The sequence below is a fragment of the Trichosurus vulpecula genome, chromosome 3, assembly GCF_011100635.1.
Source record: "Trichosurus vulpecula isolate mTriVul1 chromosome 3, mTriVul1.pri, whole genome shotgun sequence".
NCBI classification, from domain to species: Eukaryota; Metazoa; Chordata; class Mammalia; order Diprotodontia; family Phalangeridae; genus Trichosurus; species Trichosurus vulpecula.
In genome coordinates, this window is record NC_050575.1 from 174522374 (window position 1) to 174594462 (window position 72089).

The 72089-nt window shown below is 39.7% G+C and overlaps 2 protein-coding genes across 2 annotated transcripts; both read right to left on the reverse strand.

Annotated features, from left to right (window-relative positions):
* Positions 1-4887: 4887 nt before the first annotated feature.
* LOC118841373 (late lactation protein B-like) lies at positions 4888-8946 on the reverse strand. Its single transcript, XM_036748761.1, has 6 exons — positions 8860-8946; positions 8034-8161; positions 7362-7432; positions 5894-6004; positions 5137-5238; positions 4888-4913 (listed from the first exon to the last, which is right to left on the reverse strand). Exons 1-6 carry the CDS (start codon positions 8944-8946, stop codon positions 4888-4890), a joined length of 525 nt encoding a protein of 174 aa, XP_036604656.1.
* A 1836-nt stretch (positions 8947-10782) lies between these two features.
* On the reverse strand, positions 10783-38316 carry LOC118842310 (major urinary protein 20-like). Its single transcript, XM_036749883.1, has 9 exons — positions 38194-38316; positions 35519-35658; positions 33286-33359; positions 31653-31760; positions 30994-31073; positions 30424-30447; positions 29467-29694; positions 13056-13146; positions 10783-10823 (listed from the first exon to the last, which is right to left on the reverse strand). The coding sequence occupies exons 1-9, from the start codon at positions 38314-38316 to the stop codon at positions 10783-10785; spliced, it is 909 nt and encodes a 302-aa protein (XP_036605778.1).
* Between the last annotated feature and the right edge of the window lie 33773 nt (positions 38317-72089).

A 72089-nucleotide genomic window follows, 5' to 3' on the forward strand; every position in this document is an offset into this window, starting at 1 on the left:
GACCCACTATCTGAACCCAACAGGCATTTTCTATTTTGTTTCTTGTAACTTCTGCATATACCCAATGTATCCCTCTATGAACCCTCTTCTCCAGCTAGTGAGACTTGGATAACTCCTTATTGCCTGCTTGAATAATCTGGTATATTGCCACCTTCTTACTTTTGCTCATATTATAACTCCTTCCTGTTACTTTCTGCCCACCTAACTTTTCCCTTCCCTTTAAGAACCATTTCTAATCTCATCCTAGTACAGATTTCCCTTGAGAGTAAGCCTTGTTTGTGTCTCTAGCACCTAGCACAGTGCCAAACAAACAGGAAGTGTTTAATAAAGGATTGTTTATTGTTTGATTGATGCCTCTACCAAATCATGATGGTCACTTCTTCTCAGAGCTCCAGTGACTGCTTGCTGGATGTACGACTTCATTTGGCATTTGTTTTAGTCTCCTTGCCTGTAAGGCTGTGATCCTCTAGAAAGTGAATACCAAGGCTTCTACCTTAGTTTTATGTCCCAAAAGCTCACAGAAGCCTGAGTTCATAATAGAATGTCTGGGAATGCACATGGAATTGAAATGAACTTTATCAATCTGAAACCAACAGAACTTAATGTGACTTGCATGTCCCAGGGTGTGACAGGGATCGAACAGAAAACTTTATTTTGGACAGGCTCCTAAAAACCTCCCAAAAGTTTGTTTTCCTTTCCAATTTATTCTCTTTTAATTCCTCCAAGTTCTCCAGCACCATCATACTAGGGATAATTCTTTGGAAGTCCTTCAACTTGCCAATACCATTTTGTTGTAGTGATGATGGTAATGGTAGTTGCCATTGTGGTTGTTGTGGTTGTTGGATGCTGTGGTGGTGGTGGTGGTGGTGGTGATGGCGGTGGCAGTGGTGGTGATGGTGGGTGGTGGTGGTGGTGGTGGTGTTGCTGCTGTTGTTATTGATGTTCTTATTGTCATTCAGTGATTTCACTTATGTCCAACTCTTCATGGCCTCATTTGGGGTTTTCTTGGCAAAGACGCTGGAATAGTTTGCCTTTTCCAACTCATTTTACAGATGAGGAAACTCAGGAAAACAGGGTTAAGTGACTTGCCCAAGGTCACACAGCTAGTAAGTGTCTGAGGCTGTATCTGAACTCGGGATGATGGGCCTTCTTGACTCCAGGCAGAGCATGCTATCTGCTGCTCCAGATAGCTTCCAATTTTGAGTTTTCAGTCAGCTAAAAACCGTAAGTTCTTTCCATGTAATTTACTTCTTTGCTTTCCTTAGACTTCCACTGCTTCCAACATGATCTCCCTCATCCATCCAGACTAGTTCACATGAATTTTCCCAAATACATCATCTGTATTCTAAGCTCTCTGATTGTTCCATTTGTTGGTCCACCTTCTTGAACTGCCCTCACTCATATTCCCTATCACACCATGACTAATGCTCCAATTGGACAGAGTAACAAAAGAGGCCCCCGTGCTGGGATTTTGATGAGACAGGAGTAACATGGGCAGGTGCTTTGTGAGGTAGGTCAATGTTCAGACACAGAAAAGTCAGAAAAAGAAAATATTGATAGACAGGAAGGTCAGTTTCAGAGTTTGGTAGCTCAAGGGGCAAGAAATCAAGCTAGAAGATCAGGATTTAGGAGGCCAGTCCAAAGGATCTGTTCAACAAAGGTTCAGGAACCCACGAGGTCCAGGCATGCTATGGATAATGGCAACTACATTGGAATAATTGTGTAGCCTCTGTAGAGAACATGGAAAAAGATAACACTCTTTAGAATTAGAGTGTCCTGGTCTTTCCTAAAGTAGTCTCATTATATTGGAGTCATACCTCATAAATCAATCAATGAACAAAGGGTCTGGTTGAAAAGGGCTTTAAGTGACAAATACAGCATTTTACTTCTGATCCTGGAGACAATAAGGAGCCACTAGAATTTACTGAACAAGGGAGGATGACCATGGTCAGACTTGCACTTTAAGAAAATCCCTTTGATGGCTAAGTGGAAACTGGATTAGAGTTGGGAGAGACTTGAGGCAGAGAGACCAGTAAGAAGGGTACTGTAAAAGATCAAGTGAGAAATGATAGAGAGCTGGCCCTGGAGTTAGGAAGACCTGAGCTCAAATCTGACCTCAGAGGCTTACTAGCTATGTGACCTTGGGAAAATCACTTAACCTCTGTCTGCCTCTGTTTCTTCCATGTAAAATGGGGATAAAAATAGCATCTACCTCACAGAATCGCTGTGAGGTTCAAATGAGGTAAAATTTGTAAAAGCATTTAGCACAGTTGCTGGCACATAGTAGGGCATAATAAATGCTGGTTTCCCTCTAGGGAAACTACTAGGTTGTTGGTTCTGTGTATGGAGGGAAGAAGACATGTATGAAAAGTGCTGTGAAGGTTGGAACAAAATTTTGCAAAGGATCAGATATGGGGTGTGAGTAAAAGTGAAAAGTCAAGGATAGTACAGAGGTTGCCAACCTCATGCAGTGCACTGAATCAGAGCTCCAGACTTGGAGTGAGGAAGATGTGACTTCAAATCCAGCCCAGACAGTTGCTGTGTAACCCTGAAGTCATTTAACAGTCACTATCTGCCTCTGTAAAGTGGGGGAAATAAATCTCACCTACCTCCCAGAGTTGTTGTGAGATTTTATTTGAAAAGCACTTAGCAAAAATCCTGGTTTCTAGTAGGCACTTAAATAAATGTTGATTTCTTTCCTTCCTTCCTAGGAAAATAGAGACATCCTCAAAAATGATAAGGAAATTCAGAAAGGCAAGGTTTGGGGGATAAAGATAATTAGTTCTGTTTTGGATATGGCAGATTGTTGACATATCTCAAAGTTGGTTGATGTGACTAGAGTTTGGGGAAAGATTAGGACATCTAGACCTGAGAATCATCTGTATAGAGATAACTGAACCAATAGGAGCCAATGAAAGCACCAAGAGAATGCTCTCATAGAGAAAGCAGAGAAGAAGGGCTAGGAGAGTAAATGGTGGAGAGGGGAGATCATCCATTTAAGGAGGGCATCCAGGTCGGCCACCTCTTCATTTCCCACCTGGATACACTCTTCTGGACTTCATCATGTCCCCCAGGAACCTCATCTTCCTGCAGGGTCACATTAATCCTGAAACTCACAGTTCCTCATCAGTACCCTCCTGCCCCTAGGTCTACTCCCTTCCTCTGATTAGAGAAGTGAAGGGTAGAGAACAGAGAGCTCCTCCCAGCTCCTCTATTTACAGGAAGGTGATCAAGCTAACCATCTCTTCATTACCAATCTGTCTGCCTCCTCTAGACTTCAACTTGCCTCCACCCTGGAGTATCCTCACTTCCTTTTCAACTTCTTTTTATCTGTTGTCTTCTCCCATTAGTTGTGAGTTGTGAGCTCTTAGAGGGCAGGGACTGTGTTTTGCCTTTCTTTGTATCCTTAGTGCTTAGCACAGTGCCAAGCACATAGGAGGCACTTAATAAATGTTTATTGACTGATTGACAAAGCCTTTGTAGTCATTTGGGTTTTAGTGGGAATGGCATGAGTGAAGATCCAGCCAAGAATACTGAGAAGGAGTAGTCAGATAGGCAGGAGGAGAATCAGGAAACAACAGTGTCATGAAAAGCTAAGAGGAGAGAGAATCCAGGAAGAGATGGTGATCAACATTGTCAAAGGCTACAGAGAGGTCAAGAAGAATGAGGATAAAGAAAATGTCATCAAACTTGGCAGTTGAGAGATAAGATAACTTTGAAGAGAGTACTTTCAGTTGGATGATGAGCTTGGGAGCCATGTCGCGAGGATTTAGAACAGAATGAAAAAAGATGAAATGAATGTATTGATCAGTTTGGTACAAAATACATGTGGCTCGATTTTTTTAATTGGAGGAGGAGTTTCTAGAAGAGCAGTATTACACCCAGAACAATTAATACAATAAGTTCCCAGGGTAAATGGTACAAAATGCATTCTCAAATAAAGCTTAGAAGAAAATTCAGTTGAGGATGAAGAGACTGTGGTAACTATCTAGTGGTGGGGGAATCAGATAGAAACATTGAGACACTGTGAAGAGCTTTCCTGGGAGGTAGGAAGCAAGGAGGACAGGAGGAAACACACCCTCTGTTAGCTTACTATTTTGAAAATTAGTGCTCACAAATTTATTGTAAAACTTAGCTGATCCTCCACTGGTAAGGGATTTAAATGTTCAATTTTGGTGTTCTGGAGCACAAACCCAATTGCTGTACTTATAACCTTTGGACTTTTAACTTTTCACCCAGCTGCTTTGGAATACATAGGACTTTTGACCACATCCTACAGAAACCGTAAATCTCTCAACCTTTAGAAGTCCAAGGTGCTTGGCCTCCCAGGCAAGCGTACTTGATCTTGTTGTCACCCACTTCTTATTTATTTCCCCCCCAAAACAAAACCTCCAAAGAAAGAGAGAGACTGAGCCAAAAATGATTGCTTCAGACATTTATGTAGCACTGGAAAGAAAACATTACAAAATACAGGAGGCAGCTAAGGAGAGGAGCCAGATACAGGGACATGTTGGTCATCTGAGGAGGTGGCAGGGATTTCCTGGATATCTTGATTCTGAGGTTGGTGTGGATTGTCTTCTCCTAGAAAACATCAAAAGGATTGCATAAGGAAGCAGAAATGATAGTTTCTCATGAGCTAACAGGGCCCAGTCCTATGGTGCAAGAGGTTCAAAAAAGGCATACTAAACACCAGCATAGAAATTCAAGCGGAGGCTGAAGCCTATTTGAAATGTGTTTTTTAAAAAGGCCATCCATCCCTCGGGCATGATTTGGAAGTTCACCTACCTATGGCTAAGCTGAACCAATTGGACACTTAAATCCCAGCTAACGTTTAGAATTCCAGATTATTCTGGAAGAGACTCTAGAAGTCTTTAAAGAGTACATACCTTAAGCATCTTCTGGGGTGCAGGCCTCTGCAGAAACAAAGACACATGTGAATGCATTTTTTTTTTTGCCAAAACACTTCCCACCACAAAACTCCCAAGCTAGACAGTGGTTTAAGAAATTTGATATGGTCTGCTAAGAAGTTAGTACGAAACAGTTTCTAAGGTGAGAAAACAACTGGAATAGAGAGGGGGTACAAGACAGAAGATAAAGGGACAGGGCAGGGTGGACCCAAAACTCCATTATTGTTACCTTCTTGCTCAGGAGAGATGACTCTTCTTTCATTAAATCCTTTCTCTCTGATGAATTCCTGATATTCGTTCAAAGCTTCAGGGTCCACTTCTGCGTTTGGACCTTCAGAGAGAGATCAGGATGAACAAATTATTAGTTCTCACTAGACTCTTCTCTGATCCTTTCTCTATAATAGTCACCCTCTATTGTAAAAGTCTCTAGTTTTTGCACCCTGATGAGTTGAATTGACAGCATGAAGAAACAACTGGAAAGAACATAGGGGAGATTGGAAAGTTTAGCATTCTTTATCTTCTGCCAACAAATTCCCTACCTCAAATGCTCCCCAAATCATCACCTTTATAGAAAGTTTTTATATAAATCTCCTACACATGCACTAAACAAAATGGTTCTAATGCCCTAAAATCTCCAGAAATGCAGTTGAGGAAAGGGGTAATGAATGAAAACAAATGTGCATGTTTGCCTTTTCTTATCCTCCTACTTTGTTCAAAGCAGGATTTCCCTCATACTGTCTTATTAAGGATGAACTGAGTCAGTATCTGCAACTAGAAAAGTCATTATTTATAAGACCTATGTTACCATCAAACATGCAATTGATAAAATCTTTGAGGTGATTCATGGAACCCTCTTTCCCGAATTTTGATTTGTATCAAGTTCAAAATGGACAGGGACAGGAGAAATTTCCCCCCACTCCTTCTCAGGGGAACCAAAGTGGACAGGTTCTAATATTGACATTGTTCTCTTGGGGGGATTCACTTACCCAAAAGTTTCACCACTTTGACTTGTTTACCCTTGAACTCGCCTTCAAATAAGAGAATCCAACTATCTGGCGCAGAGGTCTTAGTTACGTACACATGGTATCTGCCCTCATCTGTGGAGAAGTGGTAGGGAGATATACTTTTAGCATCCTTAATACTCTTAGAAATACCTTTTGTGAAGAGACTGGGGCAAGCTTTAGATTCAGTGTTCCTGGTAAGTAGCCAGCATCCAGGAATCATGAAAAATTGTTGTATGATCTCCTGACCAGGACAGCTTCCCCTTCACCCTCATATAATACTTTATTTTGTACCTTGCTAACAAATTTATCATGTAATATTGTCTGTTATAAGACCACAGGATCAAATTACTTTGAATTTTCAGGGATCTTAAAAACACTTAGTCTTAACTCCTCGTGTTACAGATGAGGAAACAGAAGCTCAAAGATGTTAATTAATAGTCAGAGATGAAGTGCAGTGTAATAGATGGAGACCTAACCCTGGAATAAGGTGGATCTGAGTTCAAGACCTTGCTCTCACCCAGAGCAACTCACTTAACCTCTCTCAGAGACCCAGGCAACTCTCTAAGACTGTAAGTTGGAGAGCAGTTGCATTAATATGGAGAGTCCACTCTCCAGGAGTTCCTGATATCAATTTAATTATGGGTCAGGTCCAAGGTGTTTGTGCTTTAATCAGGTGTGGTTTTACTTGAATTTTACCCCTTACTCATTGAACAACATAATTCTCTAAATATTAGAGTTAATTAATACATCTTGGTCAAGTGAGCGAATGAGGGCAATGCCAGGTCTCTAGGACATGCTTCATTCCATACTCTGACCAGTATACAAATGGATCCACCCATCTCCACCCTCACCAGAATTTTGAGACACCTTATTTTTATTCTTAGTGTCTCTCCTACCCTCCGTATGCCTCTAATTCCAGGGTCCCAGGTGCATATCTGTGCCATAGTACCCCACCTTTGCACAAACCCTGAGCGGTTCTCCATTTTTGTTCTTGGTATTAGCATGTTAATGTATGCTTTTGTCTCTTATATTTCCTGAATTACACATGTGAATCCTCAGAATAGCCTCCATGAGACAATGTCTTTACCCAAGGAAATATCTCATGACAAAATTTTCAGAACCAAGACTTCGACAGGGATAGAGAGGCTAAGTATGTGTTCTTGTGGTTTTCCAAAGCAAACCATAAGAGCAGCTGTCTAGCCTGCCTTTGCCATCCTGAACTAAATTGAGCCCAGTGATAGAGTCAACCATGTCTACAGGAAGATAGACCCATTGGTTAATTCATGTCATGGAAAAAAGCTATCCAAGTCACTGTGTGCTGTCAAGCAGATTCAGCCTTTGGACTCTAGGGCTACAGAGAGGTCCCAAATTCAAATCATCTCTGACACCTGGCCTTAGGCTGTGTTTCCTTATTAGAATCCCTTCAATGTGACATGCTTGAATCACTTACCTATGGTGAATTCATTGGGATTGTCTGTTTTCTCTAATTTTCCTTTAATCTCTTTGCATTTGCCATCCTTCCTGAAAAACAGAAGACATATGAATTTTGCTCAAGATAAAAAGTAATGTCCTATGGAAAGTACAGCAGAAGCAGAACAGTATCCTAGTCTATATTTTATTTATACTCATAAAGAACTGTATGATTTCCCATCCATTTTTTGACCATCAAATATTCTGGAGATCAAGCTTTACAGTTGTTGTGAATCATAGAACATCTTGATCTCTAAGGAGTCAAAATCACAGATGACCCTGAGGGAAATGGTGAGAGATGCATGGTGTAAATAGGCTGAAATGTATAACCTATGACAATAACTTGTGTCATGAATGCTATGGGATAGAGGCATTGACAGGAGAAATGAGGAAAGTTAGAAGAGGCCTGAGCCCATGTGGGAGCTAGCAGACAGTGACTCAGGAAGTCAACCAAGGGGTGCTAAGTAAGCATTTCACCCTTTGGGGATAAAAAACCTAAACTTCATAGTCCTATACAAAAACTTATAACTACTAAGTGTGATCAGGTTAGGTGAGCAGACAGTATAGAATTGTCAGCTCTAGTTGTGGTCCTGAAATAGGAGTTATAAAAGAATAAACCAACTGACAGGACTATTCTACACAGGCTACTTACCTGACAGTAAATGAGGCCTCCACATTACCGTCATTAAGAAAGGAGATGGTCACAGGTGAGAGGGCCTTAGGCCTCTCGTCCTCAGGAAATTCCGTGTCTGCGACAACAGCATTTATATAGTATGTGCCCTAGAGAGAATCATAATTTGTAGCCAGAGCTTGAAGAAGGAAAAATGAGAGAGTCAGGTCTCTCCCCTCCATAAACTTTCTCAGTTTAGTCCTTCTATACTTGGCTCCCTCTTTAATCATAACCCTAATGGAAACAAAAATTGACTGAGCCTTTACCTCAAGGGTCTTGATGGACCTGGTGGCAGAATACTCAAACGAGAAGTTGTTAGGAAGAGGTCAGGAACTTCAGCTGAATTAGTCTTGAGAAACCAAACCTATGAAGTTGCCTTAAATGTTCTATGACTGAATTTGAAGCAGAGATTTGGCTTTGAACCCACAAACTAAATCCCTGCTGACAGTGACATTGAATCCTTTGAGACCTAATTCCATTTTGGAATATGACTTGTTTGGAATGTTCATTGGCAGGGATAAAATTAACTGAATCATATCCCCCATTTCCAATTCACTCTGGACAGAGTAAATAAAATCAAAAGCAAGAGAATAAAATCCTTGATCTGGCATCTACCTCCTGCATAGACTCAATTGAACATTTTCTAGTTGAGTCTAGAGCTCTAAAGTTGCCGCCCCCTGTAGAGTGGTGTCTCAGAGCTCTAGATCCTCCTGAAAAGAATTTTGTGGGGTCTTAATTTTGAAATGACAGCCTCTAGCTAGCATACATGCCTCCCCCCAATCTACAAGACCTCCCAATGCAGCCTCACCCCCAATACTTCTCCAGAAGATGTTGATTCTTCAGCTTGGAGGATGGAGAACAGGCTTAGTGCTATGGTTAGGAAAAAGACCTTCATCTTGATGGACGTTCACAGGGCTTTTCCTTCAATCAGTCACCCAGTGAAGCTGGTTAGAATGTGTATGCTCCTCTCCTAAAATCTTCCTCTCTATATATCCCAAGATCAGTGTGACAGTGAAAACTGATCTCTTTCACTAAATGCTTGTCATACAATGGGACAACAGGAGTAAAGAGAGAGGTTAAAATAGCATATTATTGTTTTTGGAATCATCACACCTTGCTGATTTTTCAATAACTATTCATGAAATTCATCCAAAAAATCAACAAGATCTGTTCTTTTGAGTGTCTATATCCTCCAGGATGGTGAAGAGACTCAAAACCATGACATACAAAGACCGGTTAAAAAAAAAAGTCACCATGTTTAGCTCAGAGAAGAGACTTGTGAGGAACTGAGAGCTGTCTTCATGCAATTGAAGGGATTTCATGTGGGAGAAGAATCAGGTCAGGTGCTTAGAATTAGGTACTTAGAATTGTTTGAAGCTGTACCCTCAGCTCCAACACGAAAGAAAGTACCCTGTTTGCTGATCCCTTGAGCAGATGAAGGACAGAATTGGGGATAATGAGCTAATGTTGCAGGGAAGTAGTTTTTGAGTAGATTTGAGGGAAAACTTTATAACAATTAGTACTGTCCAAAAGTGCAATTGAACTGTCTGAGGAAACAGTAGATACTCTCTCACTGGGGGTCTTCGTGTAAAGGCTGAATCAACACTGGTTGAGGCTTTTGTAATGGAAATTTCTATTTAGGCACCAGTGGGACTAGATGTTCTCTGAAGTCCCTTCCAACTCTGAGATTCTATTATTCTGTAATAGCCCTTTGTCTACAGGATGATCTAAACCATGTAACCTAACATCCATTATCTGTACCCCAAACTTTTTAATATTTGTTTCTTGCTGATCTCTCCCCTCCATATACTCGACTCTCCCCTATTTGAACTCTCTCTTCCAGCTAATCAGACTGATACAACTCTTGGTTGTCCCTTGAACACACCTGATATATTGCCACCCTCTACTTTTGCTCCCATTACTCTTCTCTTTCTCTTTTCTGCTCACTCATATCCTCTCTATTCTTTAAGACCCATCTCTAATCTCATTTCGGTAGACATCCCCCTTAGAATGTAACTCTCTTGAGAACTTACTCAAGAAAAATACTTGAAAATATCGTTTTGTTCTTTGTGTCCCCAGCACCTAACAAACTGCCTGGAACATAGTAGGTGCTTAATAAATGCCTTGATTAAGTAATTGACCACAGTGATACCTCCTCCTCAGAGCTCAGTGACCACCTACCACCTATACCTTTTATCTATCTTTTAAAATATACTTTAGTCATCTTGCCTATTAGATTGTGATCTTGTGGAAGGTATGGACCATGCCTTGTGTTTGTATTTTGTCCCAATAGCCCCCATAGTGCTGAGTCCATAATAGCCTTTTAATAAATGCTTGTTGAATTGTATTGAATTCATCTGAAACAAACTAAACTGAAGGCATCTGTCTATGCCCCAGGTGTGACAGGGAAAAGAGCAGGGAGCACCGTGCTTTAGAGAGGCTCCTGAAAAGGTTGTATTGTATTTGTTTTCTTTCCTAATTTGTTTCTCCTAAAGTTATTCCAAGTACCATAGTCCTTCAGAACAGAGTATCCCTTTGTGGAGTCAGTTCCATGACCTTTGAAAGGTGAATGCTGTCAACAAAAACCAGTGACCACAGTTGGGGGATTTTGTGTTTGTCTTTGTGGTTGTTGGTTGTTCTGGTCATTTGTTCTAACTGTTGTACTGCCTCTATTGATCACCAGCAGAGCACGGATAAAGGCACTTTGGAGGTGATCTGCCAGCTTTCCTCATTACACAATGGTTCCCTTGATACAGAGGATGTTCCCAAAAACTAAGGAGAGATTTAGAAAATTTTAGTTACTTAGCTTATTCCTTCTTCCTGGCTTGTTCTCTAGGAGAAAGTCACTGATGTTCCTCATGATGTCACCAATGATAAGGTTCACCTCAATTGCCACATCTTAGAGGAAAATTTTCCTAACTCTCCAGTTTAGAATCTTTCCCTTTTTCCCCAACATCCCCATCCCTTTTTAATTTATGTTGTGTCCATTTCATAATTGCTTATTTATAAATGTACTAGAATGCAAGCTTGATGGAAGTGATTCCAACCTTTGTATTTGTATCCCTGATACCTAGCACAATTCGCAGTACATAGCACTTAATAAATGCTTGTTGACTAATTGATTACTATAGGCTTTATTCCCATTTTACAAATGAGTAAGCTTCCGGCAGGAGGTGTTTCCAGAGCTAATCCTTGAAGGAAATTAAAGATTTTAAGAGTCAGAAGTCAGAAAAGCACATTCCAGGAATGGAAGACAGATCCCATAATGACATGAAGGCAGCAGCTGGAACTCTCAGTCTGGGGAACAGTGAGCAAGCCCATTTAACTGGGACTGAGAGTGTGAAAAAGGAGTAATGTAAGCTCCTTGAAGTCAGGGTCTCTTTTTCTTTCTGCTGGCATTTGTATTTCCAGTGCCTGGCACAGGGTCTGGTACTTAATAAATACCTGTTTACTATGTAATGTGTTATCAACTAGAAAGATAGGCTGGGGTCAGATTGTGAAGTCCTTTAAATGCTAAGTTGAGGAGGCTGTATTTTATTCTAGAGGCAATGGGGATTCATTTAAGATACTTGAGTCATATTCAAAACTATATGCTAGAAAATTATTTTGGCAGCTTTGAGGAAAAAAAATAGTTTTCAGCATGGAGTTATTTATTATGCCACAGGGATCTTATCATACCCAATATGTAGGTCCAATACTGAGCCCCTCCACCTCCCCATAGACATTCCCAGTCTCCTTATACTCATCTTAACTTTCCCATTCTTTTTCCATTCCTCCACTGTGGTTAAGCTATATAGATTACATGATTCCACAATGATGCCATTAATTGTCAGTTTTCAAGTGATTTCCTGGGATCCTTTATCTCCCAGAGAGTGATTTTCCAGGACCACTCCCAAAAAGGCCAGGCACTACGAAAATGTGTGTGTCTTATGAGCACAGTGTATACCTCACTCATTCAGTACACAAGCCCTCACACTTGAACTGAATTTTTTCCCCTGATATAATCATTGTATTCATCAGGCCCCAGAAACTTTAAACCTTAATTTCTCTGGCTTTATTCCCTCCCTTGGATCCAGTGCCCTCACTAATAGAAAATAATCTAATAGTAATATCAATAATCAACATTTACATAGCACCTATTGTGTACCAGGCACTATGCTAAATGCTTTACAAATATCATCTAATTTGATCCTCACAATAATCCTAGGAGGCTGCTGCCATTATTATCCCCATTTTATAGTTGAGAAAACTGAGGCAAACAGACTTAGGGTCACATAGTAAGTATCCAAGGACAGATTTGAACTCAGGTCTTTCCGACTCTTCTAGGCCCAGCGTTGTGTCTACTACATCACTTAGCAGCTTCCAATATGCCCTAAGGATATCATCAATGGGAGAGGAGTGGAGACTTTTCTGTATTAAAAAAAATATATATTTCTAACAGCAAAAGTCATAATTGGAAAAAATTGGAAATAAATTAGGCCTTTAACAAATTGGTTTAAAAAAATAAAAATGGTCTATGAAGGCCCCACCTATGTCACATTGCCTGTGTGAGCCTGGATGCATCACTTAATATCTCAGTGCTATAGGAAACTTGAAGATTATAAGTTGCAGGAAAGAGTATCAACCTGAATTTGTAGAGGGAATGTGTGCACATAGGAATTCAATGAAATCATAGATCCAGGCATCACACCTATATGAACGTGATGGACCACTGTCTCATTATAAGAAATGGTAACAGATTTTAAGAGGCAGAATGCAATGCTACTCCAGAGGGTAACAGTAACAGCTGACATTTCTATGGTTTCTACATCTTATGTATACCCAATCCTCAAGTACTCTTTTTTCAAGTGACACTGGCCTCCTTGCTATTCCTTGAACAGGACCTTGTACCTCCCAAATCTGAGCATTTTCAATGTCTTTTTCCCATGTATAGAATTCTCTCTCTCTCTTCATCTCCACCTCCTGATTCTCTCTGCTTCTTTCAAGCCTCAGCTAAAATCTCACCTTCTATGCAAAGCCTTTCCAGATGCTCCTTAAGGCATCCATATGCTCCATAGGGCATGGTGAATGAATCCTTTTCACAGGGGTAATGTTCCTAGAAAACAGGGCAAAAATAAGTAATGCAAATGTGGTTACATTGAACCTCTGAGAAATAGGGGGTTAGATTCTTGTGACCACCAAAAACTGTAGTCTTTTGCTAGAGTTTGCTGAAAATCCACTTTTCTTCACAAAATTTTTTATAACAAGATATAAATTCTGATACTATGGACTTTTCCTAACACAATAGCCATGAAATAACCCATAAAATATAGTACACAAAAAATTGGTAACATGTAAAATATTTTTTCTTGCTAGTAATTCCCTAGAATTCTATGACCTTTTGTGCTAACATCTCAATCAAAAAATTAATTTCAGACAATATTCATGTTTCATAAAACATGAGATCAATGGTACCATAAATACTATACAGCAAATAAAATTCTTAAAACAAAAACATTTTTAAACTGAATCTTACTTTCTACTATGCCAGATGGCAATGTGAGGGTATTGTATGCTACTAAACTGCTGTAAACCTCTCTACCTTGGCCACCCTCTGAAAACCAAAGGAGACATTGCTGGGACTTTAGTCACCACTGTTGGAGGACACCAAGATGGCAGAGGTCTTGACACTACCTTAGAGCCCAAAGGAATTGCACTATGCTTTGGGGGCATAATTGCAACATAAAACTTGAGTTTTAAAGGCAAGCAATGAAAATATGCAACAAATGCATGGGGAGACCTTTACTCTACAATAATAGGGTGAACAAGACCAGTGAAGTTCCTGGGAGGATACCTACCATTCCACAAACTTGCTCACATCACACCTCTCTTTTTTTTCTACTGTGCTTAGCCACAAATGTGCACCATTGCCAATGTGAAAATAAAACAAAATCATTAATAAAATTGCTGAAATGTTTGTTAAGAATTGATTGTAGATAGATAGACAGACAGATAGATAGACAGATACTTTGTCATAATACCTTGAGTCATGATAGATAAATACCTCTTTTGAACATCATTTGCATGTTGTCTCCCACATTAGACTGTGAGGTCCCACTTTCCCCCCACTGAAATTGAGTGTATCAGTAAGAACCCAATGTTTATGGCCCAAGTTTATGGAGAAACTTTTTTAAAATCATTCTTGTTTTTACCTTCCATTGAGTAAATGTCATGATGCTTTCTTTTGCCATCTCATGCCCTACCCTGCACGAGGGGTAGGATGGGATTGTTGAGATCAGAAGATTTCAATTCTCCACCAGGACTCTTCAAGCATCAAAGCTGCTTCAAGAGCTTCTGGATTCCAGCTTTGAGAGAAAAGATGGAAGAGGCCAACTCCATTTTAGGTTGTTGAAGAAAAAGACTCTGGGAAGACATGAGTGGAGCTGTCATTCTCCATCATATCCCTACCCCCATCTTGCTACTCTAGAGACGGAAGGGAGTTTTCCCTCAGGTGAGATGAAGGGCTCTCTCATCATTGAGCTGAGTCATCTCACTTCCAACAAGAGAGTTCCTTATGTATTGTCCATTATATATTCTTCTATATGTATCTTCTCTAATTTCTGTTTTGCTATGATATGGATAAATGACTTTCTTTGCTATTCACTATGTGTGTTCATGGTGGAACTTGAATTTGGTGAGAAAGGGGTCAAGCTTTGGATACAGAGCTTGGGGTCCTCCTTCCCCCAATAATGACAAAGGGATCAGAAATGAAACAAACCCCTTCACATCCCCTAAACTAAAAATATTTAAGGGAGCAGGTAGATATACTTCCAGTTTAATACTCCTCTCTGAGGAACACAGAGCCTTTGGAGCCTCTGGCCCCAAACTCCTGTTTCCTCTCTTGTAAGGAATAAGTCTCCCTTTGATGTGGGTGAGAGGAGGAGAGGCTAGAAATGTGTATTCTGTCTCTCTTCAGTAATACAATGGCAAGCCCTAGCCAAAGGTAGGCCTCACTGCATATGGGAAGCCCACTTTTGTTACACCTGGAATCACACAGTAAGTCAGAGCAGAGACAGGACTAGGACCTCAGTCTCCTGACTCCCAATCCAGGGCATTTTCTTATACGACACAGAAGAGAGAGCAAAGTAGATGAGAGAAGGGATGGCAAAGCTGTATCAAGACAGGCCCTACTGTGGAAACAAACAAAACCTAAGAAACTACTTGACAGAGCACACAACTGACCCAATCCTTTCCAGAAGGATGACACTGCATAAGGCAGCTACTTGACACAGTGAATAGAACTCTTGGCCTAGAATCATGAAGATCTGAGTTCAAATCCAACCTCAGACACTTGCTATGTGACTCTGGGAAAGTCATTTAACTTCTATTTGACTCATTTTCTTCAACTATAAAATGGGGGTAATATTAGCACCCACCTCTCAGGGTTGTTATGAGGATTATATGAGATAATATCTGTAACATACTTCATCCAGTGCCTGGCACATAGAAGGTGATCACTAAATGCATATCCCCTTCCCTTCTCCCTGTGTCAAGCTCTGATCCCTTTCTCTCAACTTCCCCTTTGCTATTTGTTTTTGTTGTTCATATTCAGTTGTTTCTGTCATATCTAACTCTTCATGACCCCATTTGGGGTTTTCTTGGCAAAGATACTGGAGTGGTTTGCCATTGCTTTCTGCTGCTCATTTTACTGATAAGAAATTGAGGCAAACAGTGTCACACAGCTAGTAAGTATCTGAGGCCTGATTTGAACTCAGGTCTTCCTGACTCTGATCCAGAAGCCACCTAGCTGCCCTGCTCCCTTTTGTTAATGGCCTGACTCAAAGCCTTCCTCACTCTTCATGAGGCTACCTTATATAATCAAAACCTTCCTCAGTATTGGGCCTACATAGCCAAGCTCCCAAGCAGCAAAGGCATCCAGAGACCCTGGACCCAAACTCAATAATCTGCATTATTTATTATCAATGTCTGCATTATGACAAAGTGTGGCCATAGTCAACCACGGTCCAAAAAATGCAAGTAAAGGAGCTAAGACCCTGCCTCATGATTGCTTCTCTGAATGTAATGAAAGGCACACCTGACTCCCCAAGCCAGGCCAGGATAAAGTCTGACAGTTTTGCCTCCAGCTTTCTTAAAAGTACCTTGTACTTGCAAAGAAAATATTGTTTTAGGCATTAGAGGCATCGTTCTACCATGAGACCTGTTGTTCCCCAAGAATTTTAAAACTGGTAAAAGGAAACTCTTTCCCATTCAAACCATGGCCAATTGCATTATGGATGGACTGAAAGGTGAGTTTGTTCAACTCCAGGACCCTTGGATGAAGCTACCAATGTGATCTTTATCAAATCACTTAGAGGCAATTTGGCAGTGTCCGTGTTTTGAAATGAAGTGTTATGGAAGGAGACTTGGACTGGGAGTCAGGAAGCCTTGGTTCCTGTGACAGTTCTGCCAGTAACTTTACCTTGGCAAATCACTTTCCTTTTTCTTTGGGTTCCTACTCTTCTCTTAGCATCCCACACTCAGGAGTGTGCTAGTAAATAAATATTTAACTACCAGCTGGGGGTGGGAGAAGGGGGAGGATATGTACAGTACACACTTTTAAGTTTAATTTGCATTTTTAACATTTTCTTCCCCACTTTCTTAAGTCTAGACAGTTAACAAAATTATAAATCAAGTCCTGATTTGTAATGTTTGCTCATTTCTGAGGGGAAAATACTCATAAAGAAAATTTAAGGAAGAAGTTTGAGCTGATTTCAGCATATCCACCCCTGCTTTCACTAGCTACACTTTGGGTCCTGCTGCTTCCTGATGACCCAGATAGCTGCCCCTTAACCTCATCAATGAGTTCTCACCAAAGCTAACATTCTAGGACAATCCTTTCTGGGAAGGTTTTCTGTCATCTTCCAGGGTGGCTGTTCCAGATGCAAGTTTCTGATTTTTGCCTGGTCTTATCTCCAGATGTCAAAGTAGCATCACACCCTCCCCTACAGACTAGGTAGGAATATTATTTGGAAAAAATGCTCACAAAGAATTTACCACGAAAAGCAGCATAACTGCTACTGGGTGCAGTGGAAAAGGCCTCAGGAATCAGAGAACCTAGGTTAAAATCCCACTTCTAGTGCCCACTAAATTGGACAAGATACAGCTTCCCTGTGCCTCAGTTGCCTTATCTATAAAATGAGGAATTTGGACATAAAGACCTCTGAAGACTCTTTCAGCCATAAAATATCACTCTATGAAAGCCTATTTTTAAAAAAGGGTAGACGCTTGTGACAGCAATTACTTCTGCCTTGTTTATTTTCTTCATATTATTAATGCTTTGGAGCATTTTTCACATGGTTATAGGTCATTTCTAAATCTTTTGAAAACTATTCACATCCTTTCACCTCCTGTCTCTTAAGAAAATGACTCCTGGTCCTCTATACTCAGGGGTGTTGTGAGGTTCAAATCAAATAATAATTCCACTTTATAAACCTTAAAGGGCTATATAAATGTTAATTATTATTATTAGCCTCTACTGTGGTGAGAACTTCATTCACTAAGCTTTCTATTGCACTCCTAAGTTAAAACAATGTTTATGGCACAATAGAGAAGTGTGTTACTAAATGTTTTAAAAAAGTGAGAATGGAATTTAATCTGCATTATTAACACTCTTAAGTCTAGACTATCATTAAAACAATAAATCAAGCCCTGCATTGTAGCCTTTGCTGACTTCTGGGGTGTAAATGCTCACACTGAAAATTTAACAATTGATTCGAGAAGGCTGTTAGAGTTGGCTCCAGCCCACCTTTGTATATATTTTGTTTACTGCCTTTATGTATAACCAGATACTTACTTTGTGAGGGCTAGAAGGGGGAAAAAATCACAATCAATCCACAAAGTAAAGCCTCTACTTAGTTCATAAAATGTAATAAAAACAAATATACAAGACCATGATGCATTTTTCTTATGGCCAAAGGATATAGAGTTTTAAAAAGATTTGCAAATTATTAACAAACATAAGAAAAAATATTCCATGAATATTCCATAATACGAAAACAAATTAAAATAGCTCTGAACTTTTGCCTCATACCATGTATATTGGCAAAAAACATATTGCCCAAAAAACAACCAATATTGAAGGAGCCATGGAAAGACAAGACCACTTATATGCTATTGGTGTTTTGAATTCATCCAATTGTTCTGGGAAACCATTTGAAATTTTCAGGAAAAGTGACTAAATTGTTCCTAACCTTTGACCCAGCGGCCCCACCATTGGACATACACACAAAAGACATCAAAGACTACCATTCATAGCAGTACTTTCTGTGGTAGCAAAGAACTGGGAACAAAATAGGTGCCCATTGATTGAGGAAATATCTGAATAAACTGTGCTATATTATGGAATTGATAATATTGAACCATAAGACATGAAGAATAAGAGCAATTCAGAGAATCATTGTGATGATTTATATGAACTGACACAGAGTAAATAAGCAGAACCATATAAATAATATGCTAAATGACTACAATAATTTAATGAAAAGAATGATAGAAGGAAGTTATATCCTGAGTAATTGTAATGACCAGCCCTGACCCTGGTGAACAGGTAATGAAAAATATTTACCTTCTCTAAGCAAGGAGGTGGGAAACTCTGGGGGAACAATGGTACATATACCCTGTCAGATGAGATGACTGAATTTCTGTTTCTTTGCTTAACTGCTCTTTGTTATTGCTGTAGAAAAAGCGTCACAAGATTATATTCTGAAATAACTAAAATGTAAAAACAAAAGACCAATAAAACTTAACAAGAATTCAGTGAAATCAAATTGTATGATTTCATCCAATCTTGTCATACCTTCTTGTCTCTCTTTACTGATCAAATTAACTAGTTAAGCATTTAACTGTTTTCTCCCCCAAAGTAACAATAAGCTTGGTTTGCCACTACCAAGGGCAATTCTAAGGATGGAAAAGTGGCCTAGGATCAAGGACAAATGCAAAGAAAAAAAAGACAACTTTCAGGAAGAAAAAGGAAGAAAGAGGCCAACTCCTTAAGGGAGATGGTATCAAAGGACGAAGATAAAGAGGAACTACTCAGCTCCTGTTCTCCTTCTATCTTCTCCATCAAGAAAAATCATCTTCAAGGGTAGAAGAAACATTGTTAAGAAGGAAGGTGAAGCCCAAGATAGGTGAGGAGTTAGTCAAAGAGCACCTAGCAGATTTATGATGTCAAGTCTCCAAATCTAGGTGATTACATCCCAGGGGACTTTAAGAACTTGTAGATGTGGTTGAAACTGCTGAGCCTAGTCTTTGAGAGAATTGCTTGTCTGAACCCTAAGAGAACAATTGGATAGAAATGACTCTAAAAACTGGAGATATGGCTTATTTATCTGGGCCTTCCCAGTGCCTCATGAGTCATACTCATCATCCTTGGGTTAAGAAAAACCTAGTACCTGAGTGAAGCTAAATAAAGATACCCAGAAAACAAATAAATTCCTTTGAAGTTATAACCTTGGCCTCAAAGTTCTGAGCTTTATTCTCTCCATAGGATAGGGCTTTGTTTTTATTCAATCATTTTTCAGTCATGTCCAACTCTCTGTGACCCCATCTGAGGTTTTCTTGGCAAAAATACTGGAGTGGATTGTCATTTCTTTCTCCAGCTCATTTTACAGATGAAGAAATTAAGGCAAACAGGATTAAGTTACTGGTCCAGGGTCATATAGTTAGTAAGTCTCTGAGGTTGGATTTGAAGGCAAGAAGATGAGTCTTCCTGACTCCAGACTTGGAATTCTCTTCATTGAGCCACCTCACTGCCCTATCCTCCCATAAAGCACTAAGATACTCCATGGCAAGTTTTTAAAAAGTCTCAGTTGATGTAACTTGCCCTTCTGGAAAGGATTTTAGCTGTTGCCTTTTACCTTGGCTAGATTCTGCCTCTGTCTACTGCGGTATTCTTAGTCAGCTCAATGACTTTGGATGATCTATGTGACCTAAAACCCATTGCCCCTTTCTAGATTGTGAGCTTCAAGAGCGTAAGGACTGGGTGTTTGTATCTCCCTTAGCACCTAGCATAATGCTCCACTCTCCACAAAAATTCACGATCTCATCATTTTGGGTGCTTCCTTCATTGATGCAGATCAACCTTTCCAAGACTTAATTAATGATCTATATGAGATACTGTGACTGAAATATTCATCACTTGGTGACTAAACCACTGGAGATAAGTCTCTATAAACTTACCTATTCTGATCTTCGTGTACTAGACACATGTTCTGGTGCTGGTCTTGTACCAAAGTCTTTCCAACTTGGTATGACTTACTAGAGTATGAGCTCTGCTGACAAAGCCTTTCAGAACCCATGGTTACTTCCATGCCACATTGAAGACATTGGAGTAAGAGTTTAGTAAAGTCTCTTCCTGTGGTAGCAGCCTAATAAATGTTTGGTGAAGTTGATGTTCATTCTATGATTTTCTGAATCTGTGAATCCTGACACATAGTAGGTTCTTGATTGATTGATTAGTTGGCAGATTGATTTTAAGCTAAAATTGACCATAGCATTGAACACTCATAGCAAGGGCCTTCTATCATTTTGTACATTGCATTGTTCTAGCCAGCTCAGTAAGCATCCATGCATGACCTTGACTTCTAAGCCGAGTGAGTACACAGAGTAGCCAGAAGGCAAAATAAGAAAATCATCCATTTGATACATAAGCATAAGTAAAATAAATTTAGGAAGTCTTACTGGAATATTATACCTTTTGTTTTTTCTAGAATTTAAAATAACTTGCCATGCATTCAGCACATGCACAGAGGTTCATTAATCACATAGTATTTGTACTTCCTGTGCCTTTCAATCATGGTAGGAGGTGAAGGGTAGATTAGGGGGAGAAAGGCAGACCAGAAACTTTATTGTTAGCCAGAAACCACACATTTTGCAAAAAGCAGCCCATAGGCACAAGCAGAACTGGGCACTGAAGGAGGAGGTATGTCATAATCACAGACTCCTGGAATCATAGATTGTCAGAGGTGATCCAGTGCATTTTACAGATAGGGAAACTGAGACCCAAAGAGTAGAAGAAAACTACCCAAGATCATATGGCTAATGGAAACCCTCTGACCCCAAAGACTTCTCTTATCAACTTGTCAGTTTTAACCATTCATTCCTTTGGGTTTTATCCACCATTCAAGTTCTTTTTTGTAAAAATGCAAATATCCATCAGGATAGCAAAGTAGAACTGTTTAACAAAGAAACTATTTATGGCAGAAGAGAGAGAGAGAAGGAGGAAAGAAGGGTAGAGCATACTGAAATGGAATAAATAAAAGGAACACAAAATGAAGGGGTTGGCATTGATGCATTGTCTCTTTTTGCAGGGAAAGGAGGATGACTGAAAGAGACTCAAAAACAGGGCATATGGGATTTGTTCCCCAAATTCCTAAAAGCTTTCTTAAGTTTCAAAGAGTTTTTTTTAAACATAAGAACTTTCCACTATTCAATCGCAGTAATCAATGGGCTTTGAATTCTCTCCCTCATGGCTGTAGTGTGCTAGACCCAGTCCTTACCAGCTGGAGAGATCCAACTGTTAAATTTTTAGTGTGAACTTACCCCTTGGAAAATGGAGAAAATATGGAATAGGTCTTGTTTTATTCATCTAGACCTTAAAAGTGTTTTTTTAATGTCAATAATGCAGATGAAACTTAGATGTGTTTCACCTACTTTTTTTTCAGAGATCCAGTTGTTAAATTTGTATCAGCATGTTCCTACCAATAGGTTAACATTTTACATAAAGAGCATGGTAATTAAAGCATTCATTTTATGCTCAGATTGAGGACAGCCCCAGATCCTCTAGATCCTATTCCAGACCAATTCATCTCCACTATAATATATGACTACTTATTATTAATATCCAAGATCATGAACAGATTGAAGAAGGGATTTTTCCTTTGTGGAGATAAGAACCTTTGAGAGACTGTAATATAGTAGGAAAAGGAATGGTCTTATAGTTTGAAGACCTGAATTTGAATCCCAGCTCCATTATCCTGAACGTGTTAATCTATGCCTCAATTTCTTCATCTGTAAAATGATGAATCATAATACTTATATTACCTACTTCATAGGATTGTGGTTAAAAAAGTACTAAAATTTAAAGTGTTATAAGAGTTTAGTTATTAATTTTAGGTATTAATATTAAGTTAAGAATGTAGTTATTAATATTAAGAAGCAATGTACAAGACACAGCATGGCACAGTGGATAGAAAGCCAGTTTTGGAGACAGGAAGACTTGGGGTAAAACCCTGCCTGTGAGACACATTAGTTGAGTGACATGGGCAAATCATCTAACCTCTTCATGCTCTCGGGCAACTATTTAAGCCTATGAGTTACCAAGGTATTACCAATCTTTGTCAGTAGAAGTTTCCAGGAGGAATTCCTTCTATCAATGAAACCATAGATCCAGATGCAACTCCTCCCCAAAAATAAATAAATAGATAGATAGAACAGATGTTTCCCCTTTTCTCTAGGCCCTGTACTAGAATAACTCAAGAACCAAAGTCTAGATACTCTGAGAGGCTGAAATATTATACATAAATTGAACTTAAAGGGAAAGATCCCACTAGCCAATCAAAGACCTTTTTATCCCATTTTGTGCTTATAAAAGTTCTTCACTGGGGGTTGAAAGAAAATGGAAATGGGGAAAAAATAGGATCTTTGTTTCTCCAAAGTATCTATACTACAAGGGAGGAGACCCTCCTAGTTTAAAAAAAAAAACATACTTTTCTAGGAGCCTTCCTATTTTCTTCCCTCTCTGTTCTCTTTTTGTTCTTCTCTCCTCTACCTGGATAACCTGACCACAGAATAACCCCCTAACCCTAGTCAGCCATCTGACAAATGCCCTACCTTGATCATCACAGGAACTGGATGAGAAAATGTGACTGCTGTAGTGCCCCTCATCCTCAATCTTAGGGACATAGCTAGAAAATAGAAGTTTGCTAAGTAATATGTTCATATGTAAAAGATTCCATGCTATAACATTCCAGAAATATATCCTGTTACAGCAAACTCCATGTGACAGTCTAAATTCCTTATATGTACCCAAATTATCTTATAATAAATAATGTTTGAAATAAATGAGTGATTGGCTGAAAATTAAAAGTGTCATAGTCAAAGAATTCCATTTTTGTTTCCAATTTCTTAACATTTTTATTTAAAATTTGAGTTCCAAATTCTATCCCTCCCTCTCTTCTTTCCTCCCCTCTCCCTGAAATGATAAGCAATCAGATATAAGTTATACATGTATAATTATGTAAAACATTTCCACGTTAGTCATTTTGTACGAGAAGACTTGAATAAAAGAAAAAATGAAAGAAAGAAAGTGAAAAAAGCATGCTTCAATCTATATTCAATCAATATCACTTCTTTCTCTGGAGGCAGATAGTATGGTTCACCATTAGTTCTTTGGGATTGTCTTGGATCGTTGCATTGCTGAGAACAGCTAAGTCATTCATAATTCTTCATTGAACAATATTGCTGTTACTGTGTACAAGGTTCTCCTGGTTCTGTTCACTTCACTCAGCATCAGTTCATGTAAGTCTTCGCAGGTTTTTTGAAATCATCCTGCTTGTCACTTCTTATAGCACAATAATATTCCATTAAAATCATATACCACAGCTTGTTTAGTCATTCCCCAATTCATGGGCATCCCTTGATTTCCAATTCTTAGCCACCACAAAAAGAGCTGCTATAAATATTTTTGTACAAATAGGTTCTTCTCCCCTTTTCTGGATGTCTTTGGGATATAGACCTAGCGGTAGTATTACTGGATCAAAGGATCAGTTTTATAGCTGTTTAGGCATAGTTCCAAATCGCTCTCCAGAATAGTTGGATCAGTTCACAACTCCAACAATGCAGTAGTGTCCAAGTTTTCCCACATCTCCTCCAACATCCAGCATTTTCCTTTATTGTCAAGTTAGCCACTCTGATAGGTGTGATGTAGTACCTCAGAGTTGTTTTAATTTCTTTAATTCAATTTTCATTTCCCTAATCAATAGTGGTTTAGAGCATTTTTTCATATGACTATAGATAGCTTTGTTTTCTTCGTCTGAAAACTGCCTGTTCATATCCTTTGACCATTTATCAATTGGAGAATGACTTGTATTTTTTTATAAATTTGGCTCAATTCTCCAAATATTTAAGAAATGAGACTTTATCAGAGATATTTGTTGCAAAAGTTTTCCCAGTTTTCTGCTTTCCTTATAATTTTTGTTGCATTAATTTGTTTGTGCAAAAACTTTGAAATTTTATAAAATCAAAATTATCTATTTCATATTCTGCAATGCTCTCTATATCTTCTTCAATCCTAAATTCTTCTCTTATCCATAAATCTGACAGATAAACTATTCTGTGCTCTCCTAATTTGCTTATGGCATCACCCTTTAGGTTTAAATCATCTACCATTTTGACCTAATCTTGGTATATGGTGTGAGATGTTGATCTATGCCTAGTTTTTTCCATGCTGTTTTCCAGTTTTCCCAGAAATTTTTGTCAAATAATGAGTTTTTGTTCCAAAAGCTTGGATATTTGGATTTATCATCTACTACATTACCATGGTCATTTACTATAATGTAATTTGTACCTAATCTATTCCATTGATCCACCACTCTATTTCTTAGCCAGTACCAGATTGTTTTTATAACTACCACTTTATAATACAGTTTGAAATCTGGTATGGCTGAACCACCTTCTTTCACCTTTTTTCATTAATTCCCTTTATAGTCTTGACCTTTTGTTCTTCCAGATGAATTTTGTCATTATTTTTCCAGCCATATAAAATAATTGCTCATAATTTGGTATGGCACTGAATAGGTTAATTTATGTAGAATTGTCATCTTTATTATATTGGCTCAGTCCACCAATGAACAATTAATATTTTTCTAATTGTTTAGATCTGACTTTATTTGTGTGAAAAGTGTTTTATAGTTGTGTATATAGTTCCTGCATTTGTCTTGGCAGATAGATTCCCAAGTATTTTATGTTGTCTATAGTTTTTTAGCAGAATTTCTCTTTCTCTTGCTGCTGGACTTTGCTGGCAACATATAGAAATGCTAATGATTTGTGTGGGCTTATGTTGTATCCTGCAACTTTGCTAAAATTGTTAATAATTTCAAGTAGTTTTTTAGTTGATTCTCTAGAATTTTCTAAGTATAACATCATATCATCTACAAAAAAGAGATCATTTTGTTTCCTTATTGCCTGTTCTAATTCTTTTTTTTTCATTTATTTTATCATTTTGTTTAATACTTTAGTTTTCAACACTGATTTCCACAAGATTTTGAGTTGCAAATTTTCTCCCCATTTCTACCCTTCCCCCCATTCCAAGATGGCATATATTCTGATTGCCTCATTCCCCAGTCAGCCCTCCCTTCTGTTGCCCCACTCCCCCCACTCATGTTCCCCTTACTTTCTTGTAGGGCAATATAGATTTCTATGCCCGATTCCCTATATATCTTGCTTCCCAGCTTCATGCAAAAAGCAACTTTTTTTGAGCCTCTGCTTTTAAAAATTTGAGTTCAAATTTTCTCCCCTCTTCTCTTCCCACCCACCCTCCCTAGGAAGGCAAGCAATTCAACATGGGTCACACATGTATCATTATGTAAAACACTTCCACAATACTCATGTTGTGAAAGGCTAATTATATTTCCTTCCATCCTATCCTGTCTCCCTTTATTCAATTTTCTCCCTTGTCCCTCTCCCTTTTCAAAAGTGTTTGCTTTTGATTACCTACTCCCCCTATCTGCCCTCCATTCTATCGTCCTCCCCTTTTTTATCCCCTTCCCCTTACTTTCCTGTGGAGTAAGATACCCAATTGAGTGTGTATGTTATTGACTCCTCAAGTCAAATCCGATGAGAGCAAGATTCATTCATTCCCCCTCACCTGCCCCCTTTTCCCTTCCAAAAGAACTGCTTTTTCTTGCCACTTTTATGTGAGATAATTTACCCCATTCTATCTCTCCCTTTCTTCCTCTCTCAATATATTCCTCACTCACCCCTTATTTTATTTTTTAGATATCATCCCTTCATATTCAACTCACCCTGTGCCCTCTGTCTACATATATGTATATTCCCTCCAACTACCCTAATACCAATAAAGGTTTCATGAATTACATGCATCATCTTTCCACATATGAATGTAAACAAAACAGTTCCACTTTAGTAAGTCCCTTACGATTTCTCTTTCTTGTTTACCTTTTCATGCTTCTCTTGATTCTTGCGTTTGAAAATCAAATTTTCCTTTCAGCTCTGGTCTTTTCATTAAGAAAGCTTGAAAGTCCTCTATTTTATTGAAAATCCATATTTTGCCTTGGAGCATGATACTCAGTTTTGCTGGGTAGGTGATTCTTGGTTTTAATCCTAGCCTCTTTGGCCTCCAAAATAACATATTCCAAGCTCTTCAGTCCCTTAATGTAGAAGCTTCTAGATCTTATATTATTCTGATTGTGTTTCCACAATATTCAAATTGTTTTTTTCTGGTTGCCTGCAGTATTTTCTCCTTGACCTGGAAACTCTGGAATTGGTGACAATATCCTAGGAGTTTTCTTTTGGGGATCTTTTTCAAGAGGCGATTGGTGGATTCTTTCAATTTTTATTTTACCCTCTGACTCTAGACTATCAGGGCAGTTTTCCTTGATAATTTCTTGAAAGATGATGTGTAGGCTCTTTTCTTGATCATGGCTTTCAGGTAGTCCAATAATTTTTAAATTATCTCTCCTGGATCTCTTTTCCAGGTCAATGGTATTTCCAATGAGATATTACACATTGTCTTCCATTTTTCATTCCTTTGGTTCTGTTTTATAATATCTTGATTTCTCATAAATTCACTAGCTTCCACTTGCTCCAATCTAATTTTTAAAGTGGTATTTTCTTCAATGGTCTTTTGGACCTCCTTTTTCATTTGGCTAATTTGGCCTTTCAAGGCATTCTTCTCCTCATTGGCTTCTTGGAACTCTTTGGACATTTGGATTAGTCTATTCTTTACGGTGTTATTATATTCAGTATTTTTGGGGTCTGCTTTAGCAAGTCATTGACTTGTTTTTCATGGTTTTCTTGCATTTCTCTCATCTCTCATCCCAATTTTTCCTCTACTTCTCTTACTTACTTTTCCAAATCCTTTTTGAGCTCTTCCATGGCCTGAGGCCAATACATATTTTTCTTGGATGCTTTTGATGTAGGCTCTTTGACTTTGTTGACTTCTTCTGGCTGTATGTTTTGATCTTCTTTGTCACCACAAAAGGAATCTAGAGTTTGAGTTTGAGTCTGAGTTCGTTTTCGTTGCTTGTTCATGTTCCCAGCCAACTACTTGACCCTTGAGCTTTTTGTCAGAGTATGACTGCTTGTAGAGTAGAGAGTACTTTGTCCCAAGCTTTAGGTTCCAAGCACTGCTGTTTTCAAAGCTACTTCTACTCCTCCATCACTGCAGGCTCTGTCACAGCAGCACTCCTCCTCCCCCAAGAACCACCAACCAGGACCACAATCCAGATCCAAGCAGGGCACAGCAAGAGAAAGTGCTCTTTGCACTCCCACTCTGATCTGCAGCTAGATTCCTCCCACCATGTGAGCCAGGGACTGGGGAAGCAGCTGATGCTGGAGCTCTGGAAGCAGCCTCAGGAGCTTCCTGCTGCTGCCATCACCACCACTGCATCACCTCCACCACCCCCAGGGATGGGGCCAGACCACTTTAAACTTGATCCCACAGTTTCCCACTAACCTGCTCTTTGGCATTTGTGAGCTGAGAAGTCTGGTAACTGCCACAGCTCAATGATTCATGGCCCTAAGACCTGCTCCAGGCCAACTCCCTGACTGGTCTGTCCTAGGGCAGCCCACACTGGGCTGCACTCCACTCCCAGCACCATGTGATAGACCCTTCCCAGCAACCATCCAGGCTCTCCTGGGCTGTATACATGTTTCCCTCTGCTATTTTGTGGGTTCTGCAGCTCTAGAATTTGTTCAGAGCCATTTTTACACTTGTTTGGAGGGATTTGGGGGACAGCTTAAGAAAGTCCCTGCTTTCCAGATGCCATCTTGGCTCTGCCTGTATTCTAATTCTTTTAATTTATTTTTCTTTCCTTATTGCTATAGCTAACATTTCTAGTGCAATATTAAATAAAAGAGGTGATGATGGGCATCCTGGCCTCACCCCTCATTGTCTTGGGAAGACTTCTAGCTTATCCCCATTACAGATAATGCTTGCTATTGATTTTAGATAAAATATTACTTATAATTTTAAGGTAAGCTCCATTTGTTTCTATGCTTTCTCCTGTTTTTGATAGGAATAGGTGCTGTATTTTGGTATAGGCTTTTTCTGCATGTCTTGAGATAATCACATGATTTATGTTAATTTTGTTATTGATATGTTCAATTATTCTGATAGTTTTCCTAGTATTGAACTAGCCCTGAATTCCTGGTGTAAATCTCACCTGGTCATAGTGTATGATCCTTGTGATATATTGCTGTAATCTCTGCTAATATTTTATGTGAAATTTTTGCATTAATGTTCACTAGGGAAATCAGTCTATAATTTTCTTTCTGTGTTTTGGCATATTTGTGCAGTAAAAGGAATATGGTAGGACTCCTTCTTTGCTTATTTTTCCAAATAGTTTATATAGTATTTGGATTAATTCTTTAAATGTTTGGCAGAATTCACTTGTGACTCCATCTTGTTGTGGGGATTTTTTTAGGAAGGCCATTGATGGCTTGTTTAATTTCTTTTTCTAAGTTTGTGTAAAGTATTTTATTTCTTCTTGTGTTAATCTAGGTGATTTATATTTTTGTAGATATTCATCCATTTTATTTAGATTGTCAAATTTATTGGCATATTATTGAGCAAAATAGCTCCTAACAATTGTCTTAATTTCTTCTTCATTGGTAGTAAATCCACCCACTTCATTTTTTATACTAGTAATTTGGTTTTCTTCTTTCTTTTTTTTAATCAAATGAACCAAATGTTTATCTATTTTATTGGTTTTTTCATAAAACCAACTTCTATTTTTATTAATTAGTTCAATGGTTTTCTTACTTACAATTTTATTAATCTCTCCTTTGATTTCTCAGGATTTCTGATTTGGTGTTTAATTGGGGATTTCTAATTGATTCTTTTTCTAGTTTTTTTAGTTGTATGTCCAATTCATTGACCTGCTTTTTCTCATTTTACAGTGTAAGCAATTAGAGATATAAATTTTCCCCTAAATATTTTGTCTGCATCCCATACATTTTGGTATGAAAAGAATTCCATTTTAATGGCTTCAAATATGATGAACTTTGATCAGCAGCTTAAAAGAGGGCCTGGAATATATCCTCTGTGTGTTTAGAAAACAAGTCAGTGAACTAGCTTTTATTAAGTGCCTGGCTTAGCCAGTCATTGTGCTAAGTGATGAGCAGGGGAAACAATTACTTTGGGTGCCTGATGAGCAATGCCCAAAGCATTCAGAAATCCCCTAAGCAAAGGTTCAGGTTGGGGCATCCCAATCATTATATCCAGCATGGAAAACTGCAGCTCTTGAAGCAAGGAGAACACGATCCTCCCAAGGATGGGAAAGAGGAACATTGGAAACCATCTGGCAGCTACTCCTTCTCCAGACACAAGAGGTCTTGGGTCTATATTGTGCTCCCTCTCTGGCCACTTAAAAAAAGAATGAAAAAAATGCAAAGTGTCATAAGAAAGGATGACTGTGGTGGGCTCTTTGCCTCAAAGTGCCTGGCTCACCAACCTTCTAGGTAAAGATGCACCTATATAAGCTCACATATAAATACACACACACACACACACACACACACACACACACACATTCACATCAGCTGTCTTTTCCTCTCTGCCCCAAATTCACCAACTCTACGCTCCTTCCATGGGTCCGGAAGAAAAAGGCAAAGAGGAATGAGGTGACTTCCATACCTAACACACTGAGAAATTCTCTACCATAATCTGGCTTAGTCCCTGTCTCCATATGATAGCTGAATCCATCTCACCACCATATGTGCTATAATACAGAAAATTTCTATAATTCACATGAGGACAATTGGCCTGGCCATGCAGTAATTAGTTTTAGACATTCAGATGCAAGGAAATCTCAGTTCTAAGGGCCACGTTCTGTTTTCCCTCAGATTGTCTAGACCCAGTAGAATGCCATACTATATCCCACCTGACCAGTCAGTCATTGCTCCCTGAATCTTGCAAAGACCTTGACCATTCATAGGCCCTAACCCACAACCATCCTCTAATGTGGGATTTAGAATGGTGGATGAGGACTAAAGGTGGAGGTAGAAGAAGAATCCATCAGAAACATGACCTAGGCACCCACTATGGTCCCTCTGCCCCTCCAGACCATAACTAGAGTGCAAAGCAAAAACTCACCTCTCTTTCTTCATTAACTACAAGCTGTGTTGAAAAAAGAAAGCAAAAACCATAGTGTTAACATTTGACCCAACTACCCAATCACCAACTCCAGTTTAGTTCCACAGTCTCTAGTTACATTCAAGAACAAGGCAAGAGATTTTAAATTCTCAAAATAGAATTTATTGTCATTAATTCTATGTTATCTACCTTATTGGGGAGGGATTGGGAAGTGTCAAATATTGAGGGAGAGATCTAAAGAGGTATCAAATAAACAACCAAAGGACAATAAAATGCCCTAGAAGTTAAAGGTTTTTTTTGTTTTTGTTTTGTTTTTACTATATGCTGACAGGACATCCAAGAAGGCCCCGAGGGAATTGGAATCACTTGGACAATGGCTTTTATTTTTCCAAACTTGAGCTTTACTCAGTGGGGGAAAAAAAGGCAAATAACATATAATCTGCAGAGGATGGTTGAGATGGTGAGGAAGTACTGGGGAAACAAGTTGTTAGCTATACCACATGCTGTTGCTAGGGTAACCTGGTACTAAACAGAGCCCAAGTACTTACTTGATCTGGGTAGCATAATCACATTCTCCCCTAGAATTCCAAGGGATCTTGTGACTTCTTGGAATTTCTTCAAGACTTCATCAGTCACCACTTTAGTTCTGCCTGCAAGGAAGAGGCAGAATCAAAATTTAGAACTGTTTGGCCTTAACTTCCCCAGCCTACCCAATGCTCACTTCTCTGGAGCTCAAGACCCTGCAAACTACTTCATAGATAGACACATTTTCCCAAGTGGGGTCTGTCCAGATCTGTAACTAAAGCCAAAAACCCTCTTGAAACTGTTGTTGAGACCTAATACTCAGCTAGGTGGTGCAATGAGTAGAGCACTGGCCCTGGGGTCAGGAGAACCTGAGTTCAAGTCTGACCTCAGACCCTTTTACCAGCTGTGTGACCTTGGGCAAGTCACTTAACCCCAATTGCCCTGCATTCCCCCCTCAAAAAAAAACTAGAAATTGTTGTTGGTCATGTGCTCCAACCCACAATGGAAGGTAGAATGAAGCCATACTAGCAAGGCATAGTGGTAGAGTTTAATGATGGGACTCTAGGGCAAGGATGAGGGCAGAGGGCTCAAGTGATGAAACTAAAGAGTATCAAGGAAGAGATGAAAGTCCACTTAAACTGAAGGCCCAGTTCTTACTCTAGCAAGTCTTATTCAGAACTAAACAATTACTTGACATAACATACCATAGAGTTTAACGTGGAAGTCATCCTTGTTTTTATTATTTCCTATGTAAATAATGCCATAGTTTTCATAGTCGGTATCTATCACTTGGAAATAATAAGGGCTTCCATCTGAAAAGGAGAAAAAAGAACTCACTGAAATAACATCAGAATGCCTGCAATGATCAAGAAGTTAAGTACCCAGAATTGAATGACGTAGAAAGGACACTGAATTGGGGATCATGAAACTTGAACCCTATTCTTAGCTCCACTTATTAACTGGGTGACTGTTACCTCTTCAGGTGGAGTAGTAGATACATACTGGGCCTGTAGTCAGAAAGAACTGAATTCAAATCCAACCTCAGATACTTACCCAGCTATGGGACCTTGAGCAGGTCATTAAAACTTCTGTTTGACCCAGTTTCCTCATTTGTGTAGTGGGGATAATAATAGCACCCATTTCCCAGAGTTGTTGTGAGGGCTAAACAAGACAGTATTTGGAAAAACACTTAGCACAGTGCCTGGCCCATAGTAGGGGCTACATAAATGCTAGCTAATATTATTATTATTAATATATCTTTCTGCCTCAGTTTCTTCATCTATAAAATAGGAAAAATTAATTCTTGTCTTGGGGTCTTCATAAGGTTGCTGCAAGTATTTAATTGGGGACAATGATAAGAAATAGCCTTGTCAAATATAAAGATCTGTATTTGTTGTCCTCCATAAGCTTGGCTCACAATGCTGATGGGGGAGGGGGTTTGCTGGGGAGGTGAAGCAACTCCAAAATTGGACTTGTTGGCCTGTAATGCTTTCTCACAATGATTGATCCTGATTGTGAAAGAAATTATAATCAATCCTCAGAATCTTCCACCTTCCCTACTCCCATACGCAAAGACCTAATATTCTACGGATTGGCTGCATGCCAGCACAGCGGTCCATGAACCTATTGCTCAAGCCTACTCCAACTCACACTTTCAAAACTTATCCTTCCTAAACTTGCCAAGTGACTGTCATTCCTAACTAAGGTGATGATTGCTCACTATACTATTTTTTTCAAAGTATGGTATTATCCTTTTATAAAGGGACTCTTGAAGCCAATAATTCCTAAAGTTAGAAGAATGAATAGTGGTAGGGATTCCAAACCCCAAGGCCATTGGGAAAATATTTGAAGTTTTTACCCCCTCACTTTCTGCCTAGCTCTAAGGTTGGCCCTGTTCCTAAAAGTAGAAGTTAGAAGTTTCTGTGTGCATGTATGCACATGTATATGTGTTTATATGACTTTGGGTATCTGCACATGCTTTTCTCTGAGTGTCTACAAATCTGTGTTTTCTGTGTCTTGGGGTGTGGGGAGGGGGTTGGGGTGTGTGTGTGTGTGTGTGTGTGTGTGCCTATGTCAATAATTGCCCATGTATGACTTAGCTCTGTACCAAGCCTTAGCGAATGGCTTCACTGTACCCAGGGCGTCTTGCTTTTTATGAGGTCAATTATCAAACCCAGGTTTCCTGTGATATGCAGACCCCCAAAGCACTTCTGGATACAGGTTCTGTCTGTAGCATTAGAAGAAATAAAAACTCTTCAATCATCACTTGAGTTAATAAGGTAAGTGAAAACAGTAGAAAAACAAAATTCATTTTTAATTCCTTCATCCCTCACTTACCATTACTTTTGTATTGCCCAGATTTATTTCCATGGGTATATGTGACATTTACCTCTGTACAGACTCCATCTGACCTGTGAATCAGTGAAATAGAAGTCAGTATTGAGCTTCTTGGCTTCATCTTAGAGAACAAGCAGATGGAAATCAGTCCCTGGTCCTTGTTCCCTACTCTGCCTCCATCCCCCAACCTTCCCAGTTGCCATAGTAAGGTTTAGTTCATGAAAACCAATTTCTTCTGGACTCTCTGTGACTCATATGATTTCCAGTTCAAAGACTACTGGTTCTGTGCCGAGGAGAGAGAAAAGTATCATCATTCTTTGCCCTTGAAGATTCATTAGGGTTAGTCATGACATGACACCTTGTTCACACATGAGTCTCCTCCTGCCTCTGTCAGGACCACAAGAGAGGCCCAGGAGGGAACAAAGTGTCATGCCCATCAGTCATGAAGTAATTTTTTCCTGTGTGTTTCAGAGAAATGACTTCCCAGACCTTCCAGAATACCTAGTCAGCCTATGACTACACCATAATTCTATGGAACAGATATATTTTTAGGGGACCTTGTGAATCTATGATGGAATAAAGACTACTTTTCTCATTGGCAGATGAGATTGCTAAAATCAGAAACTGTTCAGTTAGGAAAGATATCTTTTGAAAAGCCCAAAACTGTTCCAGTTAATGCTAGTATATACCTAAAAAAGGAGAACAGAAGTGTCATGTCTGGACTGCAGACTGCATCAGCATGCCCACTGGGGCCTGGACTTTCCTAAATACCAAAACTGAAGCAACTTGTGGAGGCTGGTATAAGGGGCAGGACAGGCAGTTAAAGGCCACATAAGAAAGCTAGCAAGTTGGTCAGCAGCACCTTACTCAGCACAGGAAAGCAGAAATGTCTTATGGTTACCTAATGTAAGAAGATTTGAAAGTGAAAGTTCCTAAGTTGGTTAGTTCTTAAGTTGATTATTACAAACTCAATACAATATGGGTCCTATTAATTCACCAATAATGCTATTAATTATTAACATATTGCTGGCAACAAGTTATGGGATCACAGGATTATATGTCATTGTTATTTCTACACACCCCTCCCAAGGGCAACAGTGAGAACAGTACTTAATTTAGAACCAACCAACACCAAGATTTCAATCCTGGACCTGACACTTACTGGCAGTGTGGCCATAGGCTAGTCATCTAACCTTTCTGAAATTCAGTTTTGTCTATTTGCAAAATGGAGTCAACTATAGTATTTACTTACCTCACAGGATTCTGAGGAACAAAGGAGATCACGCATGTTAAAGCGTTTCGTGAACCTCAAAATGCCTTATAAGTGGTAGCCAATATGAATTTAGTGCTGTAACTCAGTCACATGGTGGAACTGGCCATCATTTGTCTTCTAACCCTAATCCTTTCTGTGCCTTTTCATCACCTAATTATATGTTGTTCCTCACCCCCAAACCTCAGGTTTGAGAGTCCTCTGGTCATGTCCTCTACCACTTAACGAACTAATTCTCACCAAAATGTCTGAGATGGAATAGATAAAGGGGGGAGGGGAAGGAAGATTTTTTAAAGAGGAATCTGAAGAGAAGGCAATGTTTAACTGGCAAAAAGCTCTAATAGCAGAATTTCAGGCTTTGGTGGCTCCTGAATGATGCAAAGCATTGTGCGGGGATGCGGGGAGAAGGAGGTACTTTTTTAGCAATGCTAGGACTAAATTTTAGCAAAGTAGGCATCCTCCTAGAGTACAGCATCTTTGGATCAATGTTGTTTTTTCTAAATGTGCACAGTTTTAATGCTTTCCTGAGTTTCACTGTCCATAGTCCACAGGCATTTATTTTATGCTGCCTTTTCTCATGTGGGAACAGTGAAAGCTCAGACGCTGCAAAGGAAAGTCCTATGCAATGGATGTAATTTTCAAACCTTGCTTGCTTAGGATGGTGCCCAAATGCCTCTTCCCAGATCTACTTCCTAAATGGCCCTTGAATTATACATCCTTGCTGTGATGGTGATCTGTTCTCCCTCAGTGGCTCGGTCCTCAGGATTCAGAAGTAGATAGCCTCCCTTCTCTAGGAGAGATAATCTAGAGATCCATGCAGACCAAAGCTGGTGCAGAACCAAAGAGGCTTAGGTAAGAAACCTTCTTAATCCAATCCATTTAAAGAGAAATGTCTTTTACATGAGGTCAGTGTAAAGCCCAGAAGAAGGGGAAATCAGGGAAGGTGGAGGCAGTGGTACTTACAAAGTGATGGTAGTCTGCAGGTTCACGTTCCCATTAGCAAAAGGGGAGAATATTGTCAAAGATGCTTTGACATCTTCCCTGTCCGGGTCTGACAGTCTCTCATTCATCGCCCAGATAATGGAATTCCAGGGCCCCTTAGCCTAGAGAAAGTCACCCTAATCAGCTCTTTTTCTCTCAGTTTAAATCAATAGTTTTCAACTCAATTCCACAAACATCTATGAAGTGCTTACTACATGCCTTTAAAACATAGTGCTCAGAGTTGGGGTCACAAAGACAAAAATAAAAGTCCCTGCTATCAAAGACCTTGCATTCATACTCCATGTACGTAGGAAAGTAAATGTAAAATAATTTGAGAAAAGAGAGAGCACTGGCAACTGGGAAGGGTGAATCAGCAAAGTTTCTATGAGAAAGGTGATGTCTGAGCACCTTGACAACAGGATTCTGAGAGGCAATGATGACAAGCTAAAGGAGTCCGTAGAGAATAGTTTAGCTTATAAGAATGTATGGCAGGACAAGGTCATAGGATCATAAGAATGGGGCGTGGAGGCCATCTAGGATCATAGATTTACAACTGGATGAGAACTTAATTCAACTTCCTTACTTTCCAAAGGAGGAAACCGAGGCACATTTCAGCTTGCTAGCTTGCCCAAAGTCACATAGATGGTTATCCTAGATTGCATGTCAGGGGTAGGATTTGAAGCAAGGTCCTCTTAATACAGAGCTAGTGTTCTTTTCCACTGCACCAAACTGTAAGGCCTAGAATGTTAAGATCAAGGAATAGCTAGCTATCACAGTTTGAATAGAATGTCTTTCTTGAAAAAAAAATCCAGAGTCCTGGCTTAAGATATTTTTTGAGCCTCAAAAAGTCATCTATCTATATTTACTTGCCTCAAAGTCACTGCAATACAATTTTACAAGCAGAGAAATGATGGTAGCTTTGAGAGAAGAGGAGGAAAAATAGACCCTGAGTCTCAGGATCCTTGAACCAAAGAGTTCTACATGCACCAAAATTCAGAGAGAATAAGAATAATTTAAAGAAGTAAAATTAAGTTTGCTTCCTGGAATTTTAAACAACTAAGCTGGGTATCCCTCACCCCACCCCCATCCTAGTAACTTCTGGGTAAATGGATCCCTAAAATGATACCAATCTCCTATGTGCCTTTAGGGAAGACCTACTGTATAGCCAGTCACGTGGATAAAGACAAGGGTAGGAGGAGGCCACATAATAGGGTTCCTAGACCCTATTCTCTTTTCTTTTGACACTCTTTGCCTTAGTGATCGAATCAGCTCCCATCGATTTAATTATCTCTTCCATGGAGATGACTCTCAAATCTAAACATCTAGCCCAAATCTCTCTTCTGAACTCCAATTCTGCATTACTATCTGTCTATTGAAGACCTCCAGATGGTTTTCCCCTGGCATATCTCAATCTCAGCATGTCCAAAATAAAACTCATATTTCCCCCAAATGCCTGTCACTCCTTTAAATTTCCTCATTTCTGTCACAGGCACTACGATCCCTTCTGCCATCCAGATTTACAATTTGAGAGTTATTCTTAACTCTTACCTCTACTTTACCCCACTCTATATTTTATTAATTACCAAATTTATTTTTCTACTCTAACTCGACATCTCACTCATCCACTTCCTTCTCTCCTCTCATACAACCTCTACGCTAATGTAAGCCCTGCTATATCACATAGAAACTATCACAATTGCCCCCTAATTGGTTTCTTTGAGCCCAGGCTCTTTCTTCTCCAATCCTTCACAGAACCTCCAAATTGATATTTCTAAAATATGGATCTACCCGGATCACTTTCTTATTCAGATGTCTTTGATGGCTTCATTATGCCTCTAAGACAAGATCCAAAATCATCAGCCTAGCATTTAAAGCTTTCCACAACCTAATTCCCACCTCCCTTTCCAATCTCATTTCTTATTACTCCTCTTCACAAATTCTCCATTCTAGACAAAGTAGCTTGTTAGTTATTTTCTTTACACAGTATTCCATCTCCTATCACTATGCCTAGTATCTGAAAACAATCTCCTCCTCATGTCTGCTTCTTAGTTTCTTCAAAGCAAAGCCTGGGTTCTACATCCTATATGAGACCTCTCCCAATTTCCTCAACTTATAGTGCTTTCTCCCTCAAAGCTATTTAGTACTTAATCTGTATGCATGTTGTATTCTGCCAGCAGAATACAAGATCTTGAGGGGAGGATTCACTTTGTTTCTGCCTTTGCATCTTGATTTACTTGGTACAATGCTTTGCCCATAATAGGAGCTGAATTAATATTTGTTGAATTGAGCTAAATTATAGTCAAGTTGCCTCTGGATAGTATAGTTGCTAACACTGCATTAAATGTTCAAATTCTCCCTAATTACCATGAACCCCAAATTCAGTTTGTCCCTTCATCAATCCTATGAGAACATTCCTATCACCTTCTATTTCTTTTCCTTCCCACTGAAAATCAATGAGTCTTGAAGACACAAAAAGGGCCTGTCTGAAACTGCAACTTTAGGAATCTTACATCAGTATCCTGCCCTCCAGGAATGCGGCCCCTGGGAATATCGTAAAGTCTGCCATCCCAACCTCAGCCCAAAGTCCTCTAACTAAGTACCCTTATCACCAAAGGAATATGTGATGCTTTCAAAAAGGGCCCTTTGAGGGCTGTTACCTGAGAGATATTGAAATCTGGCATCAAGGTGATATTATTTTGAACCTGGAAGGAGCAAATCGGAGCCTGCCCCACATTCAGCAGCAGCACAGCTATTCTGATGCCCCACATCTCCCCACCCATTCTGATATCAATAGCAGCTAGTGAGTGAGTGAGAGGGAGTGCAGCAATCCCTGAATCAGTCCCAGTTTTATATTCTTCAGGCTGAACTCTAAATAGACAGCTTTGTCCACCTACCACCAGCAGCAGCAAACACTTATTTACATGATGGGGTTCCATCCCACTGGACATGCCTTGCACTGTTCTTAGTACCAGAATCTCCCCCCTGCAGTACACCTAGAGAAATTAAATGGATTAGAAAAGAGAACACAATAATACTTTGTTTACAAGAAACACAATTGAAATATAAAAACTCTCACACAGTCAAAATAAGGTCCTGAAGCAAAATCTATTATGCTTCAACTGAATTTTAGAAAGCAGGAGTAGCAGTCATGATCTCAGACTAGGTAACAGCAAAATAAAATCTTTATTAAAAGAGGTAATCAGGGAAACTACATCATGATGAAAAGTATCATAGACAAGAAATTAACATCTATACTTAGCATATATGAAACAAATTGCATTATGTCTAAATACTTGAAGGAAAAGCTAAATATGCTACAGAAAGAGACAGTAAAACTATAATAGTAAGGGATTTCAAAGTACCCTTCCAGACCTAGACAAAATTAACAAAAATAAATAAGAAAGAAATTAAGGATCAAAATAAAATTTTAGAAAAGTTAGGTAGGCTAGGTCTCTGAAGAATATTGAATGGGAATAAAAAAGGAGTATACATACTACTATGTAAGGCACCTTTACAAAAATTGATCACGTATCAGGACATAAAAGCCTCACAAACACACAGAAAATAGAAAATATTAAGTATATCTTTTACTGACCATGATGCAGAAGAAACAATATTCAGTAAAGGACAGTGGAAGAAGAGATCAAACTTAATTGGAAACTAAATAACTTAATCCTAAAGAATTATTGGATCAAAAAGAAAATCATAAAAATAATAGTTAAGTTCTTTAAAGGTAATGACAACAATGAGATGCACCAGAGGTTTTGGAATGCAGCCAAAACAGTTCTTAGGAAAAAGTTTATATTTCTAAAAACATTCATCATCAAAAGAGAAAAAGAGTAGATCAATGAATTGGCCATGAAACAACAACAACAAAAACCAACCTAGAAACCTATAAATGTAGTATATTTGAAGGATTTCATTTTGGTTCCTGAAGTCTAAATTATGCTGCCTACATCTAGATGTAGCAGCTATACTAGCCAACTCATGATTGACCTAATATTACTGTCCCCTTTTCAATTAATTGGGCCTGCAGAACACAAATATTCAGATGGACTATGTCATGATCTGGCTTTTTGTATTATACATATAAGGCTGGCTTTATAGGAAGGATGTATGTGTGACTTGCTCAGAAGTGTTTCTTGCTCTATCTAAAATATCAGTCGCACTACTTGCTATTTCTCTATTCTCTCTTCATTTTTTTCAGTCTTCAAGATTCCTCTATTAACAAGATATTAAAAAACATACACAAACCATAAGGAGTTTTGCATATTACCAACAAAACCAAACAGGAGGAGACAAAAAAAGAGAAATTCCATTTAAAATAACTACAGATAATGTAAAATACTTGGGAGTCTATCTGCCAAGACACACACAGGAACTGTATGAACACAGTTAGTCATAAGTAATCTGAGACAATGTAATAAAAATTGTAATGTTACCTAAATTAATTTACTTATTCATTACTATATCAATCAAACTACCAAAGAACTACTTTGTAGAGCTAGAAAAAATTATAACAAATTTCATCTGGAGGAGCAAAAGTTCGAGAACAGCAAGGGAATCAATGAAAACAAATTAGAAAGAAGGAGACCTAGCAGTCCCATGCTTCAAATTTTTCTAAACTGTAATCATCAAAACAATTTGGTTCTTGATAAGAAATACAATGGTTGATCAATGGAATAGATTAGGTACACAACAGACAGTAACAAATTAGTATAGAAACCTAGTGTTTGATAAACTCAAAAATCCTAGATATTGGGGCAAGACCTCACTACTTAACAAAAACTGCTGGGAAAACTGGAAAGTATTCTGACAGAAACTGGGCATAGGCCAATATCTCATCACATAAACAATGATAAGTTTAAAATGGGCACACAAATTAAACATAACGGGTGATATCATAGGCAAGTTAGTGGAGCATAAAAGAAATTACCTGTCAGATCTTTGGATAGGAGAATAGTTCATAACCAAACAAGACACAGAGAGATTCCCAGGAGATAAAAGTAATAATGTTGATTAGATAAAGTTAAAACGTTTTTGTACCAACAAAACCAGTGCAGCTAAAATTCGAATAAAAGTAAGAAACCGGGGGAGGGGGGGGGGAGGGAGAGGGTGGGGAGGGTGGTCCTTTGTAGCAAGCTTCCCTGATAAAAATCTTATTTCCAAAATATTAAATTTTACAAGAGCCATTCCCCAAAGGTCAAAGGATACAAGGTCAGTTTTAGAGGAAATCAAAGCTCTCAACAGTCATATTAAAAATTCTCTAAATCTCTAATAATTAGAGAAATGCAAATTAAAACAACTCTGAGCTACCACCTCTCACCTATCAAATTGACCAAGACAAAAGAAAAGGAAAATGACAAATTGGGTTGTGGCAATATAGGTACACTAACATACTGTTGGTAGAGTTGTAAACCAATCAATCGATTCTGGAAAGCAATTGAGAACTATAACCAAAACATAATTAAACTGTGCATACCATTTGACCCAGAAATACTCCTACTAGGACTATACCTCCATGAGATCAAAGAAAAGTTAATATGTACAAAAATATTTATAGCAGCTCTTTTTATAATGACAAAGAATTGGAAACTAAGGGAATGGAAATCAATGGGAGAATGGCTGAGCAAGTTATGGTATGTAAATGTGATAGAATACTATTGTGCTGTAAGAAATTGTGGAGGAGGTAGTTTCAGAAAAACCTGGGAAAACTTGCGTGAGCTGATGCAAAGTGAAGTGAGCAGACTGAGAAGAACATTGTACACGGTAACAGAAATATTGTAAAAATCACCAACTTGGAAAGACTTAATAACTTTAATCAACACTATGACCCACTACAGTTCCAAAGAACCCCTTGATGAAAAATGCCATCCACCTTCAGATAGAGAACTAATGGACTCAAAGTGCAGGTTGAAGTATATTTTTTTCTTTCTTTCTCTTTTTTCAGTTTTGTAATGGATTTTGTATTTCTTGCTGCCTTATGGGTGGGGGAACATTGCGGGGGGTGGGGAGAATGTTGGGCTGAAAATAAAATAAAATAAAATTTTTTAAAAAAGAAAATAAATTTTATTGAAAAGAGAAAAAAAGATTCTTCTATTAAAATGTACATTGTTCCAAGAAGATAAGCCATACCATAAATCATGGGATTTAGGACTAGAAGATTTAGTCAAACCTCCTTATTTGCAAAATAACTGAAGATTACACAGATAGTAAACATGGAAGAGCTTTGATGTGAAACCAGATACTCAAATTTCAAAGCCAGAATTCAGTTCACTATATGAAGCTGGGCATCTCTTAATGTTACTAACTTCTGGATTATTAGTCAGCACTTTGTCATGGACTTAGAAAAAGTGAGGAAGGTTTCCATGAAAGCTTCCATGAAAGGGTATCAAGGACAAACTCTAACCTGCCAATGATGAGAAAGTTGGATTGGAGTGGGAAGAGACTGGAGTCAAAGAGACCAAGAAAGTTGTTGCAACAAAAGAGATGTTGAAGGTTAGAATTAGGATGGCAGCTATGTGGGTGAAGAGAAAGGGACATATTTGAAAGATGCTGTGGAAGTAGTGAAAACAAGATTTGTCCATTGTTTGGATAGGTAGGTTGAGTGAGAATAAGGAGTCAATGATGACATAGAAGTTGTGAATTTGGGTGATGAGAAGAATGATAGCATCCTTGACAGAAGTAGGGAAGATCACAGGGATGTTGAGTTTGAGGTGCCTGCCTGCCCTAATGTCCCCCTCTACCACCACCAACCTTATTGGTGCTTTCCCCATCATTACCATCATTACTTGATGTTGACCTCACAGTATTTTGGACTTACATATCTGTGTGCATGCTGTTTCATGTCAACATGTTGTAAGCTCCTTGAGGTTAGCAATGCTTTTGATTTTTGTCCTGGTATTCTTAGCACTCAACGTATGTGTGTTTAACACAGACAGTAACCTCTGTTGTGTTTACTATTCAACAAATGCTTGCTGAACTGAATTAGATTCAATAGAATTGAAGGGTCTAGAAAGCCACCTCTGTGCTGTGGGCACATCTCTCCCACCTTGAGCCAAAAATATCTCACTAAAGTCTACTATTGGGATCTAAAATTTCTCATTAAGGAATGTATTCCTAAGACAAAAGCATCAGTTAAGTGGTTCAGTGAATAGAATATTGGACCTAGATTCAGGAAGACCTGGGTTCAAATCAGGTCTCAGATACTTAACCATCTACATGACCCTGGGAAAGTCATTTAACCTCTGTCTGCCTCAGTTTAAACAGCTGTGAAATACAGATAATAATAGCACTTACCTCAAAGAGTTGGATCAAGTGAGATATACGTAAATTAGCACAGTGTTTGGCACATAGTAGGCACTTAATAAATGTTTGTTCACCTTACCTTCCCCCTAAAGCATTGAAGGTCTCTCTGAATATTCAAATAATAGCTCAATATAAATTAAGTTGTTGGAACTTCCATGGCTGACAGTTGCTAAGAGAAAGATTGGGTAGAAGGAGATAAGATGAGGTTACCTAATATGTGTAGAACCCAATGCACAAAGAAATATAGAGATGATGAAGACAGTACCCACCTTAAGGACTTATCAGTCTGATAGATGCAATGAGAGACAAATTAGAGAAACACTGAAATGAGTCTCTCCTGGATCTCTGGAGACAGGAGGACCTGATAAATCTGATAAGGTCAAGTAAATATCTCTCCTCCCTATCAGGAGCACTTTGAAGTTAAAAACTCACCTAGTTTCCAAGAACACCAAGTACTGACAAAGAGGGCTGTGAGGATCATAGCCAGAGCAGGCTGCAGGTGAAATAGTTGAGATGATACAATCAAGGATAGTGTGTAGCTCAGTGTGCAGGCTAGGAAGAGGCACTGGCCATTTCTGGAAAGACAAAATAGTATCTATGCTGAGTTCCTTCCATATCCCACGTTTCCCACTATCCCCCTCTACCTTACCCTTTTTACCTCTGCTCCCTCCTCTCCTGCTGGGTCCAACCCTGTCAAGACCAGAGCTCCCTAAACATTTTTATATTGGAGCACTACCCAAAGGGGACTGACCTATGGATTAATTTAGCCTCAATGTGTTCGACAAGAAATTCATTCTCTTTCCTCCACAGCCACCTCTTGTCCCAACTCCGTTGTCCCAACCATCATCCTTCTAGTCACTCACAATGGAAACTTTAGAATGATCACTGTTGATTGATTCTTCCTCCTCCCTTTCGTGACACACCATATCAGTCCCATGTCCTGGCCAATTGTCCCTTGACAGTTCTCTCTTAAATTCATCTGTTCATTCCCGATTCCCTAGCCCTGCTTCAGTCCTTTATCACCTCTACACCATGATGAAAGCCTCTTAAGTGATCTCCTATCTCTAATCTGTCCATTTTTAAATCTATCTTGTACACACCACCATATTAATCTTTGCTGGTTGATTTTGATAAACTGGCCTTTTTCTTCCATTATTACTCTTTATTATAAGAAATGACTCTCTGAGTCAGAGAGGACAGAGGGTTATATTGGAAATAAAGGAGTTATTAAAGTGATACCAATAAAAAGAAAAATAACTGAAAACTCTATTTTGCCTCAAAAGAAAAAATCAAAAAATGTTCAACATATTTTGAAATGTATCAATTGAACTTTTAAAAGTAAAAAACATCTTTTATGAAAATAGGATTGCCTTACACTCCAAGAACAAGGATTATTCCCCAGGATCCCTATAAACTCCCCACTATAGCCTCTTGCTATCGTCTCTCTTCTCTCCTATAGATAACATGGAATGGCCTCCCCTAATCCTCCCGGCTGTTGGCCCTCCAAGTGATTTTCAGTTATGGACATAGGCTCCAACTTGTAGGGAAAACCCAACCCCTTCTTGAATAGTGCCAGAACTTCTTGGCTTCACTAAGCAAGTGCACAAAGCACATGAGGGCCAATGGTAGATCTGAAATGGAAATTTCTCTGTGATTTTGAAAGCAGAACAACAAAGGTGGCAAATAGGGAGTCCAGGTGGCCTCTCGGACTGGGTGGGTGCCTAAGACCATGCAAATCCTTATATTCTAATGACTTACTGACAAAGCACAGTTTATAGATGGAGAGGAGGAAGAAGCTAAGGACCACAGTACCTCCCTACATATCCTTGCTGTGTAGACCAAAGTAAATCTCCTTTTCAAATTTTTGGTGACTTGTGACTGCCTTATTTCATCTCAGGTGAGAAGTGGTTCCAAGAAGCTGAAGCATGCACAGCGGCCACACTCCACTAAAACCATCTTAGCAGACAGGCTAAACCAGGTTGAGGGGAATCAGCAGGCCTCAAAACCACCAGTGAGTTAGAGGAATGTCCACTACAAGCATGAAGACTTCCCCTGGCAGAATGGGCAAATGAGAACAATTTGTTCCAATGGCCATGAAGGTGGCTGAAGGAGACCCTGCAGAGTGCTTAGAGCTTGGTCAGACATTGGAGACACCAAGATCATTCATTTCAACTAGGGCCATTACCACTTGTCTTAACTTTTGTCTTGCCACTAGACTTTGATAACTCTGGAAAAGAGCATAAGGCTGATGACTTTGTGCAACTCTGCCTCACTTAAATCCAATTCTCTCACAAATCAAGACATCACTCCATGATGTCATTGATCCTCTTTTAAAATGAAGGATGAACAACACTTCACCCCAACACTGAACCTTAACTAAGAGGGGGCTGCTACAACATAAATGCCTGAAAAAATTATTTCCTTATCTTGGAAATTGAAATTTTTCAAATAGCCTATCAAAAACTCTGAGTTAAAAACCTAAAAACTGATTTTGGAAATGAAGGTTTACTTTGTCATAAACCCCTGAGAGCTGTGTATGTCTACATCTGCATATATGTTATATATGTGTATCTGTGCATGAATCTATATGTAGATGTATATAGCTTCTATGTATAGATAAATCTAAATACATAAACACTTTCATACTTTTAGGAATTTGCTTTATGGCCTGGTGATGACTTTTATATACCACCCTTTGGACCTAGAAGATTATGGGACTCCTGAGAAGCAATCAATCAGTTTTTCCATATTCCCTGTGCTTATCTCAGGAGGCACTGTGGTACTGCAGGAAGGGCACTGACTCTGAAATCAGATAACCTAGGTTCAAATCCCTCCTCTGACACTTGTTACCACATGTCTTTGGAAACAAGCGACCTCCCTGGTTCTGTTTTCTCATCTGGAAAATGATTTATTTAAATTAGATGGACTCTGGGATACCCTAAATCTATAAGCCTTTGAGTATTAGGACAGCCTTGAATTAAAAAAAAATAGTTGAGAGTGTACTTAAGAGAGAAGGGACAGGAAGATGATTCCTGAGGCAAGTGATCTAATAGGAAGGCAGAAAGAGGTTGGCCAAGGGTGTAACACCCAATGACTCGTGAGGTGCAGTATACTGTTCTTTGAAACTACTTACGTGACTGGTTAGTTAAATGCCATAGGATAGATAAGGCTATTTACTATGTCAATGTCATAGAAGTGTGTATGGGGAAGCAAAAAAAAATGGAGGGGGTATGGAGAGGAAGGAGGGGAGCAGAAGTGATCTGCCAGTCAGTCAATTAGTATTTTTAGTATTGACTTATATGATCATAGATTTAGAGCTAGAAAAGACCTTAGAGACCACCTGGTACAGCATTTTGTAAATGAGGAAGCTGAGGCTCGTAAAAGGTAAGTGACTTATTCAAGGCCACACAGATAGCAAGTGTCAGAGGTGGGATCTGAACCCAGGTTCTCAGATTCTAAAGCTAGCATTCTTTCCATAGTACCAAACTGCCTGCTGGGCAGTATTGAGAGCTGGAGCTCAAAGCTGTGGGATGATAATACTAATGTATATTTACATAGTGTTCTAAAGTTTCCAAAGCACTTTCCTTATGACAACCCTGCGAGGTGGATAGTATAAGTATGATCATCCCCATTTTACCGATGAGGAAACTTAATTCAGAAATGTTCAGTGATTAACCTGCCCAGGATCACAAAGCCAGCAAAGTCTGACTCAAAGTTCGAACCAAGACGTCCCAATTTTTTCCACTATAGCATTTCTGCCTGGCATCTCTATTCCTGAGGTACTTTCTGTTTTATTTATGAGACTAAACTTATATACACATGAAAGGATTATATACCCATGCAAGATCAGGTCTAGTTGAGTGCTAAGGTATATGGTTCAGGCTTTAAGCGTTACATCAATCCATAGAACAGAGGGGTGAGCAGGGGCTGGAATGGGTAAGGAATACTTCCTGGAGAAGATGGAACCCTTCCCCCATTTGGACAATGGGCAAAATTTGACAGGAAGAGAGTAGTTGGGGAAGAGGGCAAAGCGCAGAAAGAGAAGTCACAGTTTGTGGAATACATGGAGTTTATTTATCCAGGAAATAGAAACTCTGTATGAGAAGAGGACGGGGTGGGGGAGGGGAGAGAAGGGAACCAAAAACAAGTATCTGAACATGAACAGTTTTGTAGAAGAGAAAAGAAGGTAAGTTGAAAAAAAAGGCCCAAATCTCTGCCTCTTCAGATGCCTGGTGTCCTTCTAAGGTGTATGAAGAGCTGTTGCTGCTTAGTCTTTCACTGAAAGAACAAATTGTGGGAACCATGGGACACAAAGAAGCACTTGAAACTATTCCATTTGAGCCATGAGCCACCGATGTCCCACAGAGAGGTAGCTGGCTACCCATGGACCCTCAAGGACCCCCTGCAATCTCCTTAGTTATTCCCACTCTTAAATACAGGCCACTCTGAGCATGGACTCTCCTAGTGAGCCTCCCTAGGCCCTAAGCTCTTCCACTAACTTGAAAACTCAACAAAGCCTTGGTCATTAGATCACTGGATCTTCCTGGAATTGTAGTTAGAAGGAAGCCCTGAAGGGTATGCTTAGTTCTTCCCTGGCTTTGCAAATAAATAGTAAGCTATAGTGAGAAGAGGGACATGCTACAAAAAGGCTTCTGGTTGAGCTGGATTTTGAATTGCTGGAGAAGGCAGCAAGAATAGAACCCACAGCAGATACAGCAGCCAGTGAAGGTCATGTCTGACCCTTTTATGTAAACTCTTTCACAGAGAGCAAGTATTTGTGAACCTGTAGAAGGAAAAGTGCCAAAGTATAATTGGAGAATAAGGGAGGCAGGTAATGAAAATCCATCCTGGGGGTCAAAGTCGTGACCCTGTGATTCCTGTTAAGTCATAAACCCCAGGTATTATTAAGAACTCTGCAAGGAGCTTGTGACCACATGACTTTGGAACAAAAATAGCAGTTTAGAAATACCCCATGGGAAGGAGCTAGAAAGGAGCAGAATCACAACTCACCAGTGCAATTGTATGGGCACAGGTTGCTGTGGCGAGAAAGGTGTTATGGTAATTGAGGTGGGACTCTTTTACTGTTTTCTCTCTTGGAATGCTGAGGTAATCAAGTACCTTTGATGAGTCTTGCCTTTCAAAAGTAATGGCAAACAAAGTGAACCTTTTGTTGTCTTTGTTTTGGAGTGCTTCTCAGCACTAAGGAATCTTTGATTGAATGGTTAGTCTTTGATGACCTGCATTGAGTTGCATGGTTGTGTATGTGACAGGATTTTCAAATAATAGGAAAGACATCTTTAGGAGAAACAAAGTAAATTTATTTTACAAATCTTGCAAGATTTGGGCACACCTCCATATTGGAGGAGGAGAGGTAAAAGGGAACCTGCCTTAATTTATACTCTTAATGAAAAGATTCCCACCCACTTCTATCTCTTCTCACCATTGGCTGGGAGGTGGGCTTACATTCTAGGCACAAAAACTAAACAGAGGACCAAAGTTGATCCGGTCCATTCAGGTTTTCCCTGTTGGAACTCAACGGCGAGGGTAGAAGGTCTAGAAGAAATGGGATGGCGGAGGGAGGAGAGACCTTCCTGGAGCAGAGAACAAATAGCTCACAGGAAGCCCATTATCTTCTAACATCTGAAAGAGAGGGGGAAGGGCATGCCCATAGCTCCAGGCCTTGACCTTCCAGAATCACAAGGCCAAAGCCCAAACCTCTCCTACTCCCTTAGACATACTCTGTGAAGTCTTCACAATTATCTATCCCATTCAGTTGTAATGCGCTTTGACTCTGAAGAAGCATTTAGCTCACATGGACTTTCGTTGCATGGTTTTGACACCCCTTGATCCTGAAACGTGTATATAAGATTTGAGGTTGGTGTTTTGCCTTTGGGGGCACACTCATTGAAAGAGTGTTGGTGACGAGACTCTGGGTAAACCGTTGAAGCAGCCCCCCTGGCTTTGAAAACCCACATGTTGGTGCTTCTCTGGTAACTATATATTGTGATTTGGTTAGACAGAAATGTTCATCTGTTTATATTGTCTCTGTTTGTAATTTCTATTTGTATTTGCTCTGAAGTTCAGGGTGCTGGCTTTTCCCCCTGAACTTAGTGAATGGTATACGTATGTTTAATTAAAGTAAGGTTGTTAACTCCTCAAAGTTGCTTTCCTTAGAAAAGCAGATCAAAGAACCTGTGCTAGAAGCCCTTCTGTGTGCTCTTGTTGTTGGTCTTGTGTTAGTCTTTCACCTTCACAGCAGATGCAAGTCACCTTGTTGTTACAAAAGGAGAACCAATGAGAGTTCAGATATAGATGCAGATAAAGTCTAGGGAACAAATATAAAGTTGTCTATTTGAATTTTTGAAAAATCAACTCACAACTACTGGGGGCAATGGGGGAAATGGTTAGACCAGCTTGTCTAAGAAATATCTAGGGGTTCTGGTAGACTGCAAGATCAATGTGAGTCATCAATGTAACATGATAGCCAAAAAATTAATGCAATCTTGGGCTGAACTAAGAGAGGCATAACTTCTGAGAATAAGGAGTGTTACGCTCAGTTCTGAGTGACACAATTTAGGAAGAACATTGATAAGCTGACAAGGGTCTGGAGAAGAGCAATCAAGATGATGAAGTTCCTTGAGTAAATATCAAATAATGAGCAATTGAAAGAACTGGGAACATTAGGATGGAAAAGAGAAAACTCAGAATACACAGAATACACGATGACTGGGTTCAAGTATTTGAAAGATTGTAATGTGGAAGAGGACCTATTTGGCTTCAGAGGGCAGAACCAAAAATAATGGATGAAAGTCATAAGGAGATACATATAGGCTTGAGGGGGAAAACTAAGTAACAATTATAGCTATCCGAAAATGGACTGGACATCTCCAGGAGATGATGGGTTCCTCCTTACTTAAGTTCTTCAAACAAAAACTGGATGACCACTTGTTGGGTATGTTATGGTAGGAATTCCTTTTGGTTTGGACTAGATAGATGGCCTCTTAGTTCCTTTCCAACTCTAAAATTTTGTAATTACATGAGTTACAGTAACTTTCTCATCTTGTGAAAAATAAACCTCAGTTATCCACTCTCATTACTAGTTTTAAGTGAGCAGTACTCTCTGGGAAATACAGACCTCCTTTGCTGAAGCCATGAGACCTGGCTGCAAGAGTTGGGGGATTGGGTGGGGAAGGGAGTAGCAGAAACAGGCAATGTATTTCCCAAAATACAGTCAGTCATCCCCCAGTCTAGTTGTCTGTTTATCCCAATTACACCCCAAGCACATTCAATATGTGTGTGTGTGTGTGTGTGTGTGTGTGTGTGTGTGTGTGTGGTATTTTTGCATGGGATTAAAACAAATAGCACAAATGATTTTCCAGTACAATAGCCTACAGTATGTTTTTCTGAGATGTTCAAGACTTTTACAAGTAGGATCTAATTATAGCTCTTTAAATCTTAAAGAAATGGCAATTACTATTATTCCCATTTTTCAGGTCAGGAAACTGAAAAGCTATGTATATGGTAGCAGAATTGTAGCAGAATAAACAATAACTTTCAAAGAAACTGGGTTAGCTAGACTCCTCACCTCAGGATTTGTAGGACCCATATTTCTTTGTCTCCAGAAATCTAGGTGCCATGAACATGGGCTGTGAGGTAAGTAACACTCTCAAAAACATCCTTCCCCCTTTCACTGCTGCCTAGCTGACAGACATGGCTACGGAGAAGTGACTTTTTTCAAAATCTGCCAACCAAAACAAGTACACACACCCTGCACACCTTTACTCACACCAAATGTCTCCCATCCCACTTCTAACCCTCCTCTCTGCCTATCCAAATCTCAAATCTACCTCCTCCTGAGATCCTGGTTTACAGTCTAGATGGGGAAAACACGCACACACACACACACGCGCGTAATTTTTAAAAAACTCAACAAGGCAAATAACATAATAGGTTCCAAGTGAATGGTAGAAACAGTAAGTTCTACTGAGACTCAGAGGAGAGTGACATCCTCTGGTCCTTAGACCAGTGTTTGGAGGAGCTAAGGCTTGAGCTTGGTGCTGAAGGATAGAGAGAATTTGGATAAATGAACATTCCAGATGAAGATAATGGTATGAACAAAGGGGCAGGGATCAAGTCTCTCAGTTCTTTAATTACGTCACAGAACCAAGCACAGCACTATGGATCATAAGATCACAGATTTAGAGCTGAAAGGGACTTCAGAAGCTATCCAATACAACTCCTTCATTTCAGATGAAGAAACTGAGAACCATGGAAGTTAAGCTACTTGTCCAAAGTCATAGAGGCAATAATTGTCAAAAGTGAGACTTGACCCTAAATTCTCTAACTTCAGAGCCAATGCTGTTTCAAATAAGAGCCAACATCCACTAAATACTTGTTGGATTAATAGACACACATATACATGTGCACCCACATACATGCATGGATTGCACATGCACACATATCAACTGTCCTCCTTCCACTCTTCCCACACTCCCAAAACAGTCCCACACTTGAAGGTGGTGATGGGGGGAAAGGGAAAGTAGGGACAAACAGACACAGACAGAGACACAAAGAGACAGAGCCACAGAGATAGAGACAGAAACAGAGAAACAGAATGAGACAGAGACAAAGAGAGACAGAGAGAGCGAGAGAGACGGAGACAGAAAGAGACACAGAGAGAGGGGGGATAAACAGAAAGAATTATGTGAATCAAGCTGTACCATTTTTCTTGACTTTCTCAGTCCTATTTCCTCTTCTCATTCCCCAAATCATCACACAAACCAGAAACTGCTTTGCACATGTTGCTCTTCTCTTTCCATTCAATTTCAAAACCAGGAAAATGAAGTGATGAAACCCAAAATGGATATAGACATTCCCCAAACCTCAGGCATTAGGATTACCCCCTTAGCTTTAAAAATAAAAGTTAAAATTGGGCTAAATCATAGGTTTTTTTTATTTTATCTATCATGGAATAAGTTTAGGAAATTCATTCTCTAAAAGTTAAGAATGACTCCAAATGAGATTTGAGAAAATCCCTGGATGACCATCCTACAATGATCACTAGACAAAGTTAAAGTTGTTTGGAGGCATTTTTAACTTCTGAGGTGACCTCAAAGAGAATGATCATAACCTGACCCTCAATTCATCCATCAAAGATATCCTAGACTGGAAACAAGGATGGTGGGACTGACCCTGGAGGCAAAGAGAGCTTTCAAGTGTTTTAAGTGGTTAAGTCTGGAAGGCACTGATTTTATCTGTTCTACTTCCTGTGTAGGTCTGAGCCATGCAATAAAAAGGATTGAGATCATTTGGGAAATAACTCCTTTCCCCTCAGTCTCCCCTCCTACATCCTACCTTCTCTCAGAAATTACTTTGGCATTAATCCAGAGAAGGACAGGAAGAGGTAGCGTTCTGATATGCTTTGGGGGTTACTTAAAAGAAACAGGATGAAATTTTTCTTCATTGGCAAACATACTGGAATGGTTTACCATTTCCTTCTCCAGCTCATCTTATAGATGAGGAACTGAGGCAAACAGGGTGAAGTAACTTGCCCAGGGCCACAAAGCTAATGAGTGTCTGAGGATAAAATTTTTCTCCTTGCCGAAATGCTAAAATGCTTTCTCACTTTACCCCAACTCTAATGTCAAGGCCCATCTTTACAGAGATAAGGATCCTGCTGGGGCATTGGAGGGAGAGAAAATGTATTTGAAAATTTAAAGATAATAAAGAGATGAGGGAAGGAGACAGAGAAAACTTCTTTTGGACCATATGAGTTTCCACTCTGTGCTGCAAGTTGAGATTTAACATCTTCACTGTCTTGCTTTAGAAAAGCTATCTGGTTAGACGTGAGCCCAACAGCCTGGCACATCTTTACAAACTCCTTCAAGATCTCACTTTTCACCATCTTTTTTCTGCCTGTGAATAGGACCATAATGAGGGTGCCTGTTAGATGAAAATGATAGAAGTATTGGGATATTGTGAGAGAGAGAGAAAGAGGGGGAAGGGACGGAGGGGAGAGAGAGAGAGAAAGAAAGAAAGAAAGAAAGAAAGAAAGAAAGAAAGAAAGAAAGAAAGAAAGAAAGAAAGAAAGAAAGAAAGAAAGAGGGGGGGAGAGGAGAGAGAAAGAAGGAAGGAGAGGGGGGGAGAGGGAGAGAGAGAGACAGAGAGAGACAAAGGGGGTGGGGGAGAAAGACAGAGAGAGAGAGAGAGAGAGAGAGAGAGAGAGAGAGAGAGAGAGATTCCATCTCAGAGAATCTGAGGGCTAGTTCTAAAAAGTCTGCTAAGCAAGTTGCTCAGAGTCAGGAGTGAGTAATCACATTGCATCTTGGACCCCTTTATTCAGAGTCAGGATAATTCATGTAGGGCCAGATCTCCTTAGTCAGTGCTCTGGTCTCTTGCCCCATCCTTTTACAAAGGAGGAACCCATTTCAGACTAGCGGCACTATAATGAGGACCCTTACTATGCTGACCTGGTCATGCACTTAATTGACTCTTTATGGGTCTCATAAATGAAGAGGAAGTGGGGTGATCTAGAAAGCCCTAAAACCACCTTTAGAATCAGTACCACCACAGGGGAATTTTAGGAAGGACTTGAGGCAGGAACTGGGTTTTTGCTTCCCTTTGATTTCTGTCATGCTTAACACAATGCCTACCACACAGTAAACTCTTAATAAATGCTTGACTGGTTGGCTGACTGGGAAGAATTGTCCGGCATGAGTCCAGCTCTAGAGACATTTGTTGGTAAACCAATGAAGAAGGCGGTCATTCAAGGACCCAAAAATGAGGGTTAAAGGACCCCTGAAAGCTTTAGCTACCCGTAACCTCCCATATCTTCCCTTGAGTCAGGAGTATCTGCCTCCTCACTTACTCCAGGGTAGCACATTGTTGTAGGAATTTCCTGATTTCCTGCTTGTAAATTCACCACTGCATAGATCCCGTAATCAGCAGACAGCACACTGAAGTCTTTTATGCCTTTGACTAGGGAAAAAAGAGAATCAAACTACCTCTCCCTAGCCCAAATCTTTCCCATCCCCACTCCCCAAAAAGAGAAACATGATATCTCACTGCAAGGGGACAGGGGCTGAGAGAAAAAAAATCAACCTAGTTTCCTTGTATCTCAAGGGCCCACACTCCCAAAACAGTCCCACACTTGAAGGTAGAGATGGGGGGAGAGGGAAAGTAGGTACATACAGAAACAGACAAAGACACCAAGAGACAGAGACAGAAACAGAGAAACAGAAAGAGATAGAGAGAGACAAAGAGAGACAGAGACAGAGAAAGACACCAAGAGAAGGGGAATAAATTGAAAGAATTATTGTACATCAAGCTGTACCATTTTTCTTGACTTTCTCAGTCCTATGTTCTCTTCTTATTCCCCAAATCATCACACAAACCAATATTCCTGAACATCCCTTTCTTCATATCTTCTTACATGGTTGACATCCCTGTAGCCTAGGAGAGGAACAGACGAGCCAGTGGTTAACACGAAGGAGCTCGGCTTGATTTCCCTCAGCCCATCTCAAATACCTTAAGTGTATTTTCACCAAGGTCTTCTGTGCAATAATTCACCAAATACCTATTAGACATCTATTGTGTACCTGGCACTGCTTGAGACACTGGGGGTGCAAGGAGAAAAATAAAACAGTCTTGGCCCTCAGGGATATGACAGGATCTGTTGTGCAACCTAGAGGACAATTCTAATTTGGGGAGTTTCAGGCTGGCTAGCCAGGAAAGGTACTTTGCAGCAGGTAGGACCTTGAGGCCCCCCTCAGACCACACTGAACAGCTACCCACTTATTACTTTTGCTAAAGTTGTTTTTCATCATTTTAGGAGGTCATTCTTTGAGAGTGGATGAGGAGAGGGAAATGTAAATGGTTTCTTTTAAAGATATAGATCAATTTTAATCATTTTTTAAAGAAACTGTATGGGGAAATCTGAAGTTATTTCAATATAATGAATCAATTATGCTTTTATCTTACATCATCAGTTCTTCTCTGACTCCACCATGGTCAGGCAGTAATCCAGTGAATCAAGCTGATGCCACTATCCTTAGAGACAGCACCATAGTGCACCTTCCAACTCAGATTCTGTGATTCTGTACCTTAAAGTTTGTTTACTTTATCAGTTGCCCTAAAATACTGGTTTTTTTATTCATGTAAATCTGGAACCATGTATACACAATCATTAGTTAAAAGAACTGTAAGACTACTAACATTTTTCCCCTATATACATCATGGTGGTTGTTGTCCACCAGCTTCCAGGTCATTCTTTCTCCTTTTTCAAAGAGTTTAGAACTGTGCTCACTGTCTTTCTCTCCTGCCCTTTATTAGGGATTTAAACATCCATTTCAAACACCCTAATCTTCCTGTTCATCCATCAATGGTCCTATGACCCCTTCCTCTGCTCTACCTCCACTTCAACCAAACACAGGGATACTCATTCCATGGATCATTATCCATCATCTACAAGTGTTTCACTTCCTTGATCAAATCTAATATTCCTTTATCTGACCATAACCTTATTTCATTCTATAATTTCTTATTCCTCAGTCCCTCAACTCACACCTGAATAAGAATTGTCTCTACAATACCACTAATAGCCTTTGCCTAAAACCCTTTCACGAGGAAGAAGTTGCACTACCGACCAAGGCAGCACATTCCATTTGGAGATATCCCTGATTTTTCTATCAAGAAAAATCTGCCTCTGCAACATCCCCTTATAGCCACTGGCTCTTCCCTCTAGAGTCAAGGAAAAAGTCTATTTCATTTTCCACATAATAGCTGTCTTCAAATACTGGAAAGGCTATTATATGGGAAAAGGTTCTCCAGGTTGAATATCCCCATCTCTTTTTATCCTAATATTACATGATTTTGAGACTCTTCATCATCTTGGGTGCCCTCCTCTGGACACTCTTCTATTTATCCCTATCCTTCCAAAAATGTAATATCCAAAAGTAAACACAATACTCCAAATGTGATCTGACCAATGCTGAGTACAGAGGGACCATCACTTCCCTAGTATTGAATATTATGTCTGACAATTCGTTCAGTCAGCTTTTTTGGCTACCATATAAAAGTTTTTATTTATATTGAGCTTTTAATCCACAAAAGCACACAGACCTTTGTTAGACAACTTACTGAATTGTAGTCTAGTTCTATTCCCCCATACTGTATTGCCTTTTGTACCCAAACATAAGACTTTACATTTATTCCCATTACATTTTATCTGATTAGATTTGGCCTGATATTCTAGCCTGTTAAGAGCTCTTTGGATCCTCTGTCATCCAATGTGTTTGTTATACTTCCTAACTTGTGTCACCTACAAATTTTATAAGGGTGTCATCAATACTATATCAAAGTCATGGATAAAGATGCTAATTAAAAATGAATGTTAAATAGTCAAATACAGGTCCCTGGGACATTCCACTAGAAATCTCCTTCCAAGGTGACATCATATCATTGACTATCCCTGGTGTGGTGTCATTCAATCAGTTCCAAATCCACATAACTATGCTATTTTCTCAATGGTAACTTTTTTCATATTTTCCACAGTAATAATAGGAGATGCTGTATGTCAAATGCTTTGCTAAGAATCTAGGCAAACTATGTGTACAGCATTTCCCCTAATCAACCAATCTAAGTTATTAGACTGTGGGGAAAAAAGGAAGTAAAGTTAATCTGGAATAACCTATTCTTGATGAGCCATAATGGCTCTTTGTAATCATCACAACCTTTTCAAATGTTTGTTAATCATGCCTTTAATCATATACTCTAGAATTTTACCTGAATCAAAGTCAAGCTCGTGAAGAACCCACTCTTTTTCCATTTTTGCAAACTAAAACAATATTTTCCCTTCGCCAGTCCTGACAACTCTACTGTTTGACACCATCTCCAAGGGACATTTTGGCATCTTTTTCACTAATACTAGCTGCCTTTTATCGGCTTATTTCATTCCTATTCATCTGTTTATTCTGTCCCTGTTAACAGAATAACCCTTTCAAATTCACCCTGCTTGTGTTAACTAAGTCCAAACCCTACAACAACCTGTGCTGATTTCTCAGATTTCAGGCCAACTTACCATTAGTTGCCTCCATGCTGCTTCCTCCTAGGACAAAATTTTCTCAGAATCATCTGCTTTTAGCTACCAAAGGAAGAAGTGTGATGAGGGAAGAGAAAAACTAAGCATTCCCTCTCCCGGGTCCTGAATCTAGTTCCACTTTCTGTTCTTTCAAGACACAATAAAGGAACCTTTTCCTCTGCCATCCTATAACTTTTTCTCCCCAGTCCATAGGAGATATTTTTCTTGACTCTTCAATTCTCCCTTGCTCAATCAGCTATTTCTAAACATAACTGCTGGCCTGCAATAACTTGTTTGAACTAATTTGCTTACAAGACTTTGATCATTTATAGTGCCTCAGCTAAGTGGCACTAGCAATATATACCAACCCACATCTTTTATTGTCTCAATCAGTTTCTCAATGGATTTCTGAAAGAACTAATAACCCTTAAAATAGAACATATTGAGGGGGGAAATTACACAAGGTTTTAAGAGGTATTTAGGCAGATTTGATGATACTTCCCAAAAAAATCTAGCTCAGAAGCCAGCTGGTATGATCTCAGCTGATATGATCTGCTGATTTTGGGTCTTCTTACCTAATATCTTTTTCTAGTAGAGGTGATAAGAGCACCTAAAATAGAGTCATATCTTCTCCCCTGAGACCAACAAGTTCATTCCTAAGGAAGAGGCTTTAGTTGGGAGTTCTGTGGAAAAGGCGACATTCAACTCTTGTTGTTCTTGAGAGAACAATATTTTAACTTTATTTTATGGAAGGAAAGTTACAATGATACCTCTGATAGCCTTTGTGCCTTTCACTACTAGGAAATCCCTTTGCCAAGATGCAGTGGCAAGAATGTACCAAGGCCCTGAAAACTGCAGAGAAGAGGTTGACCTGAAAAAGCTGGGGCTTGTCGAATAGTGATGACCTAATTGGTCTAGTTATGCTCCTGGCTCTTGAGCCCTTGTCATTGGGATCACCTTCATTATATCATTGCCAATTGATTTTCACTAAGCCTTCTACCTTCTTAAAAATTCCCAGTGGCCTGCACAATGATGACATAAATCTCTGACCCTCAGATCCAATCTTCACCTGCCTCTGAGCTACACATAATAAAGGAGTCAGCTGCCTCCTCAGCCCACTAACACTTATCCATGGTTCTTGGCAGGAGATGGGTACTGGGCTAGTAGTGGGACAGGCATATTTGGCCAGATTAGGCAACACTGTTCCGGATGTTAAATTCTGACAGTGGCAATGGGGACAGAAGCCCAAAAAAGGTGGTACAAGACCCTTACCTAAAAGAAGGGGAACTTGTCTGGGGGATATTAACTGAGCTCACAGCATGCCTTGAATAGATCTTTTCACCCTTCCAGTTACTGACATGGTGTCAAAGACCCACACCTGCCACTGCTATTACCTGTTTGAAGTTTGGATTTCCTAGCCACTTCAACTGTGCCTGGGAGAGTAACATCAGGAGAAGTATCAGCAATACAGTTCTCATTTTTGGGTTAGCTCTGAATTAACTCATCCCCACAGTGGTCTGAAGGAATATCCCACTCCAGGAAGGCCCAGCCTGTACCCCCTTATGTGACTTTGAAGACTGCCCAGTGACAGGACAGCCAATTCCTAGTGGGAGGACAGGTACACCAACTCTTTAGCCATATTTCCTTTCTCACTTAATAGATTGTGAACTCATGAATTATGGATGTTTCACTGCCACTTCAAACTTTACTTGTTCAAAATGAAACTCATCCTCTTCCACCTAAAATATTCCTCTCTTCTTAACTTCCCTATTTCTGCTGATAGCATCACCACCCTTCCACTCATGCAGTCTCATGACCTTTGAGTCATCCTTGACTCTTTCTTCTCCCTCATCCTTCACATCCTATTCATTGCCATAGGACTGCAGGTTTGGACCCCTTTAATATTCTACCTCTCACTCAGCCCCTCCACAATCTAGCATCCACCTATATTTCCATTTTTATTTCATTTACTCTACATTCCAGTCAATGTAAATGGTTGTTCCTTGACTTCATTCTTCCCTTTCCTACCTCTTTGCCTTTGCATACATGGTCCCCTATGTCTGCAGTGGTCTCTGCCCATATCACCTTGTTAAAAATCCTTCTCTTTCTTCAAGGTCTAGAGGGAATAAAAGAAAACAGGGTGACCTGAGAAGGGTCTGATCTTAGACCAAGTGGGACTGCCAGGAGCACATGCTGAAACATATTAAAATGGCAACTTCCTCCAAAAAGCCTTCCCTGACATCTTTTTTGAATTTCTCCTATCATTCTATCTGGACATCTCCTAAGTATGTACCATATTGCAGCTTAAAGTTGCTTGTACATTTGTCTCTTTTTCCATTAGATTGTAAAGTACATAATGGCAAAGATCATGTTTTATAGAATCAAAATATTTAGGGACACAAGAGACCTAGAGATTATCTGATGCAACTATTTCATTTTACAGATGATAAAAACAAGGAAAGAGTAGGGCGTCATAGTAGAAAGTGAAAACCTGAGTTTAAATCTCACCTCTTATGTGTACTACCTAGATGACTTTGGACATCATTTTACCTCCATGGCCTTCAGTTGTCTCATCTGTAAGTGAGTAGGTCATAATTAATCACCTCCTCCAGAGAGGCCTCATCCAGTCCTAAATCCATGAGCCTATGAGTGCCCTAGAAGAAGTGACTTTCTCAAGCTCATATAGGTTATAAGTATCAGATTGTTGTTGTTGTTCAGGCATTTCTTCAGTTCTGTTCAACTCTTTGTGATCCCATTTGGGGTTGTCTTGGCAAAGATACTGGAGTGGTTTGCCATTTCTTTCTCCAGTTCATTTTACAGATGAAGAAACTGAGGCAAACAGGTTTAAGTGATTTGCCTAGGGTCACACAGCTAGTAAGCATATGTAGCCAAATTCAAACTCAGTAAGATGAGTCTTCCTGACTCTAGGCCTGGCACTCTATCCTCTGTATCACCTAATTGCCCATTCACTTGAATATGTATAATCATTTAATAGATGTTGAGAGTTTGAGTCTCTCATCCAAAAGGAGTTTGGATGGAGATATATAATGTGATCAAGAATGAATAAGTGAATGAATAGATGAATGGATGGCTGGATTTAATTAAGTAAGGTAATACACCTTGCACCCATCGCTAGACAAATATTCATGCCTCCATCATGCCCCTCCTTGCTTAAAAACCTAGAAGAGATTCCTATTCCTGAATATATCAAATCCAAATTTCTCTGCCTGACCTTCAAGGTCCTCTAGGCTCAGGCCCCATTCAATCTAGCCAACCTTGTTCCCCACTGTTCCCCACTCTCTGTTTTACTCTGGACAGACTAATTTCGTCTCTATTCCAATCCAACATACCTCAAGAAATGAGTACTTCTGTGGTTAAGCATGTAATGTCCTTTCTCTTCCTCTCTAGCTAGACAAGTTCTCCCCTTCCCCCAAGGCCCAATTCAAGTTCCCCCACACTATTAAGCCTTCTTGGACTACTCTAAATCAAACTGACCTCTCTCACCTCCAAATCCCTTCAGCGCATTGAAAACATACAATTTAGTGTTTAATTATTCTCTGAATATCCAATGTATGTGATTTGTTTCATCAATGAGAATATTATCTTCCTGAAGAACAGGGACTTTTTCTTTTCCAGTTTTATCCCCTATAGGGTCTAGCAAAGGAACAGACATGTTGGTAGATGCTCAGAACATGATGGTTCAATTGGTCTGGTTGTATCTGGTCCTTGCCTCTCTGATTTGGGAGTAGGAAGTCAAGATTATCACAAATAAAATGTTACCTGGGTATGATCTGGACTTATTCTGAGTAAGAAGGAGCAGATACTGACATGGATTCCAGGAACAACTTGGTCATTCTCCTAACTGCTCAAGAAGAGCCTTTCCAAAGGCTTGGAACAGGGAAGCTGGGATACATCACAGTCCAGACTTGAAGAAGAGACCTGGTCCCCCTCCAGGCTTCATTTGATTTTTGAGCAGTCTTTGTGCAAACAAAGCAAGGTATGTACAGGGAATCAGATCTGGTGATATTGATGCCTTCCATTTCACAGACTGGCACTCCCCAAGGTGCCAAAGGGAGTCTCATTGTCTAATATGCCTTCACCTAGGCATGACTGGTTTCCCTTAGTCTGACCACGGAGAGCAGCGGCCTGTGCCTGAGAATTGGCTCCTTTATCAGAAGTTTCCATGTGTAAGAGACTGTCTTACATAACAGAACTTCTGTTCTACTAGGGTATAAATCTTCACCTGGGGTTCCCCACCACTTTGGGCCTGATGAGTGGGAGAAGGCAGGAGATGAATTAAAGCCACACTTTGTTCCAACTTTCTTAGACTAAAAGTTGCAGAGAAGATTTAGATTTGCATTAGTAGAGGGAGTTTCCCTGTGCCAATGAAATCACAGGCCCAGTCCCCACCCTTATGATATATGCTTATTTATAAATAAATGCTTATTCCCTCATCTCTGCCTCTACCCCCAATACTATTGGAAGAAGAGATAGAGGAGATATCTATATATTGGCATATATGGGCATAGTTATTAATACATATGGGCTCTATCTGTGTGCACATGTATAAATATGGAATAGGTATATATGCACTGTGTATTTACACATACATATGTGGAAATTTACATACCCATGTACATATATATGCATATGTGCATGCATGTAAGTGTGTATGTATACACACACACCGAGTTATCCCTTCCGAATCATGGGGGTTAGGAACATGGTGCCCCCATGATCTGGATAATCTGCATAAAATTTTTTGACCCTCCCTTCATACCAGAGAAGAAGTCTGAATTTTTTCTCTTTTTATGGTGTAATTACAGTAACTTGTTGTAAAATTTGGGTTAAGTATTTGGTCATTGGCTTTGTGTCATCTGCTGACCTTCACGTGTTATCTGAGGCTTCCACAAAACTCCCAAAAATTCCTATTTAAAGTCTTATGCCAACCCAGGATATATTGAAACTACAATAGAGAAAGTCTCAATGTGGAAGGGATAACTATATACATATATATACACATATACATACATACGTGTGTATGCATGTGTGTATGTGTATATATATATATGTGTGTGTGTATATATATATACATACATATATGTGGGGGGTGGGGGGGTGTATCTTCCCACCCCAGGAGTATCACATCAGTGAGAGTGGAACATGGCATTGGGAGAGTTACTCTATTCAGAAGTCTTTGGGGAATTTAATCTTCACTTCTGTGTCTCCTGAATTTCAGGGGTTATTTCCAGCATCCAAAACTCACTTCACCCAGAGACATGAAATCCTGAGATGTCATCAGTCATACCAAGAAATAGAGAGGAGAAGTTGGAACCAGTGGGCTAACTCAATGTCCAAGTAACAGGGGTAAAAGGTATAATTCTCTTAGGATGAGGGCAGCCAAGTGAGGGCACAGAGAGAGAAAAAAAGGGTTTGCAACTTTTGAGTCCAGTACCATTCAATACGTTTTGTTTCTGTAGATGCTAAAGGTATCTGATGTGTTTAGGCCACAATGCCAGTGAAGCCAGGGCCATGAACTGAAACCCTCCCTGGTGATACCCATCAACTGGGGAATGGCTAAACAAGTTTTGGTATATGATTGTGATGGAATGCTATTGTGCTGTAAGAAATGAGGAGCAGGATTATTTCAGAAAAACCTGGGGAGACTGGTGCAAAGTAAAGTGAGTACAACCAGGAGAACATTGTACACAGTAACAGCAATATTGTAAGATGATCAACTATGAATGACTTGGCTATTCTCAGCAATACAATAATTCAAGACATTTCTGAAAGACTCATGATAAAAAATACTACCTGTGTCCAGAGAAAGAACTGATGGAGTCTAAATGCAGATCAAGGCATACTATTTTTCATTTTCTTTATTTTGTGAGTATGTGGATTTTTTTCCTTTGGGTCTGTGTGTTCTTTCATAACATGAGTAATACAGAAATGTGTTTTGCATGACTGCACATGTATAACCTGTCAAATTGCTTGCCTTCTCAATGAAGAGGAGGGGGAGGGAGGAAGGAAATTTGGAACTCAAAACTAAAAGAAAATGTCAAAAAATTTTACATGTAGGTAAAGAGAAATATAAAATATTTTTTAAAAAACCCTAGCTAGGACTACTAGCTGAGGCACAAACTGAAACACCCACCTACCACCATAATTACTAACAACAATGACAAGTTTGTACAGTTATTGGGACTCCAAAAAAGCAGGCAACTGTCATATTTCTTCCCCTCCTACTCTCTACAATCTAGCTCAACTGGCTTGCTCACTTTTCTCTGAACATGGCATTCCATCTTCTAGTTTCATGCTATTGCACAAACTGATCTCCCATGCTAAGAATCATCCCTTCCATGCCTGTTTCTTGTAATTCCTATTTCCTTTCAAGGCTCAGATCAAGTGTCATCTCCTACATGAAGCTTTTCCTGATTCTCCCAGTTATTCATATTTTCCCTGCTTCCTTTCTCAATTACTTTGCATTTACCTTTAATGTATTTTATAATTACCTATCTCTATACAGATTTCCCCTCTCCCATAGAATGTAAGCTCCTTGAATGCAAGGACTATTCTACTTTTGTCTTTTTTCCCCAGTGCCTATCACAGTTCCTTGCATATCATTCAATTAAATTATTCAGTGTAATCCATTTCCAATCATTGGAAACAGCTCATATATAATAGCTTGCTGAGGACCTACTGTCATGAGCTCAAGAATCATATAGCTCTATTCCTACCTAAAGCATGAGTTCTTTCTCCAATATTCCCAACAAATATTCATCCATACAAAAGTATTCATTCACGATACAAAAACCAAATTGGCTATTTCAGGAGTTACCAGCATGGCCTATAGTAAATCCTATGTACTATAGAAATGGCCAAAAACTGGGGTAGATGATTATCCTCTCCCTCAGAAATCTTTGGCTCTATCTAAATATTCAGAGTGAGTCTAATAGTTCAGGAAAAAAGGACCCTTCTTTTTCCCAGGGTCAGTCCCTCCACTTGAGCCTTGTCCTCATCTCCTTTCTCCTCTGAGAAATTGTTCCTTTTCACTCTCTCTCTCTCTCTCTCTCTCTCTCTCTCTCTCTCTCTCTCTCTCCTCCTAATCTTCAATCTCTTTATCCATTGGTTTCTTCCTTACTCCCTACAAATATGCTCATCATTTAAAATCTTCCTTGACTTTGCCATTGCCTCAAGTTATCATCCTCTACCTCCCTTCCCTTTCCAGTCAAACTCCAATTCACTATCTCCCCTTCCTCACCTCCTACTCATTTTTAATACCTTTTAATTTGGCTTCAGGACCCACCATCCAAGTGAAACTACTTTTAATAAGAATACCAATGATCTCTTAGTTGCTGAATCCAATGGTCTTTTCTCAGTCCTCATCCTTTTTTATTTTTAAGCTCTCTGTAGAATTTACCACTGTTGACCTCCCTCTTCTCCTAGATATTCTCTCCCATCTAGATTTCAGTTAACTACTCTCTCTAGGTTCTCCTACCTGTCTGACCACTCATCAACTTCTTTTGTCCTTCCCTCCAACATCCCCAAGAAAAGAACTGTATAATTTCCATTCCTTTGGAAGACATCATTTTTCAATCACCCAGGTTCACAACTTCATATCATCTTCAAGTCTTTCCCTCATACCCCATATTTAGTTGCCAAGTCTTGTAAATTTTATTTCCAGATTCCACATCCATAGTAAATGTTAGCACTTATCTTCACTCACATAGCCAAGCCCTTAGCTCAGGCCCTTATTGCTTCTTTTCTTTTTTCAATCAATTCTCCATTCTGCTACTGAATTGATATTCCTAAAGCATAGGTATGACCCCAGCACCCAATGCCATGCCTGGTACGTAGTAGGTATCTAATAAGTGTTTGTTGATTGATTATGTCATTCCATACCTAAGGAACTCACAATAGCCTCTAGGATAAAATACAGACTCCTGTAATTGACATCTAAAATCTTTCACTATTAGAGGCAGCTAGGTGGTACAGTAGATAGAGTACTGGGCCAGGAATCAGGAAGACCTGAGTTCAAAAATCTGGTCTAAGACATTTAGTTGCTGTGTGGCCCTGAGCAATTCACTTAAATTCTGTCTGCCTCAGGTTCTTCAACGGTAAAATGGGATCATGATAGCACCCACCTCACCAGATTGTTGTGAGGATCAAATGAGATAATATTTGTAAAGTGCTTAACATACTACCTAACACGTAGTAGGTACTTGATTAAATACTCATTTCCTTCACAATCTAACTCTAGCCTAACTTTCTAGCTTGATCATATATTATACATCCCCTCTGATGCTATGCATCCAAGCTAAGCTGACCTTCTTTTTAATTAGATGCAGCATTCTCTCTTCTATCTTTGGACCTTTGCACAGGCTGTTCCATATGCCAAGAATACTCTCTCCTCACCTCCACATCTTAAAATCTCTAGCTCTATCCAAAGCTACCTTTTGATCCTCCTAATCATTAATGCTTCCCTGTGCCCTTCCCTCCCTTCCAAAATTACTTTGTATTTGCTTTTTATTTTATTTTTATTTACTTATCTGCATAAATGTTGCTCCCCATTCCTATCTCCCAGCTAAAATGTAAGCTCCCCAAATGCAGGAACTGTTTTCATTTTATTACCTTTGATCTTTGTGCCTAACACTTGGTCCTGGCACATTATAGTGCCAGGCAACTGTTTGTTGACTTATTGAATTGATCCGTCTTTATTCCCAAGGAAAGAAGAGAACCACAGAGATAGAATAACAAGATTACCATAGGCTTGGACTCTGGGAGGTACCTTCAAAAGTACAATCATTTTCCCCTACTGAGGGAGGCTCTGATCTCACTGCAAAACAACAGGTTGGGGGGAAATGGATTTGGGGTGGACGATCAAGATAGAAGATAACTTTGCCTCTCCAGACCTTACCTCCACACCTAAATAAAAATCCTTTGATTGTAACATTAACTTTCAAGATTTTTTTAAAGCACTCATTTATTTTCATTTGACTTTAATTCTATGTACCAGCTCACAGATCCAATTTATCCTGAGTACTTTCCCAGTGTGCCATGCACACATCCTGATATTATCTTCCCTCTTAGATATTACCTTCCTTTCTCAAATCATTGCCCTGGTCAAGAAATGGTGGTAGCTCACTGTGTCTATCAGCTCCAAGAGTAACTTACTCAATTAGGTAGTACAGTGGATAGAGCCCTGGGCCTGGTGTCAGGAAAACCTGAGCTTGAAGCTAGCCTCAGAGACTTTCTAGCAGGGTAAACCTGGGCAATTTACTTAATCTCTGTCTGCCTCAGGTTTCTTAATGTAAAACGAGGATAATATCACCTACCTCACAGGGTTGTTGTGAGAGTCAAATGAGATCTTAGTTATAATGTGCTTAGTGCAGTGCTTGACATAGAGTAAGTACCTAATAAATACTTATTCCCTCCCATACCTGCCCTCCTCCCCCAACCTGACCCTGAGGCTTCATTGCTTAATTATCTCCAACATATATACATATATACGTATGTATGTATATAATCCCCACCAACCAAGATAGATTCCTTACTGACCCCCCACAAACAACCTGGCTCATACCCCACCTCCAAGGCTTTGTTCATCTTAGTAACCCTACCTGGTATGATTTCTCACCTCCTTTCCCCTATTTATATTTCTAGATTATAACAAAATCCAGCTCAAAAATCACATTCTAGAAGCCTCCCTGGAATAATGCTATTCAGGACCAATTCTTCCCTTACTCTTCCTCCTCTCAGTACTTAGAGGAAGTTTATATGTTGTATCTATAACTTTCTTCTATTGCCTAGTTACTTTGTGTGTGTGTGATCTCCCCAATTTGATTGTAAATAACATAAAGGTTCCTTGAGGTCAGCAACTAGGATTGTCTTCTCCTCTCCAAACCCCCGAAGTCCTAGCAAAGGAGGTACTTAAGGAATCCTTGTTGAATGACTGTGTAAACGAATGACCAATCTAATCCCAGCTTCTTGAAGTCAGCTACTGACTCAACCTGACTTGATTTTGTTTGCATGGGAGTCTGTGAGAGTAAGAGTCAGTCATTAAGAATCAATCAGACCCAGGTTACTTCCTATTCACACCTGCGGGTTACCTCCCATTCACATCCGTAGGACCAAAGCTAACATTCTCTAAGGAGTCAAGACTCCCTTGTGGTCTGTGGCTCACAGCTTTGGTCTGATGGCTCTGCAGGGCAGTCCAAGAGAGTCTCTGAATATACTCACAGAGCACAATTCTTGCCTTTGCCCCCTCTGCCCCTGCAGTCATTAGCTCCAGAAAGACAGTGGCTTCCTGAACTTGGGTAGCTTCCTTAGTTACCTGAACTAGGTAGGCTGACAGCACAAATAGATTAGCAGTGCAACAAGTCCACCTGTTGGACACTCATCCTGATAACAGCAACTGATGTACATGGAGCATGTACAATCATCTACTATCTCTGGGGTTTCAGGAGGATGCTGAAGTGAGTGCCACAAGTATTATAATTATTCCCTATTTACAGATGAGAGAACTGAGGCTCTACAACTTGCTTAGGGTCACATCAACAAGCATCAGAGGCAGGATTCAAACCCAGGTCTGGCTGTCATTAAATCTAGACCTCTTATCATAATGCCACCCTCCCATCATTTAGACCAGGGGTGGGGAACCTGCAGCTTCAAGGCCACATGGGTCCTCAAGTGAATCCCTTTGACTGAATCCAAACTTCACAGAATAACTTCATCTTAATAACCAAACTTCACAGAATAATAAGTTCCCCTTAATAAAAGGATTTGTTCTATAAAACTTGGACTCAATCAAAAGGTCAGAATTCAAGGACCTAGAAGGCCACAAGTGGCCTTGAGGCCGACAGTTCCCCATCCCTGATTAGACCTTCATCCTATGGTGCATTCAGTTCTGGGATGTGGAATTATTTTTTAATTTTCTGATCAAGGGCTAACAACCCAACAAGAGAAAATAAATCAAGTGTTACATAAATAAAAAGCAACTTAATTTAGGTGTTTTTTTTTCCTTTTGAAAACAAGGAACATAAAACTCTAACCCATAAATTTTAAGATACTTGTTTTTTGGCTATTTAGTGGAAAGAGATTGTGGAGGGGGGAAAACGGGATTAAAACTACAAAGGACTTTAGAGATCATCTAATCTAGCCTAGGGACCAGACTGGAGATGATTTGAGCCATTCAGGGAGTTCCAGAAGAGGAACCTCCCTCTATCAACGAGGCTCAGCACTTGCTCTGCAACTTAGAACCTCAGATCATTTACTAAGAAGTAGAGTGACTTGCCCAAGATCACACAGCCAGTATACAGGTCTTGAACCAAGATCTCCCTGGCTTTGAAAGCCCACTCTGTTCTCCCTGTCATACTCCTTTCCTTTTCCCCTTCAGTTTTTATGGAAGAGGCAGGAGCAATCCTAAAAAATTAAATGACTGTTTAAAAAAAAAGTTGAGTGACTTGCTCATTTTTATACAGCTGAGTTCAATTGATAGTTAAGTAGTAACAGGGGCAGCTAGATGGCACAGTGGATAGAGTGCCAGTCCTGGAGTCAGGAGGACCTGAGTTCAAATTCAGCTTTAGACACTGTATGACCCTAGGCAAGTCTGTTAACCCCGTTGCCTCAAAAAAAAAGTAGTAACAGAAGCAGGATTTAAGCCCCATTCTTCTGATGCCATAGTCAGTGTTGAGCACGTAGTGAGCGCTCTAGGTGCTACACCATTCTGCCCTCTACGTGGACGAGGCAGAACAGGGCAGGAGTAGAAAAGAGAAAGGAGGAAGTAGTGACACCCATGCAGTGTGGTCTAGATAATGAAAGAAGAACTTGGGTAGGAGTCAAGAGACCTAGATTCTGGTCTTGGTTCTTCCTCTGTCAGGTAGTCAATCAACAAACTTCTGTCAAGTGCTTACTCTGTGCTAGGTGCTGAGGTTACAAAGAAAGGCAAATACAAGATCTCTGCCTTCAAGGGGCTGACTTTCTAGTGGGGAGGGGACAACATGCAAACAATTATGTACCTTCAAGATAAGTATGCTGTAAATGCGAGGTAATCTCAGACCTGTACTTTGGAAGCTGAGGGGAAGATAGACTGGAGAGGGGAGAGACTTGAGGCAAGGAGAGCAACCAGGAGGCTATTGCACTAGTCCAGGCATGAGATATTGATGTAGTATGAGCTGCCTTTGGTAGGGCATTTTTTTTCTCTCTAGGTCTAAACCTCCTCATCTGGATGTGGCAATTGGACCAAAAATCAGAGGCGGGGAACCTGCAGCCTCCAGGCCACACGTGGTCCTCTAGGTCCTCAAGTGCAGCCCTAATCAGTCCAAGGGCCACATGTGGTCTCAAAGCCACAGGTTCCCCACCCCTGAACCAAATAATCTCTAAGGTAGAATATAATCCTATCTTCTTCCACTTCGAAAATGCAAAAAACACACCGAGTTCCTAAGGATTAAGGAGAAGTGAACAATGCATCAGAACACTAGACTTGGAGTTAGGAGAGACATGGTTCAAATCCTACCATGCACACTTATTAGACATGCGAAACCACAGGTGAGTTTCTTAACTTTTCTGATCCTCAGTTTCCTCTTCTGTAAAACAAGGATAATAATACTACTTCCAAAATACTTCGCCAACTTCAGTCATCGTGAATGTTAATAGCTTAAAACTGCACTAAGACTTTTGGGACACCCTGTACATACTTCAGCTACAACATGCTGCTTCCTTCTGATCCTGAAGCCAAAGAGAAAGGGAAGAAAGAAGAGAAAAGGGACAGAGAAAGATGACAGTCATGATTCTGCCCAATTCTGGACCTAACAGAGTCAGTGGCACAAAGAGGAGTCCCAAAACAAAACTACCCTCTCTCAGAACTCACCTTCCAATAATGGTAAAGCCTCCTGACCTTCCTGGAGACCCAAGGTATCTTTCATTGCCAGAACATCTGCATTTCGCCATGACTCAGATTCTTGTCATGACCTAGAACCAGGAATGAGAATTTCAGCTGGAGAGATCTTCACAAGAGGGGACACAACAGCGTGTATGACTCTTGCTATGAAATTCTGTCCACAAGCCAGGATGGGGAGGGAAGAATGGACCACTGGACAGAGGCAATTACTACAACAGTAGTATAATAGCATTTATAGAGAGCTTTCAGGTTTGCAAAGTACTTAATAAGGATCATCTATTTGATCCTCACAACACCTGGGAGGTAGGGGCTATTATTATCTACATTTTCACAGATGAAAAACTGAGGCAAACAGAGATTTTTTAAACCACTAGCGCAGGATCACTTAAGTGACCCTCAGAAGAGCCTGAGGTGGTATTTGAACTCAGGTCTTCCTGCCTCCAGGAAGAACACACCATCTACCATACTGCATAGTGCCAGGGAAAGAGGAGGCCTGGTGATGTGAAGGACAGATCGAATGTCAGTGACTCCAGGATATCTGATGAACGATCCAAAGGTTCAGCAATGAGAGGCTTCAAGACACTAAGGTTTTCCAGCCTCTGGGAGCTGCTTCTCTCACCCTTGCCTCCTTTATCAATCAATAATCTATATATGCAGTAGTCAGTCTCACCTCTCTTCAGTCCCAAAGATCTGAGACCCTTTCAGCCTACTCCCTTCCCTTGCATCCTGCAACATGGCAGCCATCAATTGGGATAATATAGATAGACACAAAGTCCCTGGCCTCCACCCTTGTCAGTTATCTCTTTCCAGACCTGCCCCACATTGTCTCTTCGTTGGCCCCTGACCCTTCCCCCTGGTCACCATTGCCTCAGAGGCAAAGGGATGTTTCTGTTAGAGTGGGGAATGCCTTCCATGTGTAGATTGGACTAGATGGTCCCAGTATAATAAGTCACTTCTAACTCTCAACTTCTGTGATCCTATGAGTCCTGCCAATGCCTTCCCAAGAGCTGCAGCTGGGTGCTCATACTGGTAACTCTGCCCTACTGAGAGGTCTCCCAGAGCACACCTCCCCATCCCATGCTTCCCATGCCTCCTGGAACTCATGTAGACTCCATTCCAAAGATCTGTTGCCTCACTACTTACTACATAGAAGTATTTTTTTAATATGTTCTTTATCCAACTCCCCTTCTATGTAAATCTCAGCAAAGTCCACATGGTCCATAGCCAAAACCAGGAATTTTTTTATGTCTCTTGCTGAAAAACAAAAAATGGATGTCCCATCTGTGCCCTATCATCACATCCCAGCCCCCAACAAGCTCTGGGTATTATCCACCTTGAAGAGGAAGACACTCACAGTAATAGGATCTTAGAACTGGAAAGGCCCTGAAAGGTCATTGAGGCCAGCCACCTCATTCTAAAGATGAGGAACTAAGGCACAGAAAATTTAAATGATGTTATTCAAGGTCACTTAAGTAATAAAGGGACAAAACCACGATATAAACTCAGGTCCTGTGACTTTGATTTCAGCCTTCTTTCCACTGCACTTATACTGCCTACCATCCCTAGAGTGCTACTCAGGTTGATCAGAGTAGGGGTACAAAGAAGCTGTCTATGGCCTTGGGTTCTATCATAGGTCCAAGCTTGGATCAGGATCCATTTTGTTTGCTGTCCTTTTTGAGGGTCAAGGAAGCTATCTATACTTACATGGATTCAGATATTTCATTTTTATAGAATCTCTTGTTAGAAGGGGCTCACTTTTTCACATCCATTTTCTCTAAAAATATCAACAGAAGAAAGATTTGGAATCATAAAGGATATTTAGTACTATAAGGAGCCTTAAAGGTAATCTAGTAAAATGAAAAAAAATCCTATTTTTTGAGATCTGGGATCTACCTTTTCTTCAATCCTGGTTTGCTGTCTGGCTTGTCTTTTGTTTTATTTTGTTTTTAATGATGGAACAGTTGGGTTTTTTTTTCAACAAAACAGTTGAAGTGACTCCCTGCAGTGACAAAATGAATTATTGGAAGAGAAGACCTTTTGACTCCCACCCAATCTAATACACTTTCATACTACACTAAAATCAAGGATATTGAGACCCTAGTAGTTTGATTTATTCCAAAGACTTAAATTACCACTATTACTGAGATGAAATACAAGTGGGCCTTGTTTTACAAAACAGACATGTTCTTAAAATACTCTGTGAATCAGATTTGTGTAAACTGAATGTTTTCCCCCATGCTCATTAAAGCCTGAAAAAATGTCTTATTCCC

Excerpts from the sequence above, each read along its gene's own strand:
- LOC118841373 (XM_036748761.1), bottom strand. The coding sequence starts at position 8,946 with ATGAAGGTCTTTTTCCTAACCATAGCACTAAGCCTGTTCTCCATCCTC. Across the intron at positions 7,433-8,033 it reads GAGGCCTCATTTACTGTCAG|GAAGGATGGCAAATGCAAAG; the intron begins GTAAGTAGCCTG and ends TCTGTTTTTCAG. Across the intron at positions 5,239-5,893 it reads CAAAGTGGTGAAACTTTTGG|GTCCAAACGCAGAAGTGGAC; the intron begins GTAAGTGAATCC and ends CTCTCTCTGAAG.
- LOC118842310 (XM_036749883.1), bottom strand. The coding sequence starts at position 38,316 with ATGGGTGGGGAGATGTGGGGCATCAGAATAGCTGTGCTGCTGCTGAAT. Across the intron at positions 35,659-38,193 it reads CAGATTTCAATATCTCTCAG|GCTAAGGGGCCCTGGAATTC; the intron begins GTAACAGCCCTC and ends GACTTTCTCTAG. Across the intron at positions 10,824-13,055 it reads GGAAAGGCTTTGCATAGAAG|TTTTTGGGAACATCCTCTGT; the intron begins GTGAGATTTTAG and ends ATCTCTCCTTAG.